This window comes from Artemia sp. Qi Xiang Cuo, chromosome 6 (genome assembly GCF_049724085.1).
Source record: "Artemia sp. Qi Xiang Cuo chromosome 6, ASM4972408v1, whole genome shotgun sequence".
Taxonomy (NCBI): Eukaryota; Metazoa; Arthropoda; class Branchiopoda; order Anostraca; family Artemiidae; genus Artemia; species Artemia sp. Qi Xiang Cuo.
The window spans coordinates 42,299,593-42,371,681 of NC_142799.1; the positions used below are offsets into that span (position 1 = coordinate 42,299,593).

The window sequence follows — 72,089 nt, forward strand, 5'->3', positions numbered from 1 at the left end:
AAAGAACAGTGTTGGCACAGTATATTATGTTTTTTCCATACCAGGGCACTTCGTATCGAAGGAGTTGTCGTAGAAACTTTGAAAGGGGCTCATTCGATTGGAAATTGAAATGGCTAGTGCCCTTTTTAATAGTCGAAAGTGGTTGGAAGGCAACTAACACCCCTTCCACGCCAACCATTTCCCCAAACACATAAATTCAAAATTTTGAGATAGCCATTTTGTTAAACGTAGTTGATCTCCAGATATAAATTATGTTTTTGAGGAGGACACTCCCCCCATAACCCTCGGGGCAAGGGTTGCAAGTTTTGCCCTGGGGGCTTATATGGTTTTTATAGAAAGCTTTGTCTTAGAAACTCCAAAAAGGGCTCATTCAATTCGAAATTGAAAGGGCTAGTGCCCTTTTTAATAGTTGAAAGTAATTGTAGGGCAACTAACCCCCCTCTCTCGCCCACCTTTTCCCCAAACACATCCAATCAAAATTTGAGATACCCATTTTGTTCAACGTAGTTGAAAGTTCTGAAAATTATGTCTTTGAGGGTGATAGCCCCCTCACAGCCCTCAGGGAAAGGGTTATAAGCTATGCACTGGGGGCATATAAGGTTTTCATAGAAAGCATTATCGTAAAAACTTCAAAAAGGACTCAATTGATTGGACATCGAAATGGCTAGTGCCCTTTTTAATAGTTGAAAGTGATCAGAGGGCGACGTACCCCCCTCTCACACCCTCCATTTATCCAAATACATTCAATCAAAATTTTGAGATAGCCATTTTGTTCAACGTAGTTGAAATTTCTGGAAATTAGGTCTTTGAGAATGGTGACCCCCTCAGAGCCCTCAGGGCAAGGGTTATAAGCTATGCCCTGGGGGCATATAGGGTTTTTATCGAAAGATTTGTCGTAGAAACTTAAAAAGGGCTTATTCGATTGGAAATTCAAAGGGCTAGGACCCTTTTTAATAGTCAAAAGTGATTGGAGGGCAACTAACCCCCATCTCACGCCCACCTTTTCCCCAAATACATCCAGTCAAAATTTTTAGATAGCCAGTTTGTTTAACGTAGTTGAAAGTTCTGGAAATTAGGTCTCTGAGGATGACAACTCTCCCCCCCCCCCACAACCCTCAGGGAAAGGGTTGCAAGTTATGCCCTTGGGGGCATATAAGGTTTTTATAGAAAGTTTTTTCGTGGAAACTTCTAAAATGGCTCATTTGATTGGAAATAGAAAGGGCTAGTGCTCTTTTTCATAGTTGAAACTTAATGAAGAGCAACTAACCCCCCTCTCACGCCCACCATTTCCTTAAAGACATTGAATCAAAGTTTTGAGAAAGCCATTTTGTTCAACGTAGTTGAAAGTTTTGGAAATTATATATTTGAGGATGAAGAACCCCCCAAAGATTGTAAGTTATGCCCTGGGGGCATATAAGGTTTTTATAGATAATGTTGTCGTAAAAACTTCAAAGGGGCTAATTTAATTGGAAATTGAGTGGTAATTGCTCTTTGAAACACTCCCCCCCCCAGACCCTTCAGGGCTATGGTTGTAGGTTATGCCCAAGGGGTATATAAGGTTTTTATTGAAATCTTGTCATAGAAACTTGAAAAAGGGCTCATTCAACTTTAAATTCAAAAGGGCTAGTGCCTTGTTTCATAGTCTAAAGCTATTGGAGGGCATTTAACCCCCCTCTCATGGTTATCTTGAGCATCATTATTTTTTAATATAGTTTAAATAAAACACGTTATAGTCAGCGCAGCTAAATTGGAGCACCAAAGTGCTTGAACCTTTTTAATACTTGGAAATGATCGGGGGGAAAGTTACGCACTTCTTACGTCCATTATTTTCCCAAACGCATCCAATCAAAATTTTGAGATAGAATTTTTGTTGAACATAGTTGGAAGTTCTGGAAATTAGGTCTTTTCCAGCATTGTCGTAGAAACTTCAAAAAGTACTCATTCAATTGGGAATTGAGAGGGATAGTGCCTTTATTAACAGTCAAAAGTGATCGGAGGGTGAATTCCCCCCCCCACGCAGTGGTGTATCCAGGATTTTTGCGCCCCGGGGGGCGCAAATAGGTTTATCCGTTAAACTTGGGTTAGGAGCAAGTTGAATTAAGGGAAACTTGTGTTAATTAAATAAATTATACTACTTTAGACTATGTTAGGGGGCGCGCACCCCCTTGCCCCCCTCGGGATCCGCGACTGCCCCCGCGCTCATCATTTACCCCAACACTTCCGATCAACATTTTGGTATAGTCATTTTGCTGAACATAGTTGAAGGGTCCGGAAATTATGTTTTTGAGTTTGACCACCCCCTCCCTCCCCCACAGACATTATGGCTAAGATTGTAAGTTATGCCCTGAGGGCATACACTGTTTTTATAGAAGGTGTTTTTTTAAAAGCTTCAAAAAAGGCTCATTCCAATAGAAATTGAGAGGGCTATTGGCCTTTTTAATAGTTTTAAATCGGAGGGAGAATCTGCCTGCCCCCCCCCAGCCCATCATTTTCCCAAAAATTTACGATCAACATTTTGATATGGCCATTTTATTGAACGTAGTTGAAAGGTCTCGAAATTATATCTTTGAGGATGATAACCCTCCCCCCATAGCACTCAGGACAATGGTCGTAAATTATGCCCTTGGGGCATATAAGGTTTTTACAGAAAGTTTTGTCGTAGCCGCTTCAAAAAGGGCTCATTCGATTGTAGAAAAGTTTCAACAGTTTCAGCAAAAACTCAAAGACACCAAAAAAATTTTATCCCCTCCTTTCCTAAATTTTCAAAGTCCTTTCCAGTTTGTTTTCTTCGTGAATTTCTTTGTTTTTCCGCTACTACTACTAGTAACGAACGCATTGCATTACCAAGTTTAAGCAAGAAATTTCAGCACACCTTCTACCTCTGCTAAACTGCTTTGCTCTTCACTTACAATTTTATCGTTGGTTCCATATTATTTATCTATTATTTCGCTCCCTATTGTTATTTTTCCGCTTTTGACTTAAACTTGAATTTGGTGGAAATCGTTTATGACAAAATTCAAGCAATTAAAATATCTTAACCCTTGGTCTGAAAATAAATGTGTAAACTGCTTAGTCATGCTAAAGATAATAGCTATAGGGAAGTTATATAGATGATATTGAGAAGATACATGGTAATTTCCAGTTTTGTCGTTTGCGAAAGCCAAAATATTCAGTTTATCAGGCTGTACAAGCTAATATGTACCCAGTAATGATAGACAGAAACTGCGGGGGAACACAGAAACTGTGTGTCCCCTTTTGACGGCCGGTTGGTCATTTGTCTTTTACTTTTTTTGTATGTGAAAACATCTCTATTAATAATCACGTCAATGGGTCGTTCTCTAATCATTTGATGGATGAGTATTTTTCATGAGTACAGGGGCAGCTGCAACCTAGTAAAGAGTAAACCTCTGCCCATAGTAGCCAAAGTAAAAAATATTTTGAAAATGAAATTTAGTGCGAAAAAATACTAAATTGACACTCATTCCGGAATGCTAACTGTTATTAAAATTCAACTTAACCATAACTTGTGATCATGAAAACAAATTTCCAACGGTTTTAAAAAAGAGCCTGAAAACCCTCAAAAAAGATGTCAGATCGAGACAAACAGTTTATCATTGAAATAGCTATTGCCAAAAAGCTTAAACTGACGGTTTACAGCCCCACATCGCTAATACTAACGAAACTTGTAAAATCCAAGAATATTCGCTTCAATATTTCTCCTTTTTTCATTTTTTTCACACAACTGTAGTCGATTACCGGATGATTTTCAAATCATTAAAGGTTCGTTTGAAACCTGATGTTTACATCTTTTTGCCCTTAATAAATTTTGATGGAGTCCGCCACAAAAAAGTGTCATATGGCACCAACGGCACTTTTTGGTGCCATCTCCTGGACGGCCTGAGGTACGAGGCTGGTTAGACCCTCTTTAGAAATGTCTTGTTAAACGCACTCTATGGTATGAGCATGAACTCGATTGGACAACTAGGCCCGGTACCAGATGCAACGAAAAGTTCGTCATAATAATATTCTTCATATTGAAACTTTGAAGTAGTCATATTATCTAAGCCCCCATAGCCAAATTTCGTCACCAAGTCATCCTGCTCGTATGAGAGAGTTACTTAATTTAATGGGTTTCACACCCCGGTGGAACTTTCTTTTTTTTGTTTGAGTCAATGTTCCAATTTCTCTCATTTAGTCAGTCAACTTTACGCAGGCGTAGACAATTGTTATACATACCTATAACTTCTTTCTAGCCTGGTCAAGAAAAAACAAAAGGCGATGGAGGATGGGATTGAGGAGGGAAAATATTTCTTATGAAAAAATAAGAAATTTCTCAGAATCAGAAATAATTTAGGCCTACCTGAAGGGGAGGGATTGGAGGCCCCTTCTTCCTTCAGTTTTGAGGCCAAACTCAGTGGAGGGTGTAGGAGCTCTCACTTTCTTATTGATTAAAAATCTAGCGCCGATTAGAGCAACAGTAACCATAGCCTTTCTAGCCCCCCGACGTCTCCTGTATTTACACCGAAATAAACTTTTACAGACTTTTTGGTCCGTCTAGAAAATACTAACATTCTACATGAATTTAAAAGGTATAAGTAACAAATTCAACGATAGAGCCATCTAGGAAAAAAATAAAAATAAGCAAAAATTGTCAGAAAAAAATACTATCTTGCAACGAAAGTGAAGAGCAAAATTGGAATTTAAAACGGTTCTTTCGCATTATATGGGCCTCTCTAAGGAAGTCCAACAAGAGATGCTACAGTCAAACGGCAGAGACGCTTTGAAAAACCCGTTTTTACAAGAAGATTCAAGAAAAATACTTTGTCTGGCGTGGTTTTAATTGCGTATACGATATTAAACTGTGGTTTTTTGGAGTTTAGATGGGGAAAAATGTACCTAGGTTAGGTTAGGTTACGTATTTAATATATGCAATGGTTTGCCCCCCCCCCCCGTAATGTGCAAATCAAATATATAGCCCAAATTTGTTTCTAAACTATTATCATCCTATTTTCTTTTATTTCATTAGCATTAACAAAACTTGACTTTTTAGAAATACCCATATAATGCAAAAGTACCTTTAAAACGAACAGAAGTTATCACTCGTCACTCCTTGCCTTTGTAGAAGTGACAAGCGCTATACTGAAAGCAAACAAAGCGAAAAGGTAAATTATTCTTTAAAAATTAAGTGCCCCGTGTTAATTTTTGCGTTACACTTTCAGTAAAGCGCTTGTCAGTTTTACAACGGTAAGGATTTGGGAGTGGTAGTTTTTGTCCGTTATAAGTTTCAATTTCGCTCTTTATTTTCATTTCAAAGCAGTTTTTTTCTGTTATTCCACTAAATTAGCATTCCCCAGTCTATACTCATAAGTAAAGCTATAATGTAATAGCCTACGAGGTAGAAGCATTGACATGAAAAGTGTACAATACTTTCAATTGAATTTTCTTACATGTAGAAATATCCCGAATGGGAAGACGTACCAGCTGCAGAACACCTCAAAGATGACTGGGGACTTTTTGTGGATACCCTAGGTGCCTCTTCAGACACAGGAGGAACTAAGGTCTAAGGCAAGTAGAAATTATGTTTAGTTTGCGGATTTTAGCGCACTCTGACTTTGCAAAGAATTCCCAAAGTTTTGGTTGTCTTTGTTGCTGCTTTCTTCGTTTTTGTGCACCAGATAGATGGAAGCTCAAAGAAAAGTCAAACTAATTGGCCGAATCAGTATTAATTAAATCTTATTATATGGGTGGTTTCCTTGTGCAGAGTGACTTACTGACGAGCTCGCGTACCCTTTTTCTTTACGCACACAGGAAATGATACTGAGCACATGTGTACTAGGCTGTGACTCATGAATTGACGACGGAAATTTTTATGATAGATTGTTGTGATGTACAGCTCCATTAGAAACGGATTTGTTTTAATCACAGACAAAAGGTGTGTGATACAGTGGTCTATGTGTCCAATCTTATAATGTTAAAAAAGGGTTGGGCATCCGGGTGCCTTTAGAATATGTATGATGACGTTAATGTATGCTAGAAGCCTGAGAAACTGAGGATAGACGAGCACAAGCACCTAATTTATTGGTACCATAAAAGTGTTTCTGTTGGATGTATGTATTATATTGCATTTTGTCTGTGTTTTAATTAAGAACACCTTTTTACACGACATTTTTTTCACATTTCAAATCAATAGAAATTGTGTTCACTGATTTGGGGCTTTCCTAAAATCAGGGGGGCTATAGCCCTAGCCGGCCACCCCCCCCCCCCCCCCCAAAAAAAAAAATGAAGCCACTGATTTTTGGCTCAGCTTGTTTTTTTTCAGCTTGATGAGTTATCTTTTAAGGAGATTTCAATTTTGGTTGAAGGCCTAGAGCATGGTTGCCACACTTAATAAAAATTTTACTAAATCTAGCAAAAACGGCCCCGAGTTAGTAAGTTTAGTAAATCTATGTCAAATTTAGTACATTTTTGATAAGTTTTTAAATTTAGTAAGTTTTGTAGTAAATTTACCAGAAATATGAAAAAAAAATATGTTAAATTATTTTTGAGCCAAGTTTGATTCTGTTGAACAAAATTTGAAAACTTTTCTCTGTCTGAATTGACATTTTTTATTCTACGGCTTCAGTCTCAGTCCCCCCAAATCTTCATCACCATCAGTATATCGCGTGAAGCTTTGTAAACCTGAAGCGTGAACTCTTATCTGAAAGTGTTGAAGACTTTATTAGAGACATAGTCAACTATTAAGTTTTAGTCCAAAACAGTTCAAGGAGTATGAACAATGTCAAGACTTTACGAATATTGTCAAACACAGCCTGATGTCTATCTGAGCAACACGATGATTGTCTCTTGAAGCAGCAATTAACAGAATTTTATAGCAGTGGAGTGCCTTGGTTCTGTTCCTGGGTGATCAATCTAACAACCGTGACGCTTATAGGGCTAGTAGGGAGCAGGCGAAACTGATTTATCTTTTAATGAACAATTCATTTCGCAACGCGTTTCTGTAAGTTCTGTTTTTTACGCTGATAAAAATCAATTAGCTCTATTTGGATTTTCAGAGCAGAACAATTCACCATCACAGTAATCTGAGTAGCACCAGAGTTACATTTGCCTAGCTATTGAAGTGCTTTGTGAAGCCCAGTGTGATAAAAAAAGGCTGCACAAGAGGAAGTTTTGAAACTCTCCCTGGAGGATCAGACACTTCAGAGTGTAGTTCTTCCTCTGAGCAAATTGAACCTCGGGTCAAAAACCAGGTTTCATTTGTTACAGTCGGAGGCTGACGCCAAAAAATCTAGCAATCATGTGAACTTTTTGCTGAAGCTTGGGGAATTCTGAAAAAAACTGAAGGCTGTATTATATGGAGCTCTGCTGGCAGATAGCCAAGAGGTTTGAAAGCAAAGATGAAACGCTCTAGAACCTCGATTGCATCGATCTTGCCGCTGCTTTGTGCGGTTCAGTCAGAACACTCGTACCACTCATGGTTCGATTTCCATATTCTTTGGGAAATCCTGACAGGGAAATAGAGGGAAAAAAAGACATCTTTGATGTGCAGTGGTCGGAATTAGAGTCTAGGAAAGACTTTGTGAAAAATGGAATGACATAATTGAACCTGATACGTTCTTGAAAAATTTGCGTTTGGTGAAAGATGGTAGGGGGAACCGATGTTTGATGATCTTTGCAAATTTATGTTGCAGCTGGGCTGTCTCCCCCTATTCGTCTCCTGGGTCAGAGCGGCAGTTCTCAGTTTTGTCAAACATGAAGCCAAAACTTCGGAATAGGCTAAAGACGGAAACTGTTGCTGTGATAATACACATAAAACAAATGGTGCACAGAGAAAATTAAAATGGGGGAGTAGCGACTTGATCCATACCGCCGCAGTTAGTGTCAATAATCTCAAGGTGGAGATCAAGAGAACCTTCTTTAACTGGTCAGGAGGAGGTTATAGATTTTGTGGACACTGAGGAATAGTTCAGATTGTTTTTTTCCTCTGATCGTTTGTTGGAGCACTTAAAAAGCCAACAACCTTGTTGAAATAGTGAATGGGGATTAAGGTTCGTCCAGGCATAGAACTGGATGTAGAAGTGTCGACCACTTTTGCATTCGAGGGTGGTTTGGTTACCAGAGAATAGTTGGCACATTTGCTACTAAGCCCATGTTTGCATTGTGTGTCTGGATGTGCCTATGTCATATCTTCTGGAGGTTGGAATTTTTTTCGTCTTCATGAAAACTACTGGAAGGAATATGTTTTTTTTTTTTATCCTGTATTTCCTGTGATCCTGTATTATCCTGTATTTCCTCGAGAAGATAATCATTTTAATAAATAAAGTTCCTGTAAGGATGGTAATCTCTAGGTAGAAAAAACAATTAGTTTTAACTTGGAAGTTCATCATCAAAAAGAAGTGTTCGGCTCAAAACCATGGTAGAATAATCTGAAGTTCTGTCTTTACCGCAGTTTCTTGTTTGTCAGGCACCAAAAACTACCAATAGCAGAAAACTGCAATCTGCTCACAGTAAATTACTGTGTAATGTACGAAGCTGCACAAAGCAACAGAAGGATCGATGCATTCGAGGTTCTTGAGTGCTTCATCGGTGCCAAGACAGCATCCCGTAAGGAGATGGCAAGAAAAAGCCGTCAATTACAGATTAGGCTTACTAGGCGGGTTGTCGATCGCAATCTGTTTCCAGTAGAATCTTTTCTCCCAGTATGATACTGTAGGAGTCGTGAGACAACTCTTGCCCGTTTGGATTCACTTCTTGCAGGTACAAGCGGACAACTGCTGTCTGACTCGGACAAGTATGCGAGAAGCGATTTGAACGTTCAGGACAGTAGTTTACCGACCTGTGAAAATTCGCAGTAGGTTATTGTTTCTCCTTCTCCAGCTGTCATGACCGATCCCCATGGAACGAAAATAGTCTTGTAACAGACCTAAGAAGGAGTCATAAAAAAGAGACCCTTTATGGTGAATATTACTTCTGTATTGCGCAAGCCCACTCCTACCCTCATTCAATCAGAAGCAGCTTCACGCTCTTTAGGGAATAGAAATATTCCGCTTCTCGTAACTCCAATAAATCGATGTTATCAGCCGATGCAACAACATCTGTAGTTTTAGTTAAAGAATAAATAAATAAAATTCGAGTGACAAGCGTCAGCAGTAGGTTTATTTGAAGGAAAACGAAATAAAATATAAAAAACAGAGAAAAGATAAAAAAGGAAAAATTATTTGAAAATCCAATTGATTATCCTCCTATAGTAAAAATCGATGCTTGATGGTGCGCGTGCGGCGCTAGCCGCACGCGACAAAAATTTTTTGAGCATTAGTAAAAACAGCTACAATTTAGTAAATTTTTCCTCTGAGATTTAGGAAATTCTTCCACGCCAGGGCAGCAGCACTGGCCCGAAGCTCCGCGTTTATTTCAAATTGCAATCGAGGTGTGGGTTTTTGAAGCCCAATTACATGGGTTGATAGAGATAGATATTATTTTCCACTGTGTTGTAGAGTTTAAAGAATATGGAAAATAGAGAAAATAAACCATTAATTTATGTGAAAAAGAAACTTTAGGAGGGGTTGTAGTAGGATTAATGCTAAGAATTTTGATTAATGATGAATTTTTGATGTGTAGGATGATAGGCCAGTTTATTAAGTTGTATGTGAAAGGGGTGGATAAAAAGGTTTAATTTGATGTTGGTAGCATGTTCAAAGTTGTATTGTCAATGTTTTGAAAAGGAACAACAGCATGGGGTGCAGTGATGCAAAACATGGTACAATTGTACCATTTTGATACATTTCACCTCTACTGGTACAATTCAGCACATTCACACAAATTTGGTACATTTTACAAAATTATGGTACAATGTGGTACAATTCAGTATTTTTATACCTATGTTTGTATTCTCTCATCTACAAAAATTTTATTTCACACTGATGTGTTCAGCATAGTCAAGATAAGAGACAAACAAGCTGTCACCTATTTTCTTTTTTTTGTAAACAGACACTTCACTTCTGGTGTCCAAAGGTCAACAAAAATATCTTTCTGTGTATCAAATCTTACCAATTGAAAATGAAAGACTAAAAATGAAGCTATAATTACACTTGGATTTGTGATGGTTGGGAATCTAGAGGAATAAAAAGAGTAGAAATGGAATAGAAAGTATTTTTTGCAATAAATCAAGAACTGGAAAGCTTATTAAAGATACACAATGCAATACAATTCTCAGTTCAAATGTTTTAAAGGCAATTTAAAGGCTGTACATTTGTTCAGTCATAAATTATCTCTGCATACTATTGTAAAACTTAAGCATAATGACCTGAAGATTAGGGAAGGGTAGCCCCCTTTATGTATGGAAGGATTTCTGTTTGTTTCAAGTTTTAGTGATGCTCTTCACTTTCATTAGATAAAAACGTGCTTTAATTTGACTCAACCAAAACTGATCAAACCATCACTGCTAATCAACACATGACATAGTTGTAGACAGCTAATCCTAGAAGCCAATTTTCAATAGTGCTTATTAATCTTGCATTTTTCAGGTATATTAAGGATGTGAGCTCCAATAAAGTTTACTTCTTATTAGACAACACAACATTTTTATCTCTTAAAGGTAGATGCATTGCAAAAAACTTTCTAAAACCTTCAATAAAATCACACTAGCTTGGCTCCTGTTTCAGTAATTTGTTCAAATCCAATCATGCTATTTATTTTCAATTATGCTTTTTGTGCTCTAAGTTGTTACTTAGCAAATAAAAGTAACCAAAGACAGACAAAAAATTGTGAAATATCAAGAATGACCAAAAATTGAAGTTAAATTGGTCTACATCCAAGCATTACAGAATCATAACAAAAATATAGTAAAAAGCTATAAAATCAAACTGTGTTTTCATAAAATCAAACTGTGTTTTGAAATAACTGAATATAGAGGATGTCCAAAGAGAATCTCATCCCTGGATTGCAATGCTTGGAGTAAGTAATGTTTTAAAGTTGTTTATTTTTCAGCTTAGTGCTGTCCTATTATGGCTGAAAATAGAGTACATATGTGTCAGATCCCTGACAAAGAACTTGGAATAGATTTTATGGACAAAGAACCTCTCTCTCTCATTGTAAATCCAAATCCAAAGGACTTTAAACTTGAGAAAAGCACCATTCACAAGAATATCAATGTTGGAGCTCCTAATTGTAAAAGGTATGGATGAGTTAGGTAAGTGTGATGGTAACAACATATTTTTTTTTAAAGAAAAAAAGTTTTGTCTAATTATTTTATATGCTATTCTAAGCTAGCTGGTACAATATTCTCATCTCTGTACTAATTTTCCTAAAAATCTTGTTAAGAGAAAACCTGAAAATATATCTGGACAAAATATATATATAATGCAAAGCTCATCTGTGATAAATAATTTGTTAATCAATAAACAAGAAACTGCACAAAACGAATACAAGTAATAATTGGTTATAAGGCTAAATATTCTGTGGCATAGTGAGAAACGTGTAAGATAGGTTAAATATACTATATCCAAATTCAACCAGGAGGGGAAAAATAGCAGTTTACTATGTCTTCAACAGAATCAAGAATTGCATAACAATTGAAGATGAATCACTTGTCTCTTTTTTTAGTTCGGGTAAAGAATTTGTGATTTTCTACATAGTACAAAAGCATTACAACAAGGTCTTTTATTAGTGTTCTTGCTCGCCATCTCAATGATACCATTATTCCTGAGATCATGGTCAATATTAGAAGAAATTTGAAATATAAACATCAGCTATACAAATGGTTTCAATGGTGCTCCCAGGTCTTATCTGTGCTGAACTTTAAGAGACACAAATACACATTTTATTCTGTTTAATATTGGAAATTATATGGTAACAAATGTCACAAAGTAGCTATACTACAACTACAGAAATAATAAATCAGCTACAATATATATTTGGTTCCAAATTCATATGTACTAAATAATTTGACTATCAGCTAGAGGGCTCATTGTTCAAATGAATTGAGTAGAAACAAACAAAATTCCTGCTGACGGTAACTTCTGTAATGAAATAATTTACATTGACTGTCCAAGTGGGCCTGAACATTCCTTATAATTTATCTTGTATACAATCTATTATTTGAATAATTAGTTTGTAAAATATATTTCAATATTAACTTAGTGGCCTCATCAAGTACGTGTTCCTGTTCACAGAACAATTGCATTGTTCTGTGTGTAAAAGGGATTAGTTTTATTTCTGTTGAAATCAATTTACTTAGCATGATGGTACTTATTACACTAAGAGAGGTGATAGGTAAAGTTTTAAGAGAAGAACAGTTTGGTTTTAGGAAGGAGAGATGATGCATTGACCAAATTTCCCCTCTTAGAATACAAATTTGAATAGTACCTGCAGAGAATTGCTACAAAAATAATTCCCAAAAACGCTTAGGCATTTCTCACAAGTAGGGAATTCTTGCGAAAAAAGACCCAATCAAGCTGAGTTTTTTTTTAACAGTGTATGCTGATTAGCTACTCGTATTTTAGTAAATCCTGAAGTATGTTGCCCGCAAAGTGACGACATGCCAAGGAGTTGATATGTCTCAAATCTTTTCTATGGCAGACCTTTGATTACGACAATGATGTAGCTTGGCTAACTGACTTAGCCATAAAAGCACAAAAAGATGCTCAGAGAAATTGTTAACCAAGCTGTCCCTATGGGTCTCTAGACAAACCCAGCCAAAACTGAGTATACCCTGAATGATCCTGGAAACTTCCTTGATTGAGTGAAGATATCTTGGCTTATTCAGTGAAGAAACTTTGTACTGGTGACCACACTTTTTGTCCAGTTGAGTAGAGCCAGGTGGCATAGAAGCTAAATCCGCCCACCCACCAAAACTTGAGTTTATGAAGTAGTGCTTGGATCAGTATTGTTATGTGGTGTGAAAAGCAAACCATGAAATCCACTCATACAAAACTACTTTGAGTCTTCGGACATGGTTGTCTACAAAGAGTCCTACAAAAGCAAGTATCCCACCTTACCAACTTTCTTTTGAAGAAAGACATCAAAGAGTGATGCTCTCAGAAGTATAAAGAGTGGATACTATAAAGAAACACTGGTTCACCGGGTTTATGGACAACTGTTGAAAGCTTGAAGAATACCTTAGGAAAGAAATAACTGACCTATTTACCCTTGTCCTCCTTTAAAAATCGCCCTAGCAACCAACAGGGAACCCAGCATCAACGCGAATCTGGAGCCCCTGAGTGACACTTGCCAATATTGAAGAAGGTTGGACTCCTTGTGGTAATAGATTGTAACTGAAATGATCAAAAATAGATCTGCATGGTAATTGGCCAATTGTTCTGCTACAAGGTCACCAAACGTATTTCAGGACACAGGAGTCAATCATTATACTGTAGAATAAGTTTAGGGAAGTTTCGCCTTGTATCTAATGTTCATTGGTGTATATTCATATGGTTTTTTTTTCTGTAAAAAAATTTATAGTCTTAATTTCTTTTAGAAAAATTATAGTCTTTTTAATTTTGATAATAGGGAAGAAAAGGATGCAAAACGAAAGATAAATGGAGCAAAATCTGAAACACAAAAATCGTCATTAAGTGAAAGACTTAGACGAAAGACCGTTACAGCCACCTTGTACTGCTCTATGGACGAATCATCACAAAGTAGTGATAACGAGGATAGCTTCGAAAAGGAAGACGGGAAGAATCACAAACATCCTACTCAGAAAGGTAATTAGAATACGATTTTGGTATGAATCCGAGGAACCAGTAACAGCATACAATAAATCCAAGTCAGCATACTAGGGATGACTTAGTAAAGAACAGGTTGTCTTCTATGCATAATTTTTTTCTTGACGTCTATTTATAAAAAGATTGGTTGGAGAATAGGAAAAAGGCCCCTTAAAAAAAAGGCAAATTGCCCATTATTCATAGATAGATTTCATAGTGTAGAAAAGGTAGGGCGGGGTTGGATTTTTACTGTCTGATCGGCTTGAAATTTAGACAAAAAGTCAAACTTTAGCGTAAGGAGCGAGATATTGGGGAGGGGACAACCCACTTATGTACGTAATAATTTCTGTTCCTTTTAAGTTTTCGTGTTGCTCCTTGCTTTCAGTTGAAAAAACGTTTTTTGTTTATTTTCTGATTTTTTAAAAATAATGCTGGGAAATCTGCCTCCCCTTCCATGGAAAACTCCTTCCACATGAAAAATCACTCCATGGAAAGTTCTCCCAATTCAAAATATTCCCCCTCCCGCCAGGGTAATTAGACCCAGACAAGTCCATTCTAGCTGAAAATTCCCCCGAAAAATTCTTGCAGACGATTCCGGGTGAAAAAATTTTCTTTGCGCACTTTCGTCTGAAAAAGACTTTAATTTCTGATTGTTTTTAAAACCATGCCGGAAATCCTCTCCTCCGAGGAAAAATTTTTCCTGCAAACACCCCGCCCTCTAGTAGAAAGTTGCTTCCGAAGAAAATTCACTCTGGGAATTTATCCTGTGGAAAGTTCCCCCAGGTAGAATTTCTGCCGTGGAAATCCTCCCCCCCTTTTTCCTCCGGAAATTTTCAATGCCAACCCGGTAAATATTTTCCCCGGACAATTGCCCTCAACATCTCCACATGTAAAATTGAGTTGGCAAAAAGAAAGTGAGATAAATAAAAAGAATTTCGCATAGGAATTATGGCAAAATCCCCTAGTGTAAAATTTCCCCTGGATAGATCACCCCACGGAAACTTACCTATCCACGGAAAATTCCCCCAGCAGAAAATCCCCCCCCCCCACCCCCTTTGAAAAGTGTCTCTATTGTTCCCAATAACAGATACTATACGTAAGCAATGGACAAATTTCATCACTTACAGATATTTCCCCAGGGGCTAAGGGGGGTCATGTTATGCCCAAAGGCATAGTTACTCTACTTTTCAACCATTCCAAACAAAGTGGATATCTCAAAATTTTGATCGGGCGACTTTGAGGAAAAAAGGGGGATGGGAGATGGGCTAGTTACCCTCCAATCTTTTTGGTCAAATAAAAGGGCACTAGAACTTTTAATTTCCGTTCGGAGGAGCCCTTTCCCATATTCTAGAACTATTGGTTCGATGCGATCATCCTTGGAAAAAAACATGCATCCATGATCTTTCTTCTGTAAAAAAAATTTACAAAATTCCATATTTTTGCAGATAGGAGCTTGAAACATCTACTTTAGGGCTCTTGGATATGCTGGAACTGATGGTGTGATTTTGATTAAGATTCCTGGAATTTTAGGGGGTGTTCTTTTTTTTAATTAGGCAAATTTTCTCAGGCTCGTTCCTTTTGATGAGTAACGCTAAACGCAGTGTATCTTATATATTTAGAATTAACATAATAAGCCAATTCTTTTGATATATGTCTATTGATATCGAAGTTCTGTTTTATACAGTTTCGGTTATTGTTGAGCCACGTCGCTCCTTACCTACAGTTCGTTACCACGAACTGTTTGATCTAAACCTGCCAAAAAAATCGAATTTTTTTATTGTTATCAAAAAATTGCTCAGGGACCATAAATTTTACCGTTAAACCTGTATCCCTGACTCTTTTGGCCTAAAAACATCCCATTAAAGAGCCCCCCCCCCCAAAAAAAAATATTAAAAAAAATATAGATTGGTTTGCCCCAAAATGGCATCCGCAAAGGGACCCAAAACTGTTTTTGATCGGCTTGAAGCTTACAACCGCAAGGTTTTGCGCCAGGAGAAACCTGGTTTACATACATATCTTACTGTTGCGAGCGCAGACCCCTCAAAAATGAATCCCAAAAAGGGCTAGAAATTTTTTTTTCCCATTAGCTTCAAACTTAAATCTGTAAGTCCCTTGGCCAAGGATACCTAATGCACAAGAACAAAATTCTCCCGACAATGAGGCCCAAAAACGGGCTAAAGAACTTTTTTCCTCCCGAATAGCTTTAAACATGCAACGGTGAGTTCTTGGGCTCCTGAGAATGATCTTTTGAAAATGAGCCAGAAAACTATTTTCTTGGTTGTCATAAGCCCCTGAGCTGAGTGGGCCCTAATGCACACAAATTTAAACTAAGTGATAGCCCCTCCCTCCCATAAACGGACCAATTTTTCGAAGGGCTTGAGAACTACATCTATAAGCTCCTGGGCCAAGAGGACCCTAATTTGGAAACAAATTTTTAGGTTTTGGCATCTACGAATTTTTGTCTATGAATTTCAATTTTTCCGGATAGTAAAATTTCGTTTTTACTTTTTAGTACATTTTGAAATAAAATCTCTTTTTTTAGCTTTTAAAAATATTTATTTGTATTTTTTAATTAGTTACCGTGAACAATTTTCATGTCAAGTAAAAATTGCATTTTTACGCTTAATTTTGTGTTATAGACGGCTCTATTTTCACGCTGGAAATGATTGCGAAATTTATTCAACAGGATCTAGTCTCTTTGGATAAAGACAAATGGGAAAATATGATTAAGAATGTACATGACGTCAATCTTTTTCAGGTAACCCTAGATCCACTTTTAATATCTAGAACTTGTGTCTCCCTTCTTCCCATATAACCTTTCTTCAATTCTTCCCTCTTATCTCGTGTGTTTCTATTTTATTTTAGTTTGAGTATCCCGTTTTATGTCACTTTGCTAATTTGATAATCAATTTGGTAAATATCACTATACCATTACCATATTCGTAGTTTTTATGTATTTGAATGGTGGCTATTTTTTACATATCTTTCAAAACGCCTAACAGAAAAAGTTTCTTCAAGTCTCAATGGGTATTTTTGCTAAAAGTAGCTGGTGAACATTGCCAAGGAGAGGAACATTAACCCATGCATGCTCACAAGGGGGGGGTCTGCCTCCCCTTGGATTATTTTATAGGTTTCTATCCCTGGATTAATTAGGCCAACAAGTTTATTATTATGTCTTTTAGATTAGTTTCTGTCTCTAAAAACAAAAAAATAAAGTAATTTTAATGGCAATATCACACAAATCAGTGTTTAAAAACGACCTCCCAGTCGATAAAATCTGTTGCCCCCCTCCATCGTTAAAAATTTTGGCTAGTGACGCCTAACCGACGTCGGATCGATTTAGCAGTTAGTTTGTTAATGAACAAAACACAATAATTTAGAAAGCCTGAAAATTGTGCAGATTGAGAAGTTGAGCTAAATCTCTCGCAAAATAAATCTTCTTCTCCTGGACTCTATGTCAAAATCATTTACAATGTTTCATCTGTTTAGTGATACAAGATGCGTTAAGTCTATTTTGTTGTCAATATTGCGAAATATGTTTCTAGACTAAAGTTGCTATGATCCCAGATATGCCTGCCATGTTAAAATCCGACTTCCCACGTATTGATTGCGCAAACATCGAATATAGATTACGACACCAAACGTGATGTAATTATTTGTTTACAAGGGCTGATATTGTGTATTCCATTGTTCAGCAATTCATATTCCAGCAATCCAATCTTTATGGTTTCTTCCCAACCTCTCAGTCGAGGGCAGAGTATCAGAAGATTAGTAATTGCGCCATGCGGAAAATCATTTTTGTTATTATTTTTTTCCACATTTTAAATGTCTTTAGGGCCTGAGATAAGAAAACTGATCTGATCAGGTGTAGTCTGTGTCTTAACACGAAAGTTCAGAAGGTTGCAAGTTCACGGTCAAAGAGTCGGAAACTGACAAGGGAAAAAATCAAGTTCTTCTCGAAAAAAATAAAATAAAAACAATAACCCTAATCTCATCCAGTAAAATCATCAAGGGAATTATAAAAATAGAAATGTTATTTGTAAAATTTTTTAAAACTAATATATTTCTTTCGTTTCTTACTCCAGTTTTACATTGAGCTGAAGGTTAAAGACTCGCCAGAAAGAGACGTTTCAACTTCTTTTTTGCTTTTTTTAATTGTAATTTTGTTTTTTTCTACCTTTTGCATTAAGTTTAGTAGATTAAATTCAAGAATGTTTTCAAATATTATCGCTGTAATGCATACAACTGCACTGTCAGTAGTGCACTGTCATAACTGCACTAGTAGTTATAATTCCTGTTACGCCCTTGTCAAAGCGCCAAATACTCTCCTCTATTCAGCTTTTTAGTTTTCTATTTTCTTCGTCCACATTCTTCTTACCAATCTTTAGAAAGTTGAATGTTTAAATTTGATTTTTTTTTTTTTTTTGAACAATTTCAAGGACATTTTAGCTGCGTTTCTCTTTGATCCTCTCGTTTCCTATTTCTAATTAGGCAGATATGTAACTGAAGAAAGGTAATTTAACTGACATTTGTAACATAACTACATAAGATATGTAATCTTCACTTTACCAAGTAGGTGAACCAGTTGACTGCTATTTTTGATAAGAGTGGATGGCAAAAAAGGACTAATATATGTTGAAAAACAAAAATACTTGTAAAATAGACTTGGTTTAGAGTTTAGAGTTTTTAGCGTTTGATTCACCAATAAATACAGATTGGAAGTACAATACTCTTTTCCCCCCTCGAAAGGCTCTATGGCCAGGGTAATAGGTTCCCTGGCCATGAAGAATATTCCCTGGCCTGGCATTAGAACATACAATAGGCTCATAAATTCTAATATCGTAAGAATAAAAACATCACAATAGATAGTAAGTTTAGAATTCCAACTGAATTCTTTTACGCTCAAAATATCATATAGTTTATTTGCTGAATTATCTTTATCTAGAAATACTTTCACGTAGGGTCCCAAAAACTCTTGAGCCAGACTTGTTGCAGACTGCATATAATGGGTATATTATCTGTATGGTATTATTGTCAGTTAAATCATTAACTGAAGTTAACTCACTAATAACGGTCATGATGAATATTTAAAACCAGGAACATAATATGCGGTAGTAGGATAGTTTTGATTTCCTTTTAGCTACATTGATCTCATATGTCTCGGATCTTAATTTCCCGCTTGTAATCCACAACCCATAAGATACTTAGCAAGCTATACAGAGATTATGAACAGCATAAACATGCGTCTACATTTCCCATATTATTCAATAACAATATGCCCAATAGTATTCATAGTTTGAAACAAAACTCAGGGGTATCCCTGTACTTTTTGAAAATTAAAAAGAACTTGAAACCTATTGCAATTATATATTCTGAACATTTTTTGTGTTAGCTTATAGCCAGACTAGAGAAGGTAATTCAAATGCCTGCCATGTTAAAATCCGACTTCCTACGTATTGACTGCGCAAACATCGAATATAGATTACGACACCAAACGTGATGTAATTATTTGTTTACAAGAGCTGATATTGTGTAATCCATTGTTCAGTTATTTTGGCGATAATATTGTATAAATTTGATGGTTTTTTCTTCTTTTTTTTACCATATATGATATCGACTGAAGGTTTTTAGTCACTATTTATGCGGTGTAAAGCCTTGTTTTTTTTTAACCTAAACTAAATGTTTGATCTGGTATTCTTTTAGAATATAGGGATATTTAGGATTATTTTTTTGAATGACACTATTCAGGGGACTAGCAATAATTGGAAAATATAGGACTTTGTTATTTTCAGAAGCCTCAAATTATAAGCTTTCGTTTAAAAGAAGGGTCTGGAGTGAAATTTTGCTTTAGTAGCTTATCTGCGTGTTAAGAGTCGATTCTACTTAGCCTAAAGTATTGAAACCTTTTAGACCAATTAAAGCACATTCTAGCATGTAGAAATGGAAGGTTTATGATAGAGTCTTGCTTGAAATCAGTGTTCCAGTATATTGCCATTTTTAATAATTATTTACATTTTTTAGGTGAATAATTTCAGGTTCAAAATGAGCTTTCATTTCAAGATCACAAATCTATTCCATTTATTTTAATTCTCTAAATAATTTCTAAACCGGTTTTTTCTTGCTTAATTTTTAATTTTGGTATAGTCTTGCTGTTTGTTTCTCGAGAATACCAGCCCATTTTATTCTATATTATTTAACCTGAATTGTGCACTTATATGTTGGCCCAATTTCTTTTTTCGTTCAATTAATCTTCTAAGGGCTGTGAATGCCATAGAATTACTTCAGGGCTATGAGTATGTAAGATATGTGCAAAACTGGCGGTGTATGATTTGTTCGAAGTTATTTAATTAATGTTGAAATCAATAAATAACCAGATTTATATTTTAAATGTTCTAGGATATAGTAAGTCTTGGAAATGGCCGACGACGTTATAAGTGTTACAAATGTCAGAAGCAGATTCATGGCACTCCAATAGAGATGGAAGAGCATATGAAAAATGTTCATAGCTCTTCACTCGCGTTCGGCTGTTTCTTTTGTCCACTGGCAAGAAGTACTGCAAGGGAGCTGTTTAGACATGAAAACTATCATGTGCATTGGTCTCGCAACGTTGTGTAAGCCTGATTTGGTCTATTAATTGTGATTAAGCTGTAATCAGTAGTGCCATGTCGCCTTGGAGAAAGTCAACTTTCACTGGTGAATGTCAATATTCACATATATAATTTTTTTTCTTCTAGTCTAGTTTTTTCTTTTGTTATAATATGTACCAAAAACTATATTTAATGAACATATTGTTTAATCTTTTGTTAAAATTTTCGAGTTTCCAGATTGACAAAAAAAAACAGACTATGACCTCGGAAAGGCTTCATTTCTTTTGTTTAATTCACAGCTAAATAAAGTTGTGGAATGTTAATTTAGTCCCTTACATATAAATCATAATGTTTAATTTGGGAATCGGAGAACTTTTCTTCTTAGATCAGGTGTTCAACTCCATTATAGCTCTTTGCTTTTATTGGCACCAAAGTTGTCTGTGACTGGTTGTCGCAACTCGATGGAGGAATCGCTCTAATCTTTTCCGTAATGGCTTCCGTGTTTGCATTAATGGTCTTCAGACTCCCCTAGGTAATTCTATCTTTTCTGTAGTCACAAAGAAAAATGTGGGAAGCTAAGGCCTGGGATGCTTACCTAAAACAAATTTTGAATCTGACCTTTTTGCCTCCAATAGATTGTGTTAGTTTCTCATTTACTTCAATATTTATATATTTTATGGTAGCCTGGTATGGGTATTTCTGTAGAACTACTGATTTCCTATTAAAGACCTTCAAAGCCATGCTAGATTTTGAATCTGCTGCTGCCCATTGGGTGACAGCAAGGTCAAATGTTTTTTGCTGGCTATTTAGAGCTCAACGTGCTTTCTCAAGCAATGCCTGAGGTGTTCGGTAATAGATGATAATCTACCACAATCTCTGTTAATTAGATGTGGTTCATAGTCTAAACTTAGTGAATGACTTTTCAGGTAATAGGATAGCTTTGAGAAGAGAGTTTGATTGTGACCCCAAAATGCGTAAGTACCCTTTTCACATTTGACTTCTACTTACTATCTGCGAATCTCAAAGAAGTTTACGGAATCTTAACAAAAGGGATAAACCCTCAAAGGGCGGTTCTGTGTGAGCCAGATGTAGCTTGCCAGGAGTTAAAACACTATGCCCAAAACGGTCACCATATTACTGCACCAAAACGCTACTTTTTGTTAGCAATATTTTTCGATATATTGACATATCAATATCATACTAAAAAGAATGTAATTTGTTTGTTGTTTAGCCACAAGTGTATTTCTACGGTGACTTGGGCTGAGCCCTGAAATTCTGGCATCCATACCAAATAGATTTTTTTCCAATAAGATTTTTTTGGGTGTTTCTAAGTTTGCAGCGGGCTCAAATTAAGCTCATAATTACTGCTACTCCATTTGTTACTACTAAATGATTTATTGTGACTAGATTTATTTTGCTACTACATGCTTAGAGTACACGAGTTTACACATGCGATTTATCTTAGAACTACGTAATCTAGTAGTTCCACGGTACTACGTAATCTAGTAGGCTTGAATACCATTGAAATAGCATTCAAGTTAGGGGCTCAAATATCTTAAAAATTTTACCTGTAAGAATGGAAATAAGGTGAATCATCCTAAAAGGACACCATGGATTTTATGTCCTTTCACTTTCTGTGCTTTATTTCCCCGCTAGTAGCAGATCTAATTTATCCCCTCCCCCAGGAAAAAAGAAGAGGAAAAATAGTTCATCCATATGAACTAGATTTTATATGATCTATTCATCCATATGAACTGGCATCCATACCAAATAGATTTTTTTCTTCGCCGAAATATCACTAATAGTACTATTGTAGGGCAATAGCATTGCATAATTTGTGATTCTGTTTTCTGAGCAAAAATAGTTTATTGGTGAGATATTAAATTTTTTTTTTTTTTTTTTTTTTTTTTTTTTTTTTTACTGTGATCGTAGAAAACCCTGGCTTCAAACCAAAAATTTGTGTACTATTTTTTTTTCGTATTTGAGAAAATTGCTACCTTTAAAAATAAGCTAATCCTTTTAGTTCCATTTTATTGTCTCATGGGCTTGACTGCAATGATTATAGTAAAATTGTTCGCTGTTCCATTTTCCCTAAAGCAGCTCAAATTGAAACTGCCCTGTGAAAATACTTCCGATTTAAGGTGATTTCTTATGTATAAGTTCAAGTAAGGATAGAATAAAGATCCTCCAGAGCCATTGCTGGTGCATAGGGCACAGAACCAATGTTTCAGTTGCTGGGTCTTTTTTTACAGGGACAAGTAGCAAGCCTGTCGCCCAACCTTTCTGCAGCGGGGACCTATCCCTGGTCCCTGTGTTGCCAAGCAGAGTATCAATCTGTTGTGCTACGACATGGTATTAGTTTAAGTAAGATTGCCATTGACTAATTTTCAGAAGAAAATATCGCGGGAAAGATGTTCCTGTTCTTCAGTTACGTTAAATGTTTCATCGATTTTTTTTCTCAACAGTATTTTCTCATGAGTTTTTTTTTCTCAACAGTATTACTCATTTGTAATTTCCAAAACAATTAAACGCTCCAATTTTAATTTAGTGTAATTTAGGAAACACGGGAAGGCCGCCACCATTTTGCTGAAACCGTGAAGGTACTCAAATGGAGTATATAATATTTACTGAGTTTAGAGCAAGGGAGTTTTAATGATTATGAAGTTTCTTTCTTTTAGTTCTTAATTTTTAAGCTGTGCTTATCTTTATTTTAACTCTATTGCATGAACTCTTGATCTTGATTTATTTTAAAAAAGGTTTAAAAATAAAGTAGAGAGCAAGGTCAAAATAAATCCAGCCGAAATTATGTCACTTTAATTTCTATAAAATTTCAGCCTATTGTAGAATCAGAGGTTTTTCTTTCTCTTTGTCAGAAAAAAAGACAGGACGTAGTTCAATTCCATACTGAGAGCTTTGATGGCGTAACGCAAGTTTTCGCAACTTTCTTCCAACTAGAATTAAGGTCCTTCTGTCTGGCACGCACGCATGAGATGGGAGGGGACTTCTCCTGCCCCCTCCCGCACCCAAAGTCTTCCTTTATTAATTGTCTCTATATTTTAAAATATAATTTATCTTTAGGTTGCCTGTATTTTTCAATATCCCTTTCTTCCTCGAATAAATTACTGTGTATAGAATTGCTTTGCACTGAGCATACAAAAATGTAAAAACTGATTTTTTTTTTAAATAGTGTTTAATTTTATCCTTGAAAAATTCTTAGTTGCCCAAGCAAATATTTGGCAATGCTAGTTTAGAGAAAATATTTTTTTTGTATTTGAGGGTCTGGTTGTTGTTGTTTTTCTTCTTCTTTTTTATTAAAATCGATGTCAAGGAAATATCTTTTTTTTGCTTTCGCCGTCTGTCGATCAGCTCAGAATCGTAGACGGGCTTGCACATTTTCCCCGTTAGAAATTTCGTAGGATATCACAAAATAGAAAAGGCTTAAGCTTTTTCTAAGCTAGTACTAATAGGACTAGAAAAAAAAGTAATAATGATGATTTAAAACTCAATATCCCGATCCAGACACATACCAAGGAGGGCCCGTGCCTCCTCCCAAAAATTCAGAATTGATTATGATTTTTTAAATGAGTTACTTTTTTTTCAGTTTTGTTGAGTAATAAATTGTGTTTAAATTCCTTTGCGAAACTGAACAAAATTCCAACGATATTTTTATCTAGAATTTTTAGATTGTTTCACCTTTTTACTATTCATGTTCGTAGTTTGACGTTTTCTTCTGTGGTATAGCATAGAACTAATGCGACATAATATTCAATAGATGCACAATATGCGACTATGGGCACTTGTCTACACCGGAGTTTCAAGATATTGATTGGCCTGCTTTGCATCAAATATGTCATCCTCCTACTGATATCATATCTCAATGGAGCCCTGAACAACAGTTAAACTGGTTTGAATGTTTATATCCCGGCTGTAATTATAGGTGAGCTCAGTGCCTTTCGATGACCACGTTGCTTGGGATTTGAGCTTGTGGAAGCTCCAGGTAGCTCTCAAAATTTTAACCCTAGACGCTGTAAAAATCGAAGTTCTTTTTAATATGAGACTGGCCAACCATTGCAACCCCTCTCTTCTCTGGGTATAAGGGGTGGATCATTTTTCCGTATTTTCGTTCTACGATAAGAAAGGATGCTCTGTTAAACTTATCATAGGATCTAATCTCAATAACAGTAAATTTAAGTGCCCCTGTAAATATTACTCAAACCCAACTGCTAAATTACTTAGCCGTTGTTTCCTTGTGCAGAACTTCCTCACCTTCCTTGCGTAAAAAGAGTAATGTCCTTAGTTGATTGGGTGTTACAACTATGTTCGGAGACTCATATAGCCCCATATTATCTTAAGGACATTTTATTTTGCAATGGATTTCCCATAAAATTGCCAGGTTTTTTTTTTATGGCAAAAGATCCTAAAAGGCGGAAAAACGTGCATTAAGACTGCAGTATACCTATGGAGGACGATAAGAAAAACTTCAGTCTTTTATCTTGCATTCTAAGATTGAGTAACAGACTGAGAAGATTAAAAAAAAAAAAAATCTTTATGTCGCTTCTTAAAATTCCACATAACTCTGAGTTTTTCCATCTGTAGCAGGGATAAAACCAGTGCTATTATCAATGTTTATAGAATCCCCTGCTCTTGCGGCTGTTCTACATTGGAAGGACCCACCAAGAATTTGGGAAGATGATAGTAAATTTTTAATAGACAAAGCCACGAAGTTACGTTGAAAGCCCGAGAATATTGACCCTGCCCTACCCAACACGTCTATGATTGACCACTTCGACCTGTTTGATAACATTTCCAAAGTTGTCAAACAGTCTCGTGGTAACGAACTGTAAGTAAGAAGCAACCCGGCTCAAAAGTAACCAAAACATTAAAAAACGGAATTTTGATACCAATAGATATATCAAAAGAATTAGCTTATTATGCTGATTTCAAATTTATAAGTTTCATTAAGCTTGATCTTACCTATTAAATGCTACGAGCCTGAGAAAATTCGCTTGATTTTCGAAAAAGGGGAAAACACCCCCTAAAAGTCATAGGAGTTAATGAAAATCACGCCATCAGATTCAGCGTATCAGAAAACCCTACTGTAGAGGTTACAAGCCCCCGTCTGCAAAAATGTGGAATTTGGTATTTTTTGCCAGAAGAAAGATCACGGATGCATCTTTATTCGTTTTTTTCGCGATATTCTAGGAACGAGTGGTCCTAGAATATCGTGATTTGGCTCATTCGAACGTAAATTAAAAGTTCTAGTGCCCTTTTTGAGGGACAAAAAAAATTGAATGGCATCTAGACACCCGCCCCCGTTCAGTTTTTCCCAAAAACGTCCACTTGAACATTCGAGATAGCTATTTTTTCAATCATAGTTGAAAGGCCCAATAACTATGTATTTGGGTATAACATGACCCCCTCATAGCCCCAGGGGAAAGGTCTTTAAGTTAAAAATTTTGCCCATTTTTACACATAGTATTTGTTACTGGGAAGTATGTATACATTTTCTAGGGATGAATTTTCCGCTGGGGAGTCTCAATTTTACGGTGAAGTTGTTAAAGGTAATTGTCCAGGGTAAATTTTCACCGGGATTGAATTATCTAAGGGAAATTTCTACGGGGAGGGGGATTTCTCCGTGTAGGTGGGGCCAGATTGCCTGGCCTCATTAAAAAAAAACAATAAGAAATTAAATAAAAAAACAACAAGTTTTTTCAACTGAAAGTAAAGAGCAACATTAAAACTTACAACGAACAGAAATTATAACGTATATGAGGAGGGGTGCCTTCTCCTCAACACCTCGCTCTTTACGCTAAAATTTGAATTTTGTCTCAATTGTTTAAGAACGACTCCTGAAACACAAGGGTCGTTTAATCAAAATAATAAGAAGCTTTCTCAAAATTATGAAAAAGCAAAAGGTGTTGAGGATGGGGCGCTCCCCTTCATATACGTAATAGTTTCTGTTTGTTTTAATTTTTAATGCTCCTCCTTATTTTCAGTTGAAAAACTTGTTTTTTATTTATTTAAACTTTATTAAAGGTCTCTTGCAAGTTTTCAGGATGGTGGTTGAAGTTAAGAAACACATCTACCCTGAAGTCGGTACTTGGTAAAACCTATCTTAGCCCCAGTTATAGCGCTCTTATTAATTCTGAGTTTTCTGATATGAATTCTAGCAGAGACTAATGAACACCAGTTATTTTGCAACCTAATGAAAATTCTGTTTTTCGAATGTCTTATAGCAAATTCTGAAATGTCTTATAGGAAATAAGTTCTCAAATAAATGTTTGATAAATCTCATCCAGCTATGTAAACTTAAAATAAATATATTTTCATTATTTGAATAACTCATAAAGTATCCCTCATAGTCAAGCACAACTTGCTTTAAATTTCAACCCGACCAACACAGTGTCAACACTTGTTATATTATGTTTATATATATTTTCAATTATAAAAATAATAAATAAGAAATTATTTATCATTACTACGCGGTTGGGGTAGGAGGACGTAAAGGAAATTAAAGATTTAAAGACTTAAAAGAAATGGGAACTTCCTGGGAGGGTGTTAAGAGGTAGGTTTTGAATTGATTGGGATGGAGGAGGGGCGTGTGTAGGTGTGTTGGCCCCACGCGGCTTGGTGCTGCGTTGAGTTTGTGGTAGTAGTAGTAGTAGTAGAGCTACTCATTCTATTATCAATAGCAGGACCGGATTGAATATATGCAGGGCCCGATTGAACAATTTGTTTTGGGGCCCTCTATATATTGAATATTTAAATAAAACATACCTGCATAGTAGTTTACGTACGTAAAGTAGTTTAAGTATGTAGGGAAAAATTTTCTATTATAGGACAATCCCGATTAAATTCAATAAATTTGACATGAACTTTTACGGGTATCAGCTTTCTGTAATATAAGGTATAAATATTATATAATAATAAACACATTAAAAAATCTCATCCAGCAATGCAAACTTAAAATAAATATATTTTTATTATTTCAATAACTCATAACGTATTCCTCATAGTCAAAAACAACTTGCTTTAAATTTCAAAATCTTTTTTTTTCATTTTTATGCTAACGCGGGGCCTAATTGGGCCCAATCGTCCGTTATCCGGTCCTGATCAATACAGTACATTTTCTAAAATGAATTTACTTGTTGAGAAAGAAAATGTTGTTAAGAGGAGTCTAGAAAGAGAACATTAAATTTATCTTCTTTTAGTCAAAAAAGAGCTACAATTCGTCACCCTGCATTTGCCAAGTATACTGCAATCTAGAATGTCTATAGGAATAAGTTTTGGATTGTCATCTGTGGAGGAAGTAGAAAGAATCACTGAATATTGAAGCTTATTTAAGGGGCTGTATCCTGTAACTGTTTTCTCATTAAAAATAATATCAAATTCATTCTTTTTAGTCCAAAAAGAGCTACAATCCGTCGCCTTGCATTTGCTAAGCACGTTGCAATCCACCATGCCCCTGGGAATAAGTCTTGTGTCATCTGTGGTGAAAGCGGAATGAATGATTGGAAACTGAAGACCCATTTAAGAGGCTGTATGCTGAAACAGTTGGATCCTGTGAACTGCCCAGATTGTGGTGCTAGGTATGTAAGTACGACCTAATTAGATTCTGCTACTACTTATCCTTCAACTCAGCTGTTAAGATTGTACATTGATATTAGATATAAATATAAAATTTGAACTTATCAGGTTCATTTTACTGTCAAATATAGACATTTCTGAGGAAACTCGCGTAATCAAGGATTCTTTTTGGCGACCAGCCAAATTTTAGGGTTTATTCAGTAGCTTATGCCATTTACATTTTGCTGTCGACATAATAAATACCAAATATGTGGTAAAACTATGAAATGTCAGTTGTAAAAGCTCAAAAAGTGCATGTAGATTACACGAGTAAAAAATGTCGAACCTCTTCAGGCTTATCTTCTGACGATCCGAAGCGTTCCTTTCACCTTGGATAGTGCTTGTATTGTCTGTATAGGTAATCAAAAATAGAACTTTTGAGTGTAGTTCATTTAATCTCATTTTAACTTTAAAGTTGAATTTAAAACCAATGTGTGGTATTTGTGTGCTAAAACCATGTGTGCCAATATTATCTATAAAGTAGAAAACCCTTACTCCCTTCCAACATTGGATTTGTGATCTGCTGTTTTGCATTTTTGGATTATCTTGTCATGATTATCATATCTACTTGTAAGAAAGTGATACTATTTAAAGAAAAAGATAGCAGGCCTGTGAATTTGTTAAAGTTTGAAATGACAGTCTTCTTCCGGTCCATCCTGATTAAAATTTAATTTTCTGGGCGTGAGCCTCCTTTCACTTTTCTGCACTTACTTTCACTTTTTTGAATGAAAAGTGTACGGACATATTCGAATGTGGGAATAGTTTTTTTTTTTTTATTCACAGCATGAAGGATGCAGGCAAAAAACATGACTGTAAGTCTGGTATAGTTGTATACGGACAACTGTGTCCGGTATAGTCCGGTGTACGGACATATTTGAATGTGAAAATAGTTTTTTTTTTATTCACAGCATGAAGGATGCACGCAAAAAACATGACTGTAAGTCCGCTATAGTTGTGTACGGACAACTGTGTCCGGTATAGTCCGGTGTACGGACATATTCGAATGTGAAAATAGTTTTTTTTAATTCACAGCATGAAGGATGCACGCAAAAAACATGACTGTAAGTCCGGTATAGTTGTGTACGGACAACTGTGTCCGGTATAGTCCGGTGTACGGACATATTCGAATGTGAAAATAGTTTTTTTTTTTTTTTTATTCACAGCATGAAGGATGCACGAAAAAAACATGACTGTAAGTCCGGTATATATGACTGTAAAGATTGTCAGGCCAAGTTTGTGGACCCTAGTAGTCTACGGAGGCATACATTAAACGTCCACGGAAACAAAAGCCATCCTTGTGATGTATGTGGGAAAACCTTTGCTACTAGGAAAAGTTTAGAGGTTAGTAGCTTTACTCTTTTCTTTATATTCATGCTGAATTAATTCTCTTTATTGTTCTTTTTAATTTAGGCGTTTATCTTGGGAAGTTTTATTTGAGCAATTGCATCGTGCAATGCTGTTTCTTTGTACAACAAATTCATAAACACACCTCTTTCACGTAGAATGAAATGTAAAATAGACAAAACAACAATATAACAAAACTAAAACCTGGATAAGCTCGAGTTGTCGAGTGACTTCCAGTGACTCATTTCTTATGATTTCTGCAAGTAACTGTTTAAAAAATTGAGCAGTTGATTAGAAAACACATTTTTTTTTCTATGCCCTGAACATGAAACCCTACCCTATGAAGGTAGGTGACTGTTCTGTTGTTAGACCACACCAACGATGTCACAATTAATCTCGTAAGTTTCAGAAGAGATTTTCTTACTAACCTCCATTTTCTTATTTATTGAAAGTGAATTTAGCGTGTCTTCTTGGAAACCCAGATAGATAACACGCAAAACCGCTGTTAGACGGAGCAAAATGAGAATTGACATGGGGGTCTGTGATCCCAGTATGGATATGACGTGCATTCTGGAAAGGTATATCACACAAATAAGGGGTCTGTGATCGGACTGAGAGGATCTGATGCAGGTCTTGTCTTGCTCGTCAGTATCCATAATTTTCAAGATATTATTCTTATAACTTAGTTTTAGATGTGGCTTTTTTATTTTAATAATTTTGTCAGTGAAAGATTCTCAGAGTATGTCTGAATTTTTAATTGAAACCCCTAGTTTTACTGTAATCAACTGGTAACAAAATAAATGTTTCCCGTGTATAAAAGAGAAGGAGAAAGGGGAAGAAGATTTAATCTCACTCAGTATTAATATTGCATTTTCTTAGTAATTTTATATTTGCATTTTGATTCTACTATTGACCGGCAATACTCCTTTGTAAAAAATGTGGATATCTGGATAATAGAAAGCAAAAAAAATAGATGGAGACAATTTCCTCTCTCCACCTGTTCCGCAGTCTTCGAAGGTTGTGGTACCTCTGGGATCTGTCCTAGGTCCTCAGCTTTTTCTAATTTAAATAAATGATCTTCATCGCCCTTTGGCAATCCTGTGTCTCAACACACATTTTGCTGATGATACGGCAATTTCACTTTCTGAAAGGAATGTCAAGGAATTGGTTGCGAAACTGGATACTGCATTTTCTAATGATCTTGACTGGTGTTCATCAGATTTCGTTGCTTTAAATTTATCGTTAACTAATTTCATAATCTACGGCAGAAAGTCATATGTTTGCCCTGGCATTTCCCGAGTTACTTCTTCAAAATATCAATTATCAATATCTCGGGTAGAAAAGATAAAGTACCTTGGACTTGTAATTGGCGAAAGCTTATCTTTTAAAACCAACATTCAAAAAAATACGCTTAAATATTTCAAGGTGTGTTGGTTTAATGCGAAGGTTGAAGCATAGTTTGCCCTACTCTGCTTTATGAAGCATTTATTTTGCTCCGATTCAGTCTAATATTAATTATTGTTAACAGTACACTTATCTAAATCCCCAAAAATCCCTAATCCCTAAATCCCCAAATTTCAAATAAACCAACACAGATATTACAAAATAAAGCCCTAAGAATCGTGAAACTTTTATTCAATCATCTACTGCACTTCCAAATAAGTCTTCTATAGTATCTTTATATGCTTACCTAGATATACTTCTCAACAATTTACTTTTGGAGCAATTCTTTTCAAATTTAATTACGACATTAAGAAATTACCGCCGTATTACCTCAATCAAAGTTTGTTCTCCCAATCACAAGATTTACATAGTTATAACACTTGAAAAAAAAATATCTAAATTGACAAATATAGTACTGAAAGATCTAATTTCCCTCCATTTGTGTTGATAGCCCGATGCTGGGATCCTCACAAGAATCTTATTGATAAATTTACTTCTATCCTATTTATAACAAGGAATCTTAAATTTCTTTTAGTTCAAAATTATCTTTATTTTAGCGTCTATTTAATAAGATAAAATTGTTTGCATGGTTTATTGCTCTGGTTGAATGTGGGTCTCTTGGCTATCTTGTAGTATTAATGTCTATTTAATAATATTGATATTTTTGATATTTATTTGTGAATCCTGGGCTAGCTGCAACTTTCATATTACTGTTGTGTTATTGTATCTTTGCCGCCATGTTTATATTTATACTGTAGTGTTATTTGTCATTTTATCTTTGTCTTGGTCTGGTTTTTCGAGCTTGTCTCCCCATGGGCCTATGTCAAATATATACATGTATATGTGAATAATAAAAGAATTGAACTTGAACACACTTTATAATTTCTAGTTTAAATTTAAACCTGTTCTGTGTGTCCACTGCAGGATACGACAGGCGAAAATCTCAAATTCTAGCAGTAGATCGAGAAGTTATCTTTTATAACGGGTAGGCTAATTAAAAAAAGTATAAATACGACAAACGGGTCTATGGCCAGTAAATGAAAACGAAGAAAAAAGAACAAAAACGGGTATTTCGCCCGTATCAAACAAATCGTCTTCAGCGTAGATAAAAAATAAACTAAAACTAAAAAATATACATAAAACTAAAATAGACCTCACCTAAAAATATAATATACAATTGCTTAATCTTTATGATTGGAAGTTTTCCTCGCCAATCTACGTCACAAAAGTAACATTATTAAACCTTTCCAAATAACATATGAACAAGGAATCAGTAATTATAACATGGTTTTATGCCAAGCTTATGATGCTACTATTCACTTTGCTTTGTTATTTGAGGTAACCCTTGGGAAATTTTGCGATACTTTATTTTATTTTTAAATATGGGTTCATTTTCAAAAATAATATCATAAATAGGATCAATATTTATATTACCAGTATCTCTATTAATTGATAAACCTGCAAAAATGTGTTTTTTAATTTCTAATGCTTCAAGAGCCCATTGAGTGAAACCTTTATCATTGGAAATGGCTGTTGCCTCCTTGAACTGTACAAAATGGTCTGGATTAAGAAATATATGTTCTGCTAAAGCTGAAGTGAAACTTTCTGGGGGCTTTGGAAATTTTAGAGCATTATCTATTGAATTCCAGTGCTCAATAAATCTTTCTACAAATTGCTGGTGTGTTCGATCGATGTAAAATTTCTCGCAAGAGCAAGGGATGCTATAAACTCCACTTGACAAAATATTCCGTGTTATATCTTTTCCAGAATTTAGAAAGTTACTCAGTCGTCTGATTGATTTAAAACAAGTTGAAATATTACGTTTGAGTAAAGTTCGTTGATTTTCTCCCAGAGAATTGATATGTAAGGCAATTGAATATGTCTACTGGCAAATGTAGGATCCAAAAGTTGAGAACCGTCGTTATTTATTACCTTTTTCAAACTTAATAAGCCTTTTCTGTATTATTTCATTTACAAATTTACAGGATATCCGTTGCACAATACAATATCTGAAATTAAGTTCTCCTTCAATTATTTTATATGTAAACCCATTTCGTTGATTTAATATATGTTCGATTGTTATATATGTAAACCTATTTCCGATTTAAGACGAAACTCTTTCTTCGTGCTTGTATTTTTCAAACTTGCAACATTTTATTTATAATCCCATTTGTAATTTTGAAATTAGCCTCCATGGTGGTCCCTTAAGTGGAGATAAGGGGCCCTAAAAAGGACACTGTTATCTTTTTTCTACCACGGATTAAAATTTTTTAAATGAAAAAAAAAAAAAAAAATTAAGAGCTCCTTCTTTAGTCAAATGCTTGATTCCTTAGATTGGTCACACTTTACAGTGGTCAACCTGTATATAAATGGCAAATCAGGACACTTATTAATCCTTATATTGTTCCAGCCAGAGGATTTGTCTCTTATTATCAAAAACCTAGCAGTATAACGGCCCAGGAATCCTATTGGCGTCCCTGGTCACTGGAGATGTAAAGCAACCAGTCAATAGTTGGCTTCACTAGTCTTTTATGTCCAAGCATCGGTCGGGCTGCCTTGCTTCATTCAGAAGCTCTTGTCTTAGGCCTTGCAGATTTCAATGTTGCTAAGGGTCGAAGGGAGTAGTTCTCTGTCATATTTCAATGTGGCTAAGGGTCGAAGAGAGTAGTTAAAGGATTCTCTGTCTTTGATCAGATTCAGGAATTGTCTAAGAATGTTATCTCATTTGTTTAATGCTGCTTGATCGGACTGTTTGCAAACTTTAACAAAGTTCAAGGAAGTCTCAAAATCGATCAGCCTTTTTAGCGGAAAAAGTGTTTGTGGTATGGTTTGCTGCCAAAAATGTGTGGTTGTCTGACTGTCAGTGGTTACTTGACGGACCTTTAGATTAGATTTTTTTTCTGGCTGAATTTCATCAGACATACTTTGCACAACTTTTGAGGTTCGAAAACCCAAGGATTTTCTAGTTAAAATATACAATACATCTGCTGTGTGACATAAATTGTTACGCCTATCGGGGTCACTGAATTTGATATATCGCTACTTGTTGGAGGTAGGGCAATAAGATAGGTGAAACCGAGCGAGAATAAAACCTATAAGAAAATGATATATTTCTTACATACCCAGCAGCCGTAATGCAGCTATAAAGGGTATACTTGCTAATCTGGGAATGATAGCTTAAAATAATACCATGGTAGATCTTTCTTTTCTTTTTCTGGAATATGTCAAATCCAATATTGTAAACGCACTTAACAAATAGTAAATAAAAATATAAATTTCTACATGTAAAAATATACCTCTACTCACTCGAATCTCTCACTAAAGTCCAAACGACAGCCACAACAACGGCAAGTGGAAAGAAAGATCATCTATTCACTCCTTCGCCATCTAGCTTCCGCCACAGATAGAGAGTTATTTGCTTGGCCATGGATTTGAAAATGGCATGTCAAAGATTCTTAGAGTCCTAAATTCTGCTGTAAAAGGGTCTGAATAATGTTTACCTTTATTTGCTTAACTAAAATCCTACCGCTTTTTAAAGGCCATGCTTTTCAGTGAGCATTGCTGCTTTTTGCGCTTTTGCTACTTATTATCGAGTACTGGGATGTAAATAGGTAGAAATCGTAATCGCTATGACTAAGCTATACTGTCTAATAACAGTTAAAGCGTTATTTGCGTAATCAATAAATTTCCGGTGGTATTTAGAAGATTCGATTTTCTTTTAGAGGTGGATTATGGGAGGATACCCAAAAGTAGGAGTGAACCCAGATTGGGAATGTGTGAATACAATTCAAATTATTGTGATTTATTTTTTCATTAGTTCATATTAGACTTGTGCTGAAACTAGATATTGTTCAGATCTAAACCATTACTTTGTACTGAAATGTATACCCTCTGAAGATAACTTGCGTATCCTATATAATGATTTTTCGTCGGAAAAGAGAGCTAGAGTGATAAGGGATCTAAAACTTCTTGTAGATAATTAATTCCTCGTTTCAGGATCACATGAATACTCATACTGGCGCTAAACCTTATCAGTGTCTTGCATGTGAAGGATGGTATACTTCTCAAGCTGGTCTTGCAATGCACTTGCGCTCCAGGCATGATCTCACCACAAAGCAAATGCGAGAGAAATATAAGGACTTGTCATTGCCTGAAACGTGCACGGATCTTCTTGTGTCTGAAAGTAGTAGTAAACGCAATAAAAAATCACAGGATTCGACCAGCGGTGAAATTAACAGCTACCAGTCTGTTTTTATCTGTTTGAACACTGCTCCCCAATCCCAGCAGAAATATAACAAATATACCGGACGAAAAAGAGGAAGGCCGGTCAAAGTTAAATCTGAATGTGTGAATGATCCTTTGAAAGGACCTCAGAACCATTACATAAATAATGACTTTTCCCATCTGACTTTCCCGAAATGTGCAACAACCCCTTGTATAAAATAGAATAGTGTTTCTTTATTTTATTTACTGTTTTGTTTTTTTTTTTGTGTGTTTTGCTTCAAACGACTCCCCATCTTATTTTTTATTTTACTTTATTACAGGAAACATGTCGACTCTGTAAAATCAAAGCACATCCATACAAATAAAATAAGATAAATAAAAAACAATAATTTGGCAGTTGCTGTTGGAATTAAAGAGCTATATGGAAACTGAATATGCATTAGATTTTGAGTTGGGAAAGACTGAACACTAGATATCTGGAGGCTCTTCTGACACGAACAATCGCTATTACTCTAACAATAACATCAATGAATTTGTCATTCGTAAATTTGCTAGAAATGTATATAATGTTTATTAATTTTGGGTGACTGAAGCCAATAACACAGAGCAGTGAAATATAATTTTTTGGCTCTAGTGATAAAGTATATCATTCTGGTTTAATATTCTCTGTAATTGAGAATACAATATTCTATCCAGGCACGTACGCAGGAATTTGTTTTGGGGGGGCCCAAATCCTTCAAACCATTATTCTGCGAGAACAATCAGAAGATTATGGGAAAATGAAAAAAATCGTGAGATTTCGGGGGGGGGGGGGCAGGCCAGGAGCCCCCCCACTGCATACGTCCCTGATTCTATCACACAGTTTTTTCATGTTTTTCTCAATTTCTGGGTATTTTTATACCCAGGACGAAGTTTGCTCTTGAGGACGAAGTTTCTGGATGAAAATTGCCCTGCTAAATTAAAAATGCAATGAAAGTTTTTGTGGGTGTTCGTGGGTGCTTCGAAAGACGATGGAGGATTTATTAGATGTTTTTTTTTTCAGAGGAACTGTCTACGCATTGTTTTGGGTATTTGTCTGACAGTCGTAATTAAAACAGTAGGCCGTACGAAAATTGTGGTTATATCCTGCTTCCTAAGGCTATAATAACATAATGTTAAAATAGCTAATGTAAGATGTGACAAGTTCTGCAGATAAAGGGTGACAGATTGCCAACGATCGTCCTTTTTTGGCCAACAAACTTGGGCCAGACGTAAAGTTGGTAGTTCCTCTGAGTTGGGCGGGAGGAGTTCGTAAGAAAGGATTTACGGGAAATTGAATTTTTTTGGAAGAATGCAAACAGGAAGGTCTCAAATATATTAGGATACTTGAGGAGTGTGTGCAGTTGTGTTGGCTTCAGGTTGCTCGGTACTGCTGTTAGTTGTTACTAGCAGTAGTTTCTTGAACATTCCAAAGTATCCACTTTCAGAAGTTCGAAATGTATGTTCAGATCACAGTGAAGCTCAATGAAGATTCCAGTGAATGTTGGCCACTGTAATAAGAGAAATTTGGTCATAATTGACAACTTCGGGATTGGAAACTTAAAGAGAGGTTCGGAGAACACTGGTGAAAATATGACTACTTAAGAGACAGCATTGTGCCAACAAGAAGTATTTACCTATTTCAGAAATAAAAGTATTTTTAAATGATTGCTTCTCTAATATTAGTTATGTATTATTCTGGCATACTTGAATTTTGAGTTTGTTTCAAATTCACATTTAAGTAGTGTTCTTTTTTTATTTTTAAAGACACATGGCGTTTATCTATAACGTAGGTAAATAAATATTTGTTTTTAATAGCTAACGGATCGTAGAGTATTGACAAAAGTTGAAGGCAATTAAATCTAGGACGAAGCAAAAGGAAAAACCTATTCAAAAAGAAATGCAAGGTGGCGTTTTTTAATGACTTGCGTGAACTTGGGTTCTTTCAGATTCGTTGAAGCAGAGATCTGCCAGAAGACATTAAATTTAGTCAAGCGAGAGAACCAAGGACCTTGCTTTTGCTAGTATTTTCTCCTCGATATGCTTCATATGCAAAAACCTGAGATTGAGAGGTTACCGGTTCAAGCCCGATTGTCTTCCAATTTAAGCCCCCTTGGCGCAATTGGCTGGTGTGCTTGGATGACAAAGGAATTGGTCCTCTTCCAAATGCCACTTGAACATAGGTAGGGTTCTAGGAAGCGATGCTTAGCCCTCCATCCCTAGCTAGCATAAGAGCTGCGCACCTCAACGTGTAGAAGGGGTGCAAATGTCGCTAAGCTTCATGCAGAGCAAGGTGATGGCTAACTTGCCGCAGGGTGACCTTAAGGAATGATGCCCCTTGAGGAAATTATAGTTTAGTAAATGCCTCAGCTTTTGTACTGGTTTCTGATGAATGGATTATTTGTCTGGATTTGTTTTGTATTGGTGGGCATTTTCTGGCTGAAAAATCTTCCTAGCTGATTTATCTACTATGGGTTGAATTTTCCCCGTAGTAGCATAATATTTGTAGGCATGAATATGTAATGATTCGAAGGTAATAGGCTTGAGTTTGTCCGTGCAGTATCTCGACTCTTGTTAATAGAAGAGCATCGCCAAGTGCGGAAAACTCTGTTCTGACCAAGATGGGCCCAAGACTGCAAAAAGCCTCCATTCAACTGGGGGTCCCACCTAGGGATAGGAAACATGAAATTAGGTGATATAGAATTGATTTGCATAGGCACGATGGATTGAGTACCTAGACAGGGAGTAGGGCTCATGGTGAATAAGAAAGCTGTCAAGTCTTGTTTAGGTTGGATAAGTATTCATAATAGAATACTAGTCGCTTATTTTATGATTAGAAAGTGTATGTAGTACAAGCCCATGTAGAACGGACTAATGAGGATAGTAGTGACTCAGATAAATCTACTTCCAGCTACACGAACAAATAGACATGTTCCCAGGTAGAAATAGGGTGTTTTTATTGAGTGATTTTAACGCCCATGTCGTTAGAAATAGGGATAGATGGTATCTTAGCTTAGGTAATTTTTGTGTAGGAAAAGAAAATAGTAATGCATACTGACTGCTGCAATTTTGTAGGTATAACAATCTAGTTATAACCAATGCAGTATTTGGTCATAAAATGATCCATAAGTTAGCATGGTATTAACATGATGGTAAGGCAGCTAACCTCGTTGATTATGCTATTGTAAACTGAAGACGGGCAGGATCAAACAGTTCGTGGTAACGAACTGTAAGTAAGGAGTGACCCGGCTCAATAGTAACCAAAAATATAAAAAACGGTATTTTGATACCAATGGATACATCAAAAGAATGAAATTTTTATGCCGATTTCAAATATATAAGTTTCATGAAGTTTAGTCTTACCCATACAAACTTACGCGCCTGAGAAAATTTGCCTTATTTTCGAAAAAAGAGGGAAACCACCTCTAAAAGTCAGACTTTTAATGAAAATCACACCATCAGATTCAGCGTATCCAAGAACCCTACTATAGAAGTTTCAAGCTCCTATCTGCAAAAATGTGGAATTTTGTATTTTTTGCCAGGTGAGAGATTACGAATGCGTGTTTATTTGTTTGTTTGTTTTGTTTTTTTATTTCCCCAAGGGGATGAATGTACCCATCCAGTGGTCCTAGAATATGGTCACAGAGCTCATTCGAAAGTAAATTAAAAGTTCTAGTGCCCTTTTTAAGTGAAAAAAAAAATTGGACGGCAACTTGGCTCCCTCCTACGCTCATTTTTTTCCCGAAGTCACCCAATCAAAATTTTGAGATAGCCATTTTGTTCAGCATTGTCGAAAATCTAATCAATATATCTTTGAGGATAACTTAATCCCCCAAAGTTCCTGGGGGAAGGGCTGCAAGTTATAAACTTTGCCCATTGTTTACTATAGTTTTGGTTATTGGGAATTATGCAACCGTTTTCAAGAGGAATTTTTTTCTGGTGGGGGGAGGGGGTTGGAGTAGGGGTTACGGGGAGAATTTTTCCATGGAGGATGTTTCCTTGGGGGAAGGGACATTCCTATGAAGGGGGCGCCGGATTTCCCAGTATTATTTAAAAAACGATCAGAAATTAAAAAAAAACAAGTTTTTTTCAACTGAAAGTAAGGAGCAACATTAAAACGAACAAAAATGATTACGTATATAAGGAGGTTCGCCCCCTAGTCAATACCTCGCTCTTTATGCTAAAGTTTTTTTAGTACTTTCAAAAGAGCTATCTATTCTAATTAACCGGCCTTGGTGATTGAGGGGTTTGTGATTCGAACAACATTCGAACTTTAGCGTAAAGAGAGGTATTGACTAGGGGGCGAACTCCCTAATATACGTAATAAAAACATACGAATATAGAAATTGCTTACGTAAGTTATGTCAGAACAAAATTTCGAGAAAGCCAGTTAGCCAAAAAAAGGAAAATTAATATGCGAATATCTTTTTAATTATCCGTGTATGGTGAGCCAAAATAAAAGCTGCATTAATTCAAAAACGTTCAGAAAGTTAAATAAAGAAAAGCAAGTTTTTTTTAACTGAAGGTAAGGAGCGACATTAAAACTTAAAACGAACAAAAATTATTCCGTATATGAAAGGGGTTGTCCCCTCCTCAACGCCTCGCTCTTTACGCTAAAGTTTGACTCTGTCTTACAACTTTATTTTTTAAAACATTAAAAAACTTTAGCGTAAAGAGCGAGGCGTTAAGGAGGGGACAACCCCTTTCATAGACGGAATAATTTCTGTTTGTTTTAAGTTTTAATGTCGCTCCTTACTTTCAGTTAAATAAAAAAAACTTGTTTTTTTATTTAATCAATACAAGAGACTAATGTATATAGGAGTGCTGTTATTGATGTTACAAGTAAATATTACCATCTAGCAGTGTCTAGGGTTAATTTAGAGCTAAAATTTAGGAAGGATTACTACCTTCCGGTAAGCCGACGTTGGTAGACACCTGGATGAGAATTTGAGAGAAACTTTCTAGGAGCATTTGAACACTAAACTGGAGAGTTTAAAATTTGACAATGTAGAAGATGGATCGAATAATTTTTGGAAAATAATTTGCGTAGTTGCCATGGGTGCCCATAGGATGAGTTTTAGGGGGAGGGGCTTACCTTGTCTAATCGGCCTTTCCAGTGCTGTATAATTGAAATGTCAAGACCAAATATCATAGTCAGCACGATAGCGCTGCCTAATTAAAGAGCGATGTGGGCACAATATATTATTTTTTTTAGACCAGGGCACTTCTTATAGAAAGAAATGTCATAGGAACTTCAAAAAAAGCTCATGAAGGACAACCAGCTCGCCCTCCCCCACGTCAATCACTTCCCCAAACAGACCCGATCAAAATTTTGAGAAAGCCATTTTGTTCAGCGTAGTTTAAACGTCCGGAAATTATGACGTTGAGAATGACACCCCCCACAACCCTCAGAGCAAGGTAAGTTATGTGTAGCAAGGTAAGTTGTAAGGTAAGTTGTATGCCCTGTGGGGATAGAAAGTTTTTATAGAAAGGGTGGTCGTATAAACTTCAGATTGGCAATCAGAAGTTCTACTGGCCTTTTTAACAGTCAAAAGTGATTGGAGGTCATCCAGCCCCCCTCCCCTCTCCCCTACACTAATCACTTCCCCAAACACATTCAATCATAATTTTTGAGATAGTCATTTTGTTCAGTATAGTTGAAAGGTCCAGAAATTATGTCTTTGAGGATATCTGCCCCCCCCCCCCATATAGCCCTCAGGTCAAGAGTTGTAAGTTCCGCCCTGGGGGCATGTAAGGTTTTTATAGAAATGGTGATCGTATAAACTTCTAAAGGGGGCTCATTGGATTGGCAATCAGAAGTTATAGTGCTCTTTTTAAGAGTCAAAGTGATCAGAAGGCAAATAGCCCCCTCACCCCCCCCCCCCACACACACACATCGTATTTTCCCGAAACACGTATGATAGAAATTTTAAGATGGCCATTTGTATTCGTAGAAACTTCGAACAGGGCTCAGTCGGTTGGTAATTGAAAGGGCTAGTGCCTTCTTTAATAGTCAAAAATGATTGGAGGGAAACCACCCCCTTCCCACGTCCATCATTTCCCCAAACACTTCCAGTCAAAATTTCGAGCTAGTTATTTTGTTATGACTAGTTTTAAAGTCCAGAAATTATTGCTTTGAGGATGAGAGCCCTCTCACAGTCCTCATGGCAAGGGTTGTAAGGTAGGCCCCGAGGGCATTTAAAGTTTTTATGGAAACGATGGTCGTGTAAACTTTGGAGGGGCTCATTGGATTGGAAATCGAAAGTTGAAGAGCCATTTTTAAGAGTCAAATTTATCGGAGGGCAGCTATACCCCCCTCCCATATCAGATTTTCCCCCAAATGCATCTGATAGAAATTTTAAGATAGTCATTTGTTCAAAAATAGTTCAAAGATCTCATAACACAGCCTTTGGGGTTGACACAACCCCCAAAGTATGGGGATAAGGGCTTTAAGTTATGCCCAGTGGGGGATGTAAGGTTTTTATGAAGAGTGGGTCTTGTGAGCTTTAGAGGAGGCTCATTTGATTGGAAATGCATAGTTCTATTTTAAAAGTCAAGCGTGATGGATAGAAAATAGCCCCCCCCTCCCCCTCTCCATGATATCCTCTTTTCCCCAAGCACATTCAATCAAAATTGTGTGACAGCCATTTTGTATACTACAACTACAGTTACTGTAACTAATGACGCTAAAAGTATTAAGGTGAAACTTCTTGGAAGTGTTTAGGGGGAGTTTCAATTAAACGAAAAAGCTGTATACATGCAGGTTTTCAAAAGGGCCTATATTATGATAGGCAGCACCGCTCTATAATAGCTAGAAATAACGTTGAAACATCTAAAGAAGCTAATTCGATTCAAAATTAAAAGTTTAGGGTCCTCTCTAAGAGGAAAAAGAGATTGGAGGGCATTCAGCCGTCTCTCAAGCCGATTTATTTTCCAAACAACTCTAGTCAAAATTTTGAGACAACATCTAAAATACACAATATTTAAAAGAAAATCCTTTTTCTTTACCAAAAACACCATTATTATATACAAGAAGATAATCATGGTCGCAGTGGTACATGCATCCATGGTCGCACGATTGCAAAGAAAAATAATCGTGTTTTACTTAGTTATGCCCAAGTACCCTTTTGATCAAATGGAACCTAGTTGTTATAATGCCCATTTCCTACATAAATGTCAAAATTTTACAATGAAGAACGGTTTTTTAATTATGTGTCATTTGAGCAATTAAAGTGGTTGTGTTAAAAATTTTATGTTGATTTCTCATTGTTGCTTGTCTTCTAACCGCAAACAGTGTGAGCCTCTTCTTGATGTCATGGCGTCACCATAGGTTCGATACAAAACCCTAAAAAGAATTCAAATTCCTCCTTAACCCTTGACAGGCCACTATAGGAACGAATACCAGGAAAAATCTCCAACGCTTCCCATGTAATCTTTAGGTCAGACTATTGACGAAAAAATTGTTTTTTGCATGATTTATTCAAAATTGACAATTTTAGACCATGTTGTAAAAATACAACATTAGCCTCTCGAGTATATAAAAATGTGGCATTTTCACTTGGTGTGGAAGGCTTTAAAACAATTGTTTTTGGCTGTAAGGCACAGTGGAAGGTCACATTTTTCGCATTCAAAAGTGGTATATCCCGATTTGCACTCTTTGCAGCGGCTCTGCTTTTCAGTCTTTTTTGGCCAGTGATCAAGTCCATCGGTTTGAGCAGATATTGCCGGTCGGATTCGATTGCGACTTCGAATGGGGCTGGGACTTGCTTCAACATCTGCGGATGGTCTACCACGTTTATGTTGGGGCATAACACACGTCAAGGCATAGAAACCAGCAGCAGCTTCGGACCTGAAGGTTCTCAAGATCACCAGTTCGTCTGTCCTCGAAGTAAGTATTTTGACGTCTGACCTTAACAGAAGTCAGCTATTGCAGACTGATGTGTCAATAAGCCACCAGAAGATTCTCATATACCATTTTCGTGTCCGAAGATGAGTTCGGCACATCTCCACCAGCATGTCTGCTAAATCTACGCCACCCATATGACGGTTGTACTCATAAACAATGGCTGGCCTTGAAATGGCTGGCCATTGTTTTTGGGAGTAAGGCACAGTGGAAGTTCACATTTTTCGCATTCAAAAGTGGTATATCCTGATTTGTACTCTTTGCAGCGGCTCTGCTTTGCAGTCTTTTTTGGCCAGTGATAAGTCCATCGGCTTGAGCAGATATTGCCGGTCAGATTCGATTGCGACTTCGAATGGGTCTGGGACTTGCTTCAACATCTGCGGATGGTCTAGCACGTTTACGCTGGGGCATCACACGCGCTGAGGCATACAACCCTGCATCAACTTCAGACCTGAAGGCTCTCAAGATCATCTGTTAGTCTTTCCTTGAAGTCAGCGATTTGACGTCTGATCTGAAAAGAAGCCAGCTATTGCAGACTGCTGTGTCAATAAGCCACCACAAGATTCGCATATACCATTTTCGTGTCCGAAGATGAGTTCGGCACATCTCCTCCAGCATGTCTGCTAAATCTACGCCACCCATATGACGAAGTGGAGATTGTTCCAAGAAGAAGTGGAGATTGTCCAGTAGAGGCAACAAGTCTGCATCAGGATCATCGATAAGATCTTCTGGAGACAGGAAGTCTGGATCATCGTCATCATCATCGTCGGAAAAGTCAGACAACATGTCTTCTCGAAGGTCAAAAATATACAGGGCCGCCTCTTCTGCGTCAATTCGGCAATTTTGAGCTCGTTTTCTTAGTCTGTCGTAAGATTCCGCCACCTAAAAAGAAAACAAAAATTAGTTATTCGTTTCAGAATTTTGAGCCACGATCGTCCGATGTTGTATTTTTACAACAGGAGGAAGTTTATTTTGCTACTGATCAAAATTCTTGCACATTTCATGAATTTCAACTACAGTAATTCTAAGCGGTATATGTTTCATACACAAATGGCATGCAAGGACTCTCCCACCATTTAATTTTATAACCAGTTTCTAGCTTAGAAATTGCCAAACTTTTCATTCGTTTTTCTCATCCCTTGGTTTGGTAACTCACTGTTTAGGCCACATGTCACACAGCAGCTCCCCGAAGGTATCAATCGACTGCCATCTTTCAGCCCCATCGAAAGATGTTGATAAAAGCAGTATTTTTTACAGCAAGATGGCAGTCCAAGCTCGAAAAGTACAGTGTTGTATTTTTTACAACAATTGCCTCTATAGGGTTAAAGTTGTAAAAGGAAATTGGCTGCAACTACATGATTCTACATCGGAAGAATCTTTTTTTCCTTTTTCTCTGCAGCTAACTGGGCACTGGAATATCAGAGAGGGATATTATAGGACTCATTTTAAAGAAAATTGCTACATCTAAAATACACAATATCTAAAAAGAATCCTTTTTTTTAACCAAAAATACCATTATTATATACAAGAAGATAATCATGGTTGCAGTGGTACATGCAACCATGGTCGCAAGATTGCAAAGAAAAATAATCGTGGTTGATATTAGTAATGGTAAGATATCAGTTACTTCGTTATAGAATGATTCAACTGAAATAAGGCTACACAGAAATAACCTCAGTTTCAAATCTTACAAATTATTATATGAATTGCAAAAAGGGAGTAGGGCTTATAATGAATAAGGAAACTGCTAAGTCTTGTTTAAGCTAAGAAGGTTTTGATAATAGAATGCATTAAAAAATCGACTTTTATGGTGATTGAAAACTCTGATAATTCATTTCTTCTGTTGCGATAACTATAATTTTGAAATTCTTAGTTTATTATAACAACTTGAGTACTTAGGGTAATACCACAAAAATTAGTCAACTAAAGTTACATAAAATGCATAAATATTCATATTATTTCAGCAACAAATGTACTTTTTGAATGGAAACTACAAAATTCCGTGAAAATTTCAAAATAAACTTCATTATATTTTGGATTCTAAGGATTTTCAATTAGTATCAGAGGAAGTCAAGAAAGTAAACTTTTGATCTTTTGTAATGGTTAACGGCAATTTTTTTTTTTTCAACGGCTTTGTTAATTTAAAGCATCGATAATATGGCTCTTGAACAGTTAATGGCAGTCTTAAATTCAAAGACTATTGTCAAGGATGCAATTGATATTAAAGGAGAAATTCAGGGAAAAAACTTGAAATGTAAAAGCATTACATGTAATGGATCTGTCGATGTTGACGGATTTCAGGCTTCAAAAGTTGATATTGATGGAGAAATTCAGGGAAAAAACTTGAAATGTAAAAGCACCACATATGACAGATCTTTCGATGTTGACGGATTTCAGGCTCAAAATGTTGAAATCAACGGTTCCTTTAATGGAAAAAATGTCGAAATCACAGAAAATTTCAAGATCAACGGCGGTTTACAAATATAAAATGGTAATTTGCATAATATTCAAGTTGCCAACAAACATTCTATTCTTGTCGACATTAATGTTAGTGGCAATATCTATATTAAAAAATTGACAAAAACTCCAACAGAAAAACTGGATTTTTTTTTTTTACTTATTTGAATTCAATAAGCAAGTCACAATTCCAACAGAAAAATTGAATTTTGTTTTTACTTGTTTGAATTCGAGCCAAACATTTTGTTGGAAATCAATGTTTTTTACAGTGTATGAGACCTCTTGATGCCTGTGCTTTTTCATGGTAGAGATCAGCAGTTCGACAGCGTAAACAGCAGGCCGACAGATGAAACCTGAGCCAGAAATGCCTTCACTTCAGAAAAAACAGTGCGACACACGAACCTGAAATAAAGAAAAAATGAAATTGATGCACCATCAAAAGAGAAAGGCTCCCCCTCCCCTTTTTTTAGAAGCCCAGGATTGAGCGGTTGCAATAATTATGGCACGAATCCTGTCTCTTCTGAATACCTTTAACTTACCAATCAGATTGGATTGAAATCAATTTTCAAATCCAACTTAGAACGAACTGAAAAAACTAAACATAGAAGCTAGGCCACTCCGATTAAAAGGAAATAAAATCTCTATAAGAATTGAGATGAAAAGATTTTAACTAAAGAAAACAATCTGAAAGTTTAACATAAGGTTATATTAAATCCTGGAAATCGCTGTACCTCAAAATCAAATTTAACATATTTCTTATGTTGTATTTGAAAACCACTGCGCCATGACTGGACTGTGTTTCAATACTAAAATTTAAACATAACGTTTTAAATACACTTGGTTTCAGTAATGCGCAAATGAAGCAACAATCTTTTGAGGTTTACGACTGTTTTTGGTTTTTGCTTCAACCGAGCTATTTGTTTAAAAGCAAATTTTTGGATAATGGTCATACTTGAAAGAACTCTCCTGGGAGAATGTTTCAAATATTATGCATGAATGACAGCGGTAAAAGAGAATGAAGACCTGATCTTTCACCTTTATTTATTTTTGACAGGTTAAAATCTTATATATGTGCCTCTAACGCGAGCATAGCATACAGCGGCATAATTTCGTCAAAATCCTGGAGGGGGGGGGGGGGGAATTGGAGCCAATTTTCTCAAGTCAATCAAAAATGACTGTGAAAAACAAAAAATGAGCCATATAGTAGCATAAAATCCAATGTATACTGAAGAAAATTGGATTGTTTATATGAATGCTTGAATTATGAATTCTATCTTAGTTTTGGCAAAATTTTTGAAGACGCTAAATTTCAGCTGGGTGGGGGGAAAACTAGGAAATGGGGAGGCCCTATGGCAAATTACGTCCTTGTATTCATGGCGTGGCGTGGGTAAGATTTCATTCCTACAAACTGGAAATCTTCGTGTTGAATATTCTCCCTGAGCATTCCTTGATAGATTCAACTTCGTACATTTTGTCGTTCTTGATTTTTTTCACATAAACCCTATGGACAACCTAATGCGCAAAATGATTTTTGACCTATTTCAACGTCATCATCAATATTCCTTGAAAGGTTCAACTTAGATCCCTTAGTCGTTCCTGAGAAGTATCATCTTAATACCCTTAATTGTTCCTGAGACGTAACATACACACCAATTTTACAAGATACATGTAGTGCATTTTGATGTAGTTCATTGTACCATTAAACTTTTAATGGGAGTTTCAACTTGATACACTTAGTAATTCAAGTGACATTGCCATTTGATATTCTTAGCCATTCAAAGTAAAATAATTAGCGAATTAAACGAATTAATACCTTTGCTAGAATTCCACGCCGTTCAGAAATTGCTTGAATTTTGTTTCGTTTTGCTCGTAAAGTCAGCTACGCTTTTAATTTGAAAATCTATTTCTAAGTGTTTTACTATAAACTTTTTGATAAGAAAATTTGTTCTAAATGTATTCTAGGGCCCCCACTCCTACTATTTTGGTGTCTTCTCCTCCCCCCAACTTTGGAAAATTTTCAGTTGGCGCCCATGTAGCCTTCATTTTATTATTTGTAAATGAACAGAAATCCAATAAAAGAAAGTAAGTTTTCTCAAATGAAAGCAAATGCCACTGTTAAGACTTGAAAGAAACATAAATACTTCTGTATATGAGGGGGAGTTTCCCATTCTCATCTTTTACTCTAGTAGGGGGAGAGGTAATACCGCTATCAGTACAAGATCATTGACCTCCAAATCACAGAGCTAGAAATACTAACGGGAAGTGACATCAGACCAGATTTCTTTTGAATTTACGTAATTTCTGTTTGACACAATTCCACCTTGAGACTTTCCTCATATTGTTCACGTTTCGAGGCTAAAGTAACAGTACGTTTCATAGCATTATGGAGCAAACATCAAATATGGATGATTTAGAAGTTTTTTTAACGCAAATTTATAACGTAAGTTCTGTTTATAAATAATTAATTGAGATATTTAGATGGTAAATTTTTACCAAAACATATTATTGACTTACGAATAATGTGGATATACAACTCGATGCCTTTTTTATGCTCTTTCCGAACATAATCATTTTTTTGTCGGAAATGAATTTTAGCCCCACAACCCCAATATATTCAAATTCATGGTATATATTTGCGCATTAGAGGGGGTGGGGTTGCATGACGTATATTTTAAATGTAAGCCAGCTAGCAATTGTACCTTTGCTCGCATTAATTTTCTACTAGACTAGCTTTTGAAAATGTCTGTATATAAACTATGTGTTAACGAGCTTTTTCTATCTAATTATAGGTGTATATAGTGGGAACGTTCTATCAATCCTTTATTTTTAAAGTTTATAACATTTCGGAGGTTTTATAATGTGCAGTCTATATCGTAGCCTAGATTAGCAATAAAATTTATCTATACTTATTTCTTTGGAGTGTAGCCTAGCGGTGAAAATGCCGGTATATAAACTATGTGTTAACGAGCTTTTTCAATCTAATTATAGGTCTGTATAGTGGGAACGGGCTATCAAGCCTTTATTTCTAGAGTTTATAACATTTCGGAGGTTTTATAATGTGAAGTCTATAGCGTAGCCTAGATTAGCAATGAAATTTATCTAAACTTAATTCTGTTTTTAGAAACATAATTTGTTTAATGTATATAGACTATCTCATAATGGTTAATGTCTGAAAAAACTCTTTATTTCAACTTATTTCAGTTTTAGATCTAATATCCGATAGTACATGAAGGCTTTCATTGAACTTCGATAAATTCGTTATCATCCAAAAAGAAGAAAAAAAATTGTTTTGCACATAATCATTGAATTTTTAAAAACCTCACCGAATATTTATGACAAAGTGTCTTTTGCTTGAACCGTACAAGATAACAAAATATTTTTTTTTACACTCTATAATCCTAAGAATAGTTATCTTCATTAGAGAGAATGACGTTAAAACCAGTTCACCATATTGAACTTCGTTTTCATCAGAGTAGATTTTTTGCATTAATATAGGAGATGGGGAGGGCTCTGTAAAAGGGGTGGGGGTGAGTTTTTTTTCACTATGGCATTAAACAAACTATAATTTAATTTCTTTTTAAGGATAATTTTGAAGAATGCGTCGCTCCCCCCGAGAAAAAGGTCCGAATTGAAGATGAGAATCACTTACGTCCCTCTGTCATTAACTACATTGGACCTGCAACGGCATATATATAGGGTGAGAGCAAATTACCAATAAATATGATGGCCTTGCAAGGAGCTAATAATGTGAGTTTAAATTTTATTGACATTTTCACTAATGAATTTTCTCCCAAGTCAATTTGAAGGACAGGGATTATACCTTTTATCATTTCTATCATTTACACATGTGGATGTCAAGTTGTGTTATAAAAGACTTCGAAATAATTCCAGAATAATACAGGTTCTAATTTGCACAATATTTGTTGTCAACTGCCGATTACAGCTTGCATGGATTTTGAGAACACCTGATAAGAGTAGCACTTTTGAAAACTGGATAATATCAAATAGGAACGTGATATATGCTTGTCACATGAATGTCATTGGATAACACTACCTTTTCAAGTATCATATCAACCAATAATTCTAAATCAAAACCATTTCCGATTTACAACCATTCACTTCAACAACAAGCAATTAACTGATTTTGTACAGATTAAAATGAATATTCGTATGCATAGCTCGTAATTTAAACAATTTACCGTAGTTCTAAGAATATATTTTATTACGGTGGGGAAGGAGGGAGGGGGGAGGGTAGATGTTGCTTATGATGAATATTTTTATATGGCAATTGCTTCTCATTTTGAGTATATTAAGATGAAATTATGGTGTGTGATTTTCATTGTTTTAATATGGGCAGCATCACATTATGTGCAGCTATATTTGTCATTTTTTCTTTCTAGTAGATAAGTAGCTAAGAAAACTAAGAAAGTACAATGAATATGGCAAATTTATGTGTAGTATACTTTAGTATGGACAGCAGCAGCACATTCTGCGCTGCTATATTTATTATTTTTCTTTCCACTAGATTATTTGCTAAGAAAACTAAGAAGGTATAATGAATATGCTAAGTTTATGACTATTACATTGCTAAAAAGTGCTGCTATTAAGTATGTTGCATGATTAAGATGGAACTATGGTGTTTGATTTTCATTGTTTTAGTATGGACACCATCACGTTATGCGCTGCTATATTTGTAATTTTTTTCTTTCTAGTAAATAATTTGCTAAGAAAACTAAGAAGGTATAATGAATATGGCAAATTTATGAGTATTATAATTTAGTATGGACAGCAGCAGCAGCACATTATGCGCTACTATATTTATTATTTTTCATTCCACTAGATTATTTGCTAAGAAAACAAAGAAGTTATAATGAATATTGCAAATTTAAGAGTATTATAATTTAGTAAGGAGAGAAGTGCATTATGGGATGCTATATTTATTATTATTTTTCTTTCTGCTTGATTATTAGTAAAAAACAGCTATGTGTAGGTGTGTGTGTGTGTGTGTATGAGTGGGGGCGGGGGGATATTGCTACTAAGTGTGTTTTTTAAGTTTCATCCATATGTTTCAAACGATTAGAAAATATAGTCGCTATTAATCCAATTTTTGACCTTCTTTAAAAATAGGGTGGTTTATACATGTTGAAATTAAGTGGCTGTTTTCTTTATAGGTTAGAACAGTTTCATCGCTACCTTCACCCCCACCTGAAGAAATATGTCACGTATCATATGATCGCATTGATGAAATGATTCAAATTGAAGCAGCAGAGCAATTTCATGACATTGTTGAAACACCGTCGCATAACAGTGAAGGATATGGTAAGGTTTTACAGGGATGTTATGATGGTAGTGATAATTTAGTTGGTACACATGCTCAGATTATCAATGACACGAAATGGACAGATAATTTATTGGGAAAATATTTCAATGTTGATAGTAATACTTTAGATGTAGACAATAGTATAGTTGAACAAGGCAATACAGTTACTTCAGAGAGCGATTTACCATGGTTGAGCCCCAATACCATGCAAATTTTAGACAATTTTAGTCGCGAGTTAAATGAGAATCCTTCCCCCTCAAATTTAATGCATATAGCCCCGGTTCAATCGAATTTAATTGAACAAGAAAAAGAATTCGCTTGGTTGGATTTGCATAGTCCTAACGCACTAGAGGCTATGTTAAGTGAACTAGGGGGTTTTACTCCACACACTAGCCCTATTGCTGAACAAAGTGGAGGAGAGGGTTTAGGTACTGATATAAATTTCTCATCGCTACCGGGATTTCAACAAACAAATTTGATTCTGAATACAATATACGTTTTCACTGCAAAATTTGACGATCCATTTAATACACTTATGGCGGGAAATTTTATAACCGACCCCATAGATATTCATGAATATGCAGAGAAAATCCGTGTACTTCTAGAAAACTGAATTTAGCTGTGGGGGGGGGGACGGGACAGCATCAAGGCCTCAATTGTTTTAAAAATATTTTACTGAAATGAAAATCATGGTGAGGTATATGATCACGATATGCACACCGAAACGTTGGTGGTGTACCCTCATTTAGAAATCTATGAGAATGTCTTTATGCAATGGATCGACAATACTGTCTCACATCTTGACAATTATAATGAGAATGGTAGTGGTTCCGTAGTTTTATTTTTTGAGAACTTAAGTGTAAATATATGTAAATTAAAAAAAAATATTTTATTTAAAGAGGGGAGAGTGGGATGAGGGGTATTGAATTAAAATATAATCCTGATTTAGAAGGATGCAAGGGTGTTCAACAAATCTGTTTCGAAACAGGCCAAAAATGTTTCATGTAGACATTTCTAATATCGGCTTTCCAACCTCTAGCACGTGAAGTTACAAAGAAAAATTTTGACCACTGGGCTCTGCATGGAAAAGAAGGGTCTGATTTCCCCCCAGTAGATTTCTCTTGTTTAACAGAAAAATTTCCTGTAACACTCAGGGGAATAGATATTTTTGAACGGGCCAGCTCACATTTAAATTATTGCTGTTACAGTGCTGCAATATGAAGGGAATTTGAAGGGGGTGTACATTCTAATAAAAAGGGGGTAATGTTTCTAGTAAGAGTGCCATCTATTGAATCTGTGAAACACTGGGTTTGGTTGTTGTACACACCGCCTAGTGAACCCAGTTCAATCGGTCATTTCAACCCCATTACTGATATTAGTAGAGTTTTATGTGAGGGTAAAAAGAGGCCTGGGGTGTACGTTACTATTGCCCAATGGACTTGTCCCAATCTCGTGGTGAATTAAAGCTACAAAATCACATAAAACACTGCAAAAGACACGGCTGTCAATCGGTTGAGGCAGTTGGTGGTGACCAGTCAATTTTACGATTTAGAAATTTTCAGAATACACTTATGCAAAGTGATAAAATAAGTTTAGATTTTGAAGCTAGGCTCACAGATGTGAATGACCAACAATTTCCAAATCGTATCAATAATATGATATATAATTGTCACTTGCGAATGGGGCTATCTCCCGCTTGAGGCACACACACTACCCAATGATACTATCAGCAGAGGATCGCCTGGCCATTAAAAATAAGAAAATATGCTGGGTAAGTAAGGGGGATTTGGAAGAGGGGACTAAGTGGAAAGGGACTAGGGAAAAAGACTAAGGGGAAGGGAAGGGGAAAGTTAGGGATCATGATCACTTGTGGTGGGAAATATCGTCAGGGGGTAGTAATTTTCGTGGCGTAGCACATCAATCGTGCAATGTGAATGTAAGCCAGCAGATTTTTATACTGGTTTTCATTCACAATTCAAATTACGATTAGAAATTTATTTTACCGGCTTTGGCACGTGTGCAGAAAGAAGGAGGGGGGGCAGATAGTCCATGGGTAAATAACTCATTTACCTACAATATTATACCCAAATCTGCTGAGAAGCTGTTGCTTCTAGAGTTCCAGTGGAAACCAGTGGATAATGGACATACGTGCATGAATAAAATCCATTTTTTAGATTCATATAGTTTTTTTCCCAAGGCTGTGAGTCAACAAATTCAGGTGCAGAAAAGTGACAATTTCGATAGTTTCCCTCTGCTTAACCAGCGCTTTCCAGACATTGAAATATATCACTTATTGACCTGTAAAGGCATATATGCGTATGACTAAAACTGTTCTGGCGCATGGTTCAGTGAGGAGAAACTCCCTCCCATTCAAGCATTTTATAATTCACTTACTTATAATGAATCTACTGTCGAAGACTATGAACTTTCCAACAAGGTATGGGTTAGGATGGTTGTAAAAATGGTTGGAATTATTCTAGAATCTACTTGGGAAGCGATGCGCTAACTTTTTTAGACATTGTCTGCAAGAACATAGATCAAATTTATTCAGAATTCGGACTAGGTATTGGCTATTATTTTTCAACACCATACCTCGTCATGGACTCAATTCTAAAATTCAGTAGGGAGGAGATAGGTTTGATCACCATGTGGATCAACATCTATTTGTCGGAAGATTTTTCAAGGAAGGTTTGTTTTTCACGGGGATCGCATCCTAACAACGGATCAAAGTGGGCAGAACTCTGTTGATGGTGTAAAGTCCAATGCTGTTTTTTACACGAACTCTCTGTACCCCTTGGCGATGTCTCACTATAATTTACCATGTGGCAATTACAAATGGCTTGAAAATCCATATGCCCTAGATTTCCCTGCCATTGATACTGTCGAGGAAAATGGTCCCCAAGTGTGGTTTTTGTAAATTGACGGTCACATACCATTGTAACTCTATGACACTGTAAAAGATTTTGTTTTTCTGTGTGTAAATAGACCGGTGACCAAGGAGTCTTTGAACCCATACAATCGGTCTTTGGCCGAGGATATGGGCATGCATTGGACCCCCTCCAAGCAGAAACTAGTTGCAGATTTGGACCCGAAACAGAATATTGTTGTTTACCACGTGCTATTGCGGTGGATGGTGTCCATTGGTTTCAGGGTCACAAAAAAACACAGAGCCCCGCAATTCGAATCAGAAACCGATTAGAACGAAACAGATCGCGTTGCGACGTTGTGACCTGCCCCAGAGAATGAGCACGAATTGTCGCCAACCAAAATTTTACAACATTCACGAGCATAGACACGAATATGGTTCTGCTACCCATAAAAAAGAGAAATGATGCTCTGAATAAGAATGTCGCGGGGAGGAGGAGTTCAGTACTTGAAATTACCAAGAAACTCATGTTGTCCTTCTTTTACAATGTGTGCAAGGTACAATGGCCGAGGGAGGTGGAAATTCAACTGTACTATGAGGACACATATTCTCTGTTGTTAAAAGTTAAAACTGGAAATTTATTGGAGAATTTAGAAAATGGTGTGCACATTAGCCCGCGGATGGATTACACGAATTGGAATGGGAGTACCTATCCCGAGTTGGTGAGATGCCTGGCCCCCGATCAATTATTAATGTTAAAGTCGGAGACGGGGAGCGATTTAATATCCAATTCCCCGGTCCAAAAGTATACTGTGTGGAAACACACGGCAAGGATGTAAAACAAGCTTGCAAAGGAGTGCCTACACACTTTGTCCCAAAAGCAAAAGTATTGGCAATTAGCTCTCTACAAAATAAGAACTATACTGTTAGAGTGGAAAAATTGCCATGTCTCGAATATCTGACAAGGTCCATGTACTCGAGAATGGTGTTAGGGCACTCCCCCATGGCTACTATTCTATTTCAGATCGAGTTGAATGTATGGACTATCGAAACCAACTCGGTCTGGATAAATTAACTTAAATTAAAAAAAAAGTACTTGGTGGGTGGGACAACAACAATTTCTCAATGTAATCTTCATTCAATTGCCATCATCATCGTCATCATTTAACTCTTACTGCAGCTATTGTATACAAAGTTTGTTTCCCGCCGCAGCGGTCCGCCCTTTCCGGCCTCGCCCACGGCCGCCAGCCGTCGGCCCCGGGAGGTGGGGTTCCCACCCGTGGCTGGCCTTCAGCCCCGGAGGGGGGGGGTCCCTGGGGGGAATTCTCATCCTTTAAATGTTGTAAATAGTGTTTTCTCATTTTTAGTCTACAAATGTGTTCAACTGTGCTGCTGCTATTGCTGTTCTTGCTGTATTTTAAGTTGTCGCCAAATAAATGAAAAATATTGTTCTTGTTGTTCTGCTATTTTTGCTATTGTTGTTGTACAAAAAGTGTTGTTAATAAAAGAAAACAGTTTCTGTTGTTGCTATTGAATATCCTATTAGGTAGATCTAGGGTAAAATTAATATTATTTATTCATTAGACAAGTATGGTTTACAATTAGTTGTATTCCAACTGTTGTCAGCAGCAGCAGCAGTATGTATCAATTTAAAACACCATTCAGATCGTTTCTCTGTGGCCCGTCAATGTCGGGAATAACGACACCTTTAGCTAAAATTTATTAACAATTGTATAAAAAATTTCTTGGAGAAACAAAAGAAAATTTACTATTGTTATAGTATTTGGCAAGAATCATATGACCAAACAAAAGCTTTTGCCATTAACACATCCATGCCCATACGATTCATATGGTGAAATGATGTTTTCAATAGTATTGAGCCAAACTCATGGCTGATTATTTAGCTAAATCCATTGAATAGTTCTCACAGGTAATACTACAACTGTTTACAGTTCGCTCTCATCCTGAACACATTTCCATAACCTAGTTGTACACAATCTGTTTCATCACAGCAAGTGTATGAGGACCCTTGCGTTGAACTGCACTGTCTATATTGTCTATCGAGTTGTTTAGGATTCAAGCTCTCTAATAACTTTCAATAAGTTAATATTTCCTGGTGCCCCCAAATATCTACTATCAGCGTACAGTCAGGTTACAAATAAACCCTACGGGTACATATTGCTGGATCTTAATCAGAATACACCCGAGGATCTGCGTGTAGTCACAGATATTTTTGACAAAGAATTTACTGTATATATTCCAGGGAACAGTAGAAAAGGCTATTAGTTGCCATCATGACACTGAAGAAACTGCACGAAAATAGACGCTTATATTCCGTTCTAAGCACTTCAAAACCCCCACTCAAGAAGGCCATACTCAAACATGGTGTTGACAAAGAATTTGTTAATCTAATATCTGAACTTTGTTTGAATTTTACTGAGGGTAAAGTACACTTGTCAAAAGGTGCTAGATAATAGGTAAAGCAAAGTCGCTCCACTTTTAATATCTTGACCTTCACAAAAAGGGAAAGATTTTATAAGAAATCATGTCCCTCATGCAGATAGTGGCTTTTTTACACTTTTACTGCAAATAACTTCAAGAATTGTATGCAGTTTTCTCTAGACGCCCAAACTCTATAAATTGACTCCAATAGAACTTGTCCTTTCACCAGTTGAACACCTTGAAGACAAACCCAGCAAATTCATTAATGATGAAAATATTACCGATGATAAAAAGCTAGTTTTACTTCAAGATGCACTGCGTCATGTGGACAAACATAGACCTTATCGTGAGAGACCCGCCACCGTCGCCGTCACAGACCCCCCCCCCCAAAAAAAACAACAACAGGAAACATCTCCTCAAGATTTTCCAGCAGCAGCACGATCAAAGGAAAAAGAATTGAATTCAATAGTGTCATCAATTGGAAACCTATTGCCATTGACCTATTGGGAACAGAGTAAAAGAGTATTAACATATCTGATGTTGGAAAGTGGTGATTATCAAGTTCAAGTCGATAGCACTGGGAAACGAATTAAATTCAGGGAAAAAGTTATAATCTACTCGATCTAATTTGTGATTTCTATGAAAATATTGGTGAAGTGGGAAGTCTAAGCTCCGCCACAACATTTTCTAAAGTTGCCTCTGACGTAGGTGGCAGCGCATTAAAATGCTAAAGAGTATCTAGAAAATGAACCGAGTTATACAATTTGCATGGGAATCATAGGCTTCGTGGCAAACAATATCGACTAACTAAAGCCTTTTTCCCTCTGCATATAATGCAAATAGATCTTCTAACTCTATATGAGATTCAAAGACGTCCAGTTCGCAAACCCTTGGCGAACAATCGAAATCTCAACAAAATGAAAAAGGTTTAAAAAGGTCAATAAACAGAGCAGTACTCATCAGTCTCTACTCAGGTCAGAAGTGAAAGACATCACCCCTGTCAAAGAAAACAAGGAAAAAGATGACGTACAATAAAAAGTAGAAGAAGCCCCAGGAAGAGAGTTGTTAGATCTAAACTGGATTTCTTTTCATAGACTGAAAAAGGTATATCTACCACACAAGGATTCCCAATCTTCAGTCACTTAATCTTTAAATCTATTCAATGCAGAAAATGTTGATGTGAGTGTAAAACATGGGTACTATGAACAATTTTACCCACAACAACCCCTCCCTGATAATATTCCGCTTCAAAATTTATTCCAATGAGGACTACTTTATGGATATGTCTTTTATATTTATAGATTTACATATGATAGTCAAGAAATGCGACAATGGAATGCCAGTTCATGCTGATGGAATATCCTATGACAATTGTATATTACATAGTTTATTTCGTCAAATCAGTGTCTACATAAATAGCACTTTGGTGAGCACAGGCAACAATCTCTTAAATTATACAAGTTATATGCAGTTCATGTTGATGACATTCAAGTCATACAAGGAATTGAGAGGCACCTCCAATGGATATGAATATATTACATATACTAATAGTACATATGCACTTAAAAATGCTACAACTAGTGAATTACATCTTGTTGGAAAAAGATATAATGATATATTTAATATACCCCAATGGCTACCACCAAATATTAAAGTGGATATAAAATTGACGCTTGCTCCATCCAATTTAATTTTACGAAAGGAACTTCCTGCAAATTCTGATGTAACTCTCTCTCTCTCTCACCTCGGCAATATTTCATGTACGAAAGCAACAGGTTATGAGTTCTGTTGGTTTTGCAGTGGAGAAACTTAGAGTCTGTTGAAATAATATTAAACTAGTTGTTCCTCATACAATCACCAATCAACTTCATATTTCCACAGGCTCGCGCATCTTCACCGACTCATCCTTTATCAATGGCGAAATTTCGTCAAAATTGGCATTGGCATTTCTAAAAAGCGCTAGTGCAATAGGATCGTGGACTGGCTGTCCACATAAATTTGAGATGTTTGGGCTTTCATCAATTGTCTGCAAAGTAAATGGAATCCCACTCTACAATCTATCTTTTGATAAATCCTATAGGATATTGTATGAGTTGACAATGCAAACCCCAGATCATGAATTACAACTATTTGAAAATGGTATGACCGAAGAAATGTTCGCTAAAACACATGGTATCATTGTACTAGACCTGTCTGGCACTCAAAATATGAGTATAGTACGAACGGGGTGTGTGCGTTTAGAGTGTACATTTGCCAACCCATTTCCTGAGAGTATCGCACTAATCTCGATAAGTCAATTTGAAACATATTGGGAAATCACTCCCGAAGGCAGTGTTCTTCTAGACCTTGCACCATGAACACCAGTCAAATAATCAATGTATTTAATATGGATCCCTACATGTCCAAATACAGATTCTATTGTCTACCCTCGGACTTCATTGGAAAAATACAAATTATAAACAATACCCTAATCATTGTTAATAGCAGTCTTTTGAGTGTGAATGCCGATCATTGACTTTGTACTTTTCTAACAAAGAAGATTATTGCATTTTCTGATTTTGGTAGTTTACTTTTTACATTTTACACTCCACCTTCAAACAATTAAATTAGAAGCAGTGAGGAACTGATTGATCAAAATCGGAAGAGAGTGCAGAATTTGACGGCTATAAATTGCAGTTTTCGTGCACTACTATATTTCGTCGTCAGATGTCGCGGCTATACTTACAAGCAGTTTCTCAACATTTATATAGACAATCCACGTCTGAACGACTTTATGGTGGAAAATATCCTCTCAGATCTGTATAATATTGATTTTAGTGCCTTACGAGTAAAGTGCTTAAAAAATGTATGTGAATGTGTTTATTAATAAAAAAAAAATGTACAGAACAACAATGTCTTTATTCTTCACTTTAGATTTCTTCTTCTTCGGTGTATAGGCAACTGTACAAGAACCACTAATGCTGGTAGATCATTTAAATTCACTGTATATTGATCTTAATTGAATGCAAAGTCAGGGTCACATTTTCTACAGTACAATGTAGCTTCACTCTTGTCGTATCTCTTTGTATATTCAATTATACTATTTGCATTCATATTGTGAAATTCACGTGTTTCAATCTGTCTATTTGAAGCAATATCACATACAGTGTTTTGAAGTGGCGAATCACATTCGGTAACTGCCAAATAAAAGTCACTAGGTTTATAGTCATAATAGGCAGTGTCACCACAATGGTGACGCAGAAACCAAATTGTCTTATTACCCCAACAGTTGAATCGTAGACCTGAATCTTCCTCCCAAATCACGACAATACCAATCTCGTAGAATTAGACTAAATTCACGTTTAGGATTCTTTCAAATCATACCAGTATTAGTATTCCCCCACTGATCACATGTATCATAGTGGCAATTGGAGCAGAGTTGCCCTCTAAGGTGAGAGTCACAAATCTCTTCAAGAGACGAATTAAAGTCCTTAATTTGTACTGTATATCCTCTAGTTAATTCACATGGATTGCATAATTTGCACTTTTCATTATATTCATCAATAATTGTGAAATTCTCACATGATGACCAACTGCCAAGAGTGTACATACATAGTGGACATGTATAAAACATTTTTGGTTTCCGATGTCAACTCTCTCACAGCTAAAAAGAAACTGATCCACGTTTAATAATTTCAGAGAGGGATAGGATAAGAGTAACTCTGTGACATTACATAGCCTGTTTCGAAGAAGGACTCGTTTACGATGAATCAATTGTGTTGTATTCAAAAGTATACGGAGAACTTTATTCCTCTTTGTTTTAATTAGTATATCGGTAAAACTAGTATATATATCTGAGCCACAATGTAAGAGCTTCATACAATAGTCCAATGGGAGAGGGTCATTACCCCTAATACTGTCAAATTCCCCTTGTGAAAACGTTTTCCGTTGAAGAGATAACTCGAGAAAATCGTCATCCAGAATGAAATGTTTTTCCATAGTCATAAGATTCGACCTAATTCTCTCTCTCTCAAATTTATTCTTTTTTAATTCTATCACTCTTCTTGCAGACTCTAGACTAACCACTATTCGTTCTTCTTAAAGAATATTCGATAACCTGAAAAAAATCTAACAAAAAGAAAGGGAACATTTTCGATTTCGAATGAATTTTATAGTGTATCTATAATTACGACAATAATATATATTACACATATACAATTACCGATATAACTTATTGTCCTCTATATACTTCACTATTGGATTTAAAGCACTTTTAAGTCTATTGACATGTGCTATATCAACTTTTGCAGCGAAGCATAATTGGTCCTCCAATTTAAATTTACTCAAAGATAACACATATCTTGCATATACTTCATCTCATTCAAGACAAAGCCGTGATCCTCTCGTATTCTCTACCGCAATGTTAGGTGCTCTTGTATCATTGCTGCTGTTACCAACTCCACTATCAACTTCTAATAGTGTAAACATTCCACTCATTATTGTAAATATATCTCAATGAATAAATATAGGAGTATACTCAAACTGCTCTCTTCTCGAATTTTATTTTTCACACTAATATCAACTATACTGAAAACCCTTCCTTATATTCGCTGCGTCACTTCCCGTTAGTATTTCTGACTCCCTGATTGGTCTAGAAAGAGGCACGTGATCTTGTTATCCTCGGATTGTAGCCCTCTGATTGGCTGTCATCTTGTACTGGTAGTATTCTATCTCATTGGAGGTCAATGATCTTGTACTGATAGCGGTATTACCTCCCCCCTACTCACTCTTTACACTGAAATTTAATTGTGCTTCTTGTGCTTGAGCAGTCGTTTTTAAAAAATTTAGACAAAGCCATTTTAGCTCGAAGAGCGGGGAGAGGGAGGGGGACTGAGGGTCGGAAAGCCCCCTTATATGCGGAATAATTTTTGCTTCTTTTAAGTTTTATTATTGCTCTTTACTTTTATTTCAGAAATCAGTTTTATGTTATTCGTTGGTCACTCTAGGAGGAAATATAATATAATTCTGAAAACTACCGTAAAGAGTTCTAAAACACTAACTTATGTGTATATTTCCTAAAAGCACTTCACTTGATTTAGCTCATGCCTAATGATAGCCCAAATCATAAAAGAGCCCAAGGTGTATATATTCATGAATTTTCTGAAACATGATATACAAATAAAATAGTACCGTTGGGTTTCTTATTTTCTGCTAAGTTTACTTTTGTTGCTACATACTTTTTTTTAAATTATTTGAGATAATATTTCTATTTACAAATATATTGCTCAAACTAAAAAAAAACTAAATTTTATGCAACTTCAACCCCGAAAACCTATAATCAAAGAACTGATGACGTCTCACTACATCAATTAAAGGATAAGCATATTATTAGCTCTACATCTAAGAACATTAGGGGGGAAGGGATAAACCGCTAGAGCAGTAGCCATAATATTTAGGAATGGAAAACAGTACGGAATCTAATGGTGCTACTTTTACTTGTAGAGCATGTTTCAAGAAATTTCTGAGAGCATATAATTTGGGCCATATATTTAAGAATTAGAGGGGGGTGTAAGATAAACTAACTTTTGGTTATAAATGATATAAGCAGGTATTTTCGAATTTTCTGAGTTTTTATAATTGTACTGTTACCTTCTGGAGAAGCCAGCAACTAAACTGGAACCAAAGAAAACTTGTGTTTTTTATTTTATAAAACTACATTAACTTAAACACTTTGGAAAACATAACACATAAATTATCAAATTAATAAAATATAATGAGCACTTACCATTATTGTTAAGATTTTCAGCCACAGAACTGTTCTCTTTGTAAATGCATCCCTTGCTGTTTAGCCTTTTGAAGATCCATGGTTTAAAGGTTGATTAACAGCGCTTTCCCAGGGGTTTTGGGAAGTTATGTCATTTTCAGAGGCATAGTTATTGGACCTTTCAACTATGCTGACTGGACCTCTACAATTCAGTTTTCTGATATGCTGAACTTGATGGCGTGATTTACATCAAGATTCATTGACTTTTGTGGGGTATATCCCCCTTTTTCAAAATAAGGCATATCTTCTCAGGACCGTAGTTTTTTACTGGTAGCATGGAACTTAATGACATTATTATACTTGGAATCAATATAAAAAGCCTATTTTTGTAGACACGTAAATTCAACTCTTTTCAAAGTAAAAATATATTTCCTTATATTTATATTAACTTTTTAAACTCAAAAATACCATTAGCATTCGCCTTTTTCTGCCATAATTCCAATAGTTGAATTGACTGATACTGAACATGTTACTTTCAATGTTTCCATAGTCAAATTTAATATGAAATTCAAGAAATTTCAATCTACTGTTGAAGTTCAAAACAAGTTGATTAATATAACCTATTTACGTTACAAATTACATATTTTCTACTGAAAAGTAAATAAATTTTAATAATTTTAATACTTTGTCAAAATTCAAACAGCAAGTCACAATTTAAACAAAAAAATGGATCTTCTTTTACTTGTTTAAAGTCCAGTAAAAAATTTTACTGGAAATCATTTTTTTTTTTTTTTTTTTTTTTTTTTTTTTTTTACAATGTAAAACGAGCTGTTATGAAACCACTGGTCTAATAGAAAACTGACGAGGTTCTCACTCAATAAAGTGTAGCTAAATTCAAAATTAAATTCTTTTTTGTCTTAATAAGACTTCCGATCAGGACGGTGATCTATTTCGTTTTAATATAGTGGTATTTTTAACGAGCCTAACTGTTTATTTTAACAACATTCATCATTATTATAAAGTGAATAGAAATGACTTGAGTGCCTTGAGCATCGTTTGTTGATTTTTTTTCGTATGAATCCTATATCTTTCATTCTTTTTAACAGAATAGTTTCTCCTGTAATTTCTCAGCAATCAGCGTCGGTGTAATAGTTAGTTGTCTGTCTTGCGAACGATGCTTCAATGCAATGCTCCCGAAAATACGCATCTGTTGCATGTTTTTATTATTTCTTGTACATGTGTTCTGTTGATTCAAGTTGAAAGCTTAAACGTCGTGTTTGAATTTTACCGGGACTTTCAACTGAAAAACCTCTGGTGTTTGAAAAAATGGCTCTCTTAAACTTTTGATGGAGGCAGCTAAAAAAGACGTGTGAGGGAACTGGATATCCTTCAATAACTTTTGAGTCTTCAAAGAACACTAGAACTTTAAATTTCTAACAGAATTAGCCCTATGTTAAGTTTCTATGACCACCCATTCCATGTGAGGAGGCTCTGGGGAAAATAATGTAATAAAATATACATTGAAGCCTTGTGCCCCTTAAAACTAAGTAGCGCTAGAGCGCTGCGTCCAAAAAAAATGTAATTTTACTGATATAATTGTCCCTAATATGTGAAGAATCCAAGCTAATGGCAGAAAAAAAAATGGTCCGTATGGTTTTGAGGCGATAGAAAATACAAGGATGAATATCAGATATACGTGTCATGACAAAACATTAGTTGATGTGAACAGTGAAACTGAATCGTCAACCTTACTTTTCAAGATGAACACTCAAAAAACATTGAAGGAGGCTGGAAACATACAAAGAAATAACAGAGGTTTTTCAGTTGAAAAGCCCGCTTAAATTGAAAATGATGTTTAAGCTTCAAACGTAAATCGAAGTAACACAGGTACAAGAATTAAAACAAAGCCTGCAGCAGATACGTCTTTTTTGGGGGGGGGGGGTCTGATTATTTTTTAAATAACGCCGGTAAATTTGGCTGACCTTTCATTAAATAATCTCTTTTCCCCTCTCACAGGAAACTCATCCGTGGGAATTCCCTCCCATGTAACCCCCCCCCCCTGTAAAACCCTTTCCAGACAGTGAAACTCCCGCCCCTCGTAAATTTTCTTGCTGTTGATTCAGCCTGAAAAATATCTCCTTCTCATACTTTCATTTGAAAAAGATATTAATTTTTAATACTTTCCGTGATTACTTTTGAAATCCCCTATCTCTGTGAAAAAAATTTCCTGCAAATCCAGATACGCTTATAATAGTCTCAGGATGATTCTTCTGGAACCATCTCCACATAAAAACTGACTTGGCAAAGAGAAAGTGAAACAAATGATAATATCTTCGTAGAGGAATTCTACCAGATCCCCCAGGTAAAATTTCCCCTGGAAAATTCACTCCCAAGAAATTCCCCTCCCCAAGGAAAATTCTACCAATGGAAACCCACCCCAAGCACAAAATCCCTCCCCTCTTACCGAAACTATCTGGATACTTCCCTATACTATACGTAAACAATGGACACATTTCATAACTTACAGGCGTTTTCCCGCGGCTTGTGAGGAGTCATTTTACCCTTGGAAAACATAGTTATCGGATCTTTCAACTGAACTAAATGGCTATCTCAAATTTTGATCAAGTATTTTTAGGGAGAAAATACTGACCATTTAGTTCAGTAATATACTGAACTAAATGGTTATCTCAAATTTTGATCAAGTATTAGTAGTATTGATATAACAGTTCTAGGAAGACAGGTATGAAATTACTGTGTACAATTCAAGAGACGGGGCAGGTAGGAAATTATTGTATCAATTAAAGAGACCGGGCAGGTAGGAAATTATTGTGTCAATTAAAGAGACGTGGCAGGTAGTAAATTACTGTTTACAATTAAAGAGACGGGTCAGGTAGGAAAATACTGTATACAATTAAAGAGACGGGGCAGGTAGGAAATTACTGTGTACAATTAAAGAGACGGGGCAGGTAGGAAATTACTGTATACAATTAAAGAGACGGGGCAGGTAGGAAATTACTGTGTACAATTAAAGAGACGGGGCAGGTAGGAAATTACTGTTTACAATTAAAGAGACCGGGCAGGTAGGAAATTACTGTGTACAATTAAAGAGACGGGGCAGGTAGGAAATTACTGTTTACAATTAAAGAGACGGGGCAGGTAGGAAATTACTGTATACAATTAAAGAGACGGGGCAGGTAGGAAATTACTGTGTACAATTAAAGAGAGAAGACAGGTAGGAAATTACTGTGTATAATTAAAGAGAGAAGACAGGTAGGAAATTACGGTATTAATGATAGAGAGAAGACAGATAGAACATTACTGTGTCAATCTAAGGTAGCAGAGTGTCTCCCCATATAGCTATAATATAAGGTAGCAGAGTGTCTCCCGCCAATACAAGCAGACAGTGTAATGACCGGATTCAACCACCATGGAAAATTCGTGCTGTTGTTTCTGTTCAAAGTGCATGATGTTTTCATGGTAGTGATTCGTTTTCATTATACTGTAGTAATTTCCTACCTGTCTTCTCTCTTTAATTGTACACAGTAATTTTTTTTGTATGGGTGTTTTATTGTATGAATATATGGTTATTTAATTTTAATAGTTTTTTTTATTGATGTCATTTTATTGTACTCTAATGATGATATTTTTCTTTTCCAATGATACGATTTTTAACATTCTAAGTGTCTTCCCATTGATTTTTATGAAATTTGTGTTTGATGTAGGAATCAAACGTGCGACCCGCGATTTCCTAAGGTAAAAGAACGACACGTTAATCGACTGAACCAACAAGCCATTGAACATATTATGATTTTAGAAATACATCCAATGTATTGTTTCTGGGACATTGCCCAACTGATATTAAGCGTCACAATATCGTAACAGGCTCATACCATTGAACTGGAACAAGATCAAGCACATTCGATTTATCAATTGGATTTTTTATCAAACTGTTCGTGGTAACGAACTGTAAGTAAGGAGTTACCCGGCTCAGTCGTAACCTAAACTCTAAAACACGGGATTTTGATACCAATGGATACGTCAAGAGAATCAGATTTTAATGCTGATTTAAAAAATATAAGTTTCATCAAATTTAAGCTTACCCATCAAAAGTTACGTGCCTGAGAAAATTTGGTTGATTTTCGAAAAAAGGGGGAAATACCCCCTAAAAGCTATAGAACGTTAATGAAAATCATACCATCATATTAAGCGTGTCAGAGAACCCTACTTTAGAGGTTTCAAGCTCCTATCTACAAAAATGTGGAATTTTTCATATTTAGCCACAATAAAGATCACGGATGCAAGTTTATTTGTGTGTTGGTTGTGTTTTTACAACTGGGTGATTGTATTAACCCCTTGGTCCTATAATATAGTTTGAGGGCTCAGTGTAACTATAAAAAAAATTTCTATTTCCATTTTTAATTGTCCGAAAAAAATGGACGGCAACTATGCCCCCTCCCACGCTCATGCTGTTCCCAAAGTCACCCGATCAAAATTTTGAGATAGCCATTTTGTTAAGCATGGTCAAAAATATGATAAAAATGTCTTTTAGGATGACTTGATCCCCCAAAGTCCCCAGGGGGAGGGCTGAAATTTATGAACTTTACTCAATGTTAAAAGATAGGATTAGGTATTGGGACTTCTACATACTATTTAAGATTATATTTTTTATGGTAGGTGTGGGAAGGAGAGTTTATGTGGCTCTATGGAAGGATCTTTCAATGAAGGACGTTTTCATGGGGGACGGGAAATTGCTATGAAGGGGGCGCCGGATTTCCCAGCATTATGAAAGAAAAAGATCAGGAATTAAATAAAAAAACAAGTTTTTCAACTGATCAACTGATTGTGATTAAGAGGTCATTTTTAAAGAACTGGAAAAAAATTCGAACTATAGTTTAAAGAGCAGGGTATTGACTAGGGGGCGAACCCCCTAATATACATGTTAAAATTTTATGAATATAGAAGTTCGTTACGTAAGTTAATTCTAAGTTACGTATATTTATTACTAATAAAAACGTTCGTAAATAAAATTAAACAAGTTTCGAGAAAGCCATTTAACCAAATATAATATGCAAAATTTGTTTTAATTATTCATGTACGGTGAGCCAAAATCAAAACCTGCATTAATTCAAAAACGTTCAAAAATTAAATAAAAAAAACAAGTTTTTGAAACTGAAAGTAAGGAGCGACATTAAAACTTAAAACGAACAGAAATTATTCCGTATATGAAGGGGGCTGTCCCCTCCTCAACGCCTCGCTCTTTACGCTAATGTTTGACTTTCTCACAACTCTATTTTTCTAAACAATAAAAAAACTTTAGCGTAAAGAGCGAGGCGTTGAGGAGGGGACAGCCCCTTCATATACGGAATAATTTCTGTTCGTTTTAAGTTTTAATGTCGCTCCTTACTTTCAGTTTAAAAACTTGTTTTTTTTATTTAATAGGTGTTAAAAGTGACCTGTTTCGGGGCATTTTTATGGCATCATCGTGAGAATATGCATACCATGATAATTTGAGATGCATACTAGACAAACAATTTCTTCTGATACTTGGGCCCCAAGTCCTACCCCTATCCCTCAACCCTATCCCTCAACCCTATCCCTCCACCCTCTCTCCAACCTCTCCCCCTCCTCCCTCCCACCCACAACCCCCCTCCCACCTTTTTTTTCACTTTATTTTTTTAACTTTTTTTAAACTTTTTTTTAAACTTTTTTTAACTTTTTTTTAACTTTTTTTTAACTTTTTTAACTTTTTTTTAACTTTTTTTTATTTTTTTTTTAACTTTTTTTATGGTCATTGTATTGTCTGCTTGTACCTTGGTTTACCTTGTCACAGTTACATTCTCATGATTTTTCAAAGTTCATTTTGAATTTCTTTCATTGAAATGCAAGAATTGGATTATTTCAGTAGTGTTTTGTCGTAGTTTATCTTGTCACACTTACATTCTCTTGATTTTTCAAAGTTCATTTTGGATTTCTTTCGTTGAAATGCAAGAGTTGGAACATTTCAGTAGTGTTTTGTCATGGTTTACCTTGTCACAGTTACATTATCTTAATTTTTTAAAGTTCATTTTGAATTTCTTTCGTTGAAATGCAAGAGTTGGAATATTTCAGTAGTGTTTTGTTGTGCTTTACCATGTCACAGTTACATTCTCTTGATTTTTCAAAGTTCATTTTGGATTTCTTTCGTTGAAATGCAACAGTTGGAATATTTCAGTAGTGTTTTGTCATGGATTACCATGTCACAGTTACATTCTCTTGATTTTTCAAAGTTTATTTTGGATTTCTTTCGTTGAAATGAAAGAGTTGGAATATTTCAGTAGTGTTTTGTCATGGTTTACCTTGTCACAGTTACATTCTCTTAATTTTTTAAAGTTCATTTTGAATTTCTTTCGTTGAAATGCAAGAGTTGGAATATTTCAGTAGTGTTTTGTTGTGCTTTACCATGTCACAGTTACATTCACTTGATTTTTCAAAGTTCATTTTGAATTTCTTTCATGAAATGCAAGAGTTGGAATATTTCAATAGTGTTTTGTCGTGGTTTACCTTGTCAAAATTACAGTCTCTTGATTTTTCAAAGTTCATTTTGGATTTCTTTCCTTGAAATGCAAGAGTTGGAATATTTCAGTAGTGTTTTGTCGTGGTTTGCCTTATTACACTTACAGTCTCGTGATTTTTCAAAGTTCATTTTGTATATTCTTTCGTTGAAATAAAAGAGTTAATATATTTCAGGAGTGTTTTGTGAGGGATTATCTTGTCAAAGTTAAATTCTCTTGATACTTAAATTTTATTTTTTGAATTTCTTTCGTAGAAATGCAAGAGTTGGAATATTTCAGTAGTGTTTTGTCGTGGTTTACCTTGTCACACTTACATTCTCTTGATTTTTCAAAGTTCATTTTGGATTTTTACATTCTCTTGATTTTTCAATGTTAATTTTGAATTTCTTTTCGTTGAAATGCAAGAGTTGGAATATTTCAGTAGTGTCTTGTTGTGCTTTACCTTGTCATTGTTACATTCTCATGATCTTTCAAAGTTCATTTTGAATTTCTTTCGTGAAATGCAAGAGTTGGAAAATTTCAGTAGTGTTTTCTCGTGGTTTACCATATCACAGTTACATTCTCTTGATTTTTCAAAGTTCATTTTGAATTTCTTTCATTGAAATGCAAGAGTTGGATTATTTCAGTAGTGTTTTGTTGTGGTTTACATTGTAACAGTTAAATTCTCTTAATTTTTAAAATTTCATTTTGAATTTCTTTCGTTGAAATGCAAGAGTTGGAATCTTTCAGTAGTGTTTTGTTGTGCTTTAACATTTCACAGTTACATTCTCTTGATTTTCAAAGTTCATTTTGGATTTCTTTCGTTGAAATATAAGAGTTGGAATATTTCAGTAGTGTTTTGTCATGGTTTACCATGTCACAGTTACATTCTCTTGATTTTTCAAAGTTCATTTTGAATTCCTTTTGTGAAATGCAAGAGTTGGAATATTTCAATAGTGTTTTATCGTGGTTTACCTTGTCACAGTCACATTCTCTTGATTTTTCAAAGTTAATTTGGATTTTTGTCCTTGAAATACATGAATTTGAATACTTCAATAGTGTCTTTTCGTGATTTACCTTGTCAATGTTACATTGTTTTTATATTTAAAGGTTCATTTTGGATTTCTTTAGCTTAAATGCATGAGTTGAAATATTTAAGTAGTATTTTGCTGTGTTCTAACTCGTCACAGTTACATTATCTTGATCTTTAATAGCTAATTTTAAATTTCTTTTCTTTAAATGCAAGAGTTGGAATATTTCAGTGGTGTTTTGTCGTGGTTTACCTTGTCACAGTTATATTCTCTTGATTTTTCAAAGTTCATTTCGGATTTTAACATTCTCTTGAGTTTTTCAAAGTTCATTTTGGATTTCTTTCGTTGAAATGCAAGAGTTGGAATATTTCAGTAGTGTTTTGTCATGATTTACCTTGTCACAGTTACATTCTCTTGATTTTTTAAAGTTCATTTTGAATTTCTTTCATTGAAATGCAAGAGTTGGAATATTTCAGTAGTGTTTTGTCGTGGTTTACCTTGTCACAGTTACATTCTCTTGATTTTTCAAACTTCATTTGAATTTGTTTAGTTGAAATGCAAGAGTTGGAATATTTAAGTAGTGTTTTGTCGTGGTTTACCTTGTCACACTTACATTCTCCTGATTTTTCAAAGTTAATTTTGAATTTCTTTAATTGAAAAGCAAGAGTTGGATTATTTCAGTAGTGTTTTGTTTTGGTTTACCTTGTCACACTTACATTCTCTTAATTTTTCAAAGTTCATATTGGATTTCTTTCGTTGAAATGCAAGAGTTGGAATATTTCAGTAGTGTTATGTCATGGTTTACCTTGTCACAGTTACATTCTCTTAATTTTTCAAAGTTCATTTGAATTTCTTTCGTTGAAATGCAAGAGTTGGAATATTTCAGTAGTGTTTTGTCGTGGTTTACGTTGTCACAGTTACATTTTCATGATTTTTCAAAGTTCATTTTGAATTTCTTTCATTGAAATGCAAGAGTTGGATTATTTCAGTAGTGTTTTGTTGTGGTTTACCTTGTCACATGTTCATTCTCTTGATTTGTCAAAGTTCATATTGTATTTCTTTCGTTGAAATGCAAGAGTTGGAATATTTCCGTAGTGTTTTGTAATGGTTTACCTTGTCACAACTACATTCTCTCAATTTTTCAAAGTTCATTTTGAATTTCTTTCGTTGAAATGCAAGAGTTGGAATATTTCAGTAGTCATTTGTTGTGCTTTACCTTGTCACAGTTACATTCTCTTGATTTTTCAAAGTTCATTTTGAATTTCTTTCGTTGAAGTGCAAGGGTTGGAATATTTAAGTAGTGTATTGTCGTGGTTTACCTTGTCATAGTTACATTCTCTTGATTTTTCAAAGTTCATTTTGAATTTCTTTCGTTGAAATGCAAGAGTTGGAATATTTCAGTAGTGTTTTGTCGTGCTTTACCGCGTCACAGTTACACTCTCTTGATTTTTCAAAGTTTATTTTGGATTTCTTTCGTTGAAATGCAAGAGTTGGAATTTTTCAGTAGTGTTTTGTTATGGTTTACCTTGTCACAGTTACATTCTTTTGATTTTTCAAAGTTCATTTTAGATTTCTTTCCTTGAAATGCAAGAGTTGGTATATTTCAGTAGTGTTTTGTCGTGGTTTACCTTGTCACAGTTACATTCTCTTGATTTTTCAAAGTTTATTTTGGATTTTTACATTCTCTTGATGTTTTCAAAGTTCATTTTGAATTTCTTTCGTTGAAATGCAAGAGTTGGAATGTTTCAGTAGTGTCTTGTTGTGCTTTACCTTGCCACTGTTACATTCTCTTGATTTTTTAAAGTTCATTTTTGAATTTCTTTCCTTGAAATGCAAGAGTTGGTATATTTCAGTAGTGTTTTGTCGTGGTTTACCTTGTCACAGTTACATTCTCTTGATTTTTCAAAGTTCATTTTGGATTTCTTTCGTTGAAATGCAAGAGTTGGAATATTTCAGTAGTGTTTAGTCATGGTTTACCATGTCACAGTTACATTCTCTTGATTTTTCAAAGTTCATTTTGAATTTCTTTCATGGAAATGCAAGAGTTGGATTATTTCAGTAGTGTTTTGTCGTGGTTTACCTTGTCACAGTTACATTCTCTTAATTTTTCAAAGTTCATTTGATTTCTTTCGTTGAAATGCAAGAGTTGGAATATTTCAGTAGTGTTTTGTCGTGGTTTACCTTGTCACAGTTACATTCTCATGATTTTTCAAAGTTCATTTTGTATTTCTTTATTTGAAAAGCAAGAGTTGGATTATTTAAGTAGTGTTTTGTTTTGGTTTACCTTGTCACACTTACATTCTCTTAATTTTTCAAAGTTCATATTGGATTTCTTTCGTTGAAATGCATGAGTTGGAATATTTCAGTAGTGTTATGTCATGGTTTACCTTGTCACAGTTACATTAACTTAATTTTTCAAAGTTCATTTGAATTTCTTTCGTTGAAATTCAAGAGTTGGAATATTTCAGTAGTGTTTTGTCGTGGTTTACCTTTTCACAGTTACATTCTCATGATTTTTCAAAGTTCATTTTTAATTTCTTTAATTGAAATGCAAGAGTTGGATTATTTCAGTAGTGACTTGTTTTGGTTTACCTTGTCACACTTACATTCTCTTGATTTTTCAAAGTTCATATTGGATTTCTTTCGTTGAAATACAAGAGTTGGAATATTTCAGTAGTGTTTTGTCGTGGTTTAACTTGTCACAGTTACATTCTCTTAATTTTTCAAAGTTCATTTTAAATTTTTTTCGTTGAAATGCAAGAGTTGGAATATTTCAGTAGTATCTTGTTGTGCTTTACCTTGTCACAGTTACATTCTCTTGAATTTTCAAAGTTGATTTTGAATTTCTTTCGTTG

General features: G+C 35.6%; 1 protein-coding gene across 3 annotated transcripts; it reads left to right on the top strand.

Annotated features, from left to right (window-relative positions):
- The first annotated feature begins 9,405 nt into the window (after window positions 1-9,405).
- On the top strand, window positions 9,406-36,692 carry LOC148951247 (uncharacterized). 3 transcript variants are annotated; one of them, XM_089090197.1, is made up of 9 exons: window positions 9,406-9,424; window positions 10,984-11,170; window positions 13,504-13,700; window positions 16,340-16,458; window positions 20,097-20,311; window positions 24,060-24,224; window positions 27,691-27,876; window positions 29,077-29,254; window positions 34,697-36,692. In XM_089090197.1, the coding sequence occupies exons 2-9, from the start codon at window positions 11,001-11,003 to the stop codon at window positions 35,144-35,146; spliced, it is 1,680 nt and encodes a 559-aa protein (XP_088946323.1). In that variant the 5' UTR covers window positions 9,406-9,424; window positions 10,984-11,000; the 3' UTR covers window positions 35,147-36,692. The 3 variants fall into 3 exon arrangements, with proteins under 3 accessions (XP_088946323.1, XP_088946322.1, XP_088946324.1); XM_089090196.1 differs by lacking the exon at window positions 9,406-9,424 and adding an exon at window positions 9,434-9,453; XM_089090198.1 differs by lacking the exon at window positions 9,406-9,424 and having other exon boundaries at window positions 11,049-11,185.
- Window positions 36,693-72,089: the final 35,397 nt, after the last annotated feature.

Excerpts from the sequence above, each read along its gene's own strand:
- LOC148951247 (XM_089090197.1), top strand. The coding sequence starts at position 11,001 with ATGGCTGAAAATAGAGTACATATGTGTCAGATCCCTGACAAAGAACTT. Across the intron at positions 20,312-24,059 it reads CATTGGTCTCGCAACGTTGT|ATGCACAATATGCGACTATG; the intron begins GTAAGCCTGATT and ends AATATTCAATAG. Across the intron at positions 27,877-29,076 it reads TGCCCAGATTGTGGTGCTAG|CATGAAGGATGCACGAAAAA; the intron begins GTATGTAAGTAC and ends TTTTATTCACAG.